We start from the raw sequence: 72,089 nt of genomic DNA, 5'->3' as shown, positions 1-72,089 counted from the left end.
TGTACTGCAATACCTTGAGGGTCATTACATTATCGGTGATTCCTCTCGCATCCGTTAACGACTCACATCATTGGCTAGTAATCAAATGATGTCTCTCCATGTTCGACTTTAGATCTTTTATTCACATGGTTAGACTTGTACATTGAGTGAATATTGAATGAGATTGAAGACCCCAGTTCTAGTTTCATCCATCTGGGCTGCGATATATTTTTTAGGATTACTATATCAAATGTACAATGGCCTTACATTCATGGTCATCCATTCATGTGTCTATATCTGTAGACGACTATATTTGTACATGTAATGGAAGTTTATAAGTTGAGCATGGGTATGCCTTTCCTCAACTAGTTCGTGAGAAAAAATAAAATTATCATGATATTTGTATTATAACTGATGCAGGTCTCCTTTCACTTCAAAACCTTCTCTCCAAATGGTAAAGCATTTCACTCGACATGTTTATTTTCGACTTCATGCTTTAGGGGGCAACTGTTATAGGTTAATTTGGGCACACCCATCCCGACTTCCAAATCAATATTATTAGGGTCCATCAATCCCTAATGCAGCTTTTTTCATTCCCTAATGAGGTCAACCTACTTCATGCTTGCCTCCCAATAGTTTCCATGACTTCATTCATCCAAAAATTGCTCTTAAGGAGATCAGTGCAGGAAGCCTTCTATCAGGCTACAATGCACTGCAGGAGCTAGACTGATTGGGTGCTATGCATCGCACCTAGCCTTTGTTTAACCTGCTTGGATTCCTCATCCAATGGATGCTTTTGGAAGTTTCCAGTGTAGGTTTTAACCCTGTACAGAAATTACCTGCATATGAATTCTTAAACAAATAAAATAAACAATGCGAGAGCATAACCCATAAAACACATATGCACAGAGTTTTTTCCCTGGATCCCAAAACCGGGACTACTAGCTTGATTTTTCATTATGTTCCTTTCAATGTTACAATACATATTTATACATGCCGAAGCATCCAATACCATGGACCGAAATCCATCGCGTCCAATACCATGGACTGAAAACCATCGCGTCCAAAAAACATGTGCGAAAATCATGCACAAAACCATAGGTGGGTCCGCCCAACCTAACATATGGTCCAAAACAAAAATTTTCCGGGGCGCTGCCCCGGACCCCATAAAGTGGGGTTACGGGTGCCCTTCAAACCCCCTATTAACTACGTGGAAAGAATATAACACAACCCAACAATCTCCCACTTGTTGTTTTCTTTCCACAGGGGGCCACAGAGAGCTTAGTCATTTTTTTTCTTTTTTAGCCCTGAGATTACCATTGCTTCTCTACACCAAGAGAACTTCTCAGAGCTCACAGATTTTGTCAATGCATCTGCAGTATTCTTCAAAGTGTCCAGCTTTACCAGCAACACCTTTCTGTATTCTATCATATCCCTCACAAAGTGATACTGAACATCAATGTGGTTTGTCTTTGAATGATAAGCAGGGTTCTTTGCCAAGAAAATTGCACTTTGGCTGTCACAGTCTATTCTTATAGCTCCCTGTACTAACCCCATACTTGAACACAATCTCTGCAACCAAACTGATTCCTTGCTTGCATGAGTGGCTGCCATGTATTCTGCCTCTGTAGTTGATAGTGCCACTACAGATTGTTTCTTACTCATCCAACTGACTACACCTCCAAATAGGTTAAACACATACCCATTTGTAGATCGTCTCTGATCCAGATCTCCAGCCCAGTCTGCATCAACAAAGCCATGAATATCCAACACTTTGTCCAATCCTGGTCTTCCTTGGTAGCACAAACCATAATCACTAGTGCCACGCAAATACCTGAAAACCCGCTTCACTGCTGTCCAGTGCTCCTTCTCAGGTTTTGACATAAACCTGCTCAATACTCCCACTGCATGTGCAATGTGTGGTCTAGTACAGACCATTGCATACATCAGGCTACCCACTGCACTTGCATATGGAACACGAGACATGTCCTCTTCCTCTTCTTGTGTCTTGGGACACTGTTCAGCAGATAACCTCACACCTACAGGAATAGGAACCTTCACCGATTTACTATCTTGCATATTAAACCTCTGCAGTATTGTCTCGACATACTTCCTCTGGTTTAACCAGAGCTTCCTCTTTGACCGATCTCTTTTAATTTCCATGCCCAAAATATAGTTTGCAGCACCAAGATCTTTCATGTCAAATTTGGAGGACAATTGGGTCTTCAAATCCTGGATAATTTCTTTGTCATTTCCAACCAGCAACATATCATCCACATACAAGACCAGATAAATAACGCGGTCACCAATTAATTTAAAATACACACAATGATCTGCTTTGCTTCTGGTGAAGCCAAGTCCCCGTATAAATGTATCAAATTTCTGATACCACATCCTTGGTGACTGTTTTAACCCATACATAGACTTCTTTAACTTGCATACCAGTTCTTTCTTACCCTTCACCACAAAGCCTTCAGGTTGCTTCATGTAGATTTCCTCTTCCAAATCCCCGTAAAGAAATGCTGTCTTCACATCCATCTGTTCTACCTCAAAATCAAAAGCAACAGCAACAGATAAAAGTAATCTAATAGAAGTTACCTTGGCAACAGGAGAAAAAATATCACCAAAATCAATTCCCGGCACCTGGGAATAACCTTTTGCTACCAACCGAGCTTTGTATTTCTCCACCTTTCCTTCCGCATTTGTCTTCTTCTTGAACACCCATTTGTTGCCGATGGGTTTCCTTCCAGCCGGCAACTCCACCAGATCCCAAGCCTCATTTTTGTGCAAAGATGCCATTTCATCAACCATGGCCTCTTTCCAGACTTTTCCATCCTCTGAATCCACTGCTTCCTTCACAGTTCTGGGATCATCATCAGTAACAGACAAAGCAAAAGCAAATGGACTATACCTTTCTGGTTGCTTTCTTTCTCGAACTGATCTTCTCACAGCCGGAGTTTGTGGCTCTTCATCTTCTGATTCCTCCTCTGCTGTAGAGTCTGATTCTTCCTCCTTTGGCTCAAACTCTATCTTCTCAGGTTCCTTTGGTTGGACTTCATGTTGAATAACATCTTTTACCTCTCTAAACACCACATCTCGGTTGTACACAACCTTCCGTGTGACTGGGTTCCAAAGCTTATAACCCTTTAAACCATCCTTATACCCAATAAAGATGCACTTTTCAGATTTACTATCCAACTTGGTTCGTTTCTCCTTTGGAACATGTACATATGCATCACATCCAAATACCCTCAGATGTGAAAGAGAGGGTTTCTTACCAGTCCATACTTCTTGTGGAGTCTTATCCTCCAACGCTGATGAAGGTGACCTGTTGACCAGGTAACATGTAGTATCCACCGCCTCTTCACAGAATTCCTGTCCTATCCCAGCACCACTGAGCATGCTTCTTGCCCTTTCCATCAACGTCTTGTTCATTCTTTCTGTGACTCCATTTTGCTGAGGTGTATATGGAGTAGTCTTCTGCCATGCTATACCACACTTCTTACAGAATTCTTCAAATTCCTTGCTGCAAAATTCTCCACCATTATCTGTCCTCAACACCTTTATCTTCTTCTCTGTCTGATTTTCCACCAGAGCCTTAAATTCCTTAAACCTGTCAAAGACTTCAAATTTCTTCTTAAGGAAATATATCCATGTATTCCTTGAGAAGTCATATATAAATGATACATAGTACACAAACTTACCCAGTGATGGAACCTTCACAGGTCCAAACACATCACTGTGCACAAGCTCTAATATCTGTTTCGTCCTCTTACCACCAGAGGGGAAACTCACCCGATTTTGCTTCCCATACACACAATTTTAACAGAAATCAAAATCCAGAGAGCTATCATTCATACCTTCTACCATACCTTTACTATGAAGTATTCAAAGGCCCTTCTCTCCAATATGTCCAAGCTTTTGATGCCACAACATGGTATTCTCTCCAGAGACCACTAGATTTTCTACTCCATTTTCAGGAACCATAGAACTATTGCACCCATCAACAATAGTGCTACCTTGCAGCTTGTACAGAGTTCCAATCCGAACTCCCCGCATCAATATCAGTGCTCCTCGAACCATCTTGCAGGTATCTTTCTCGAACACTGTCTTTACACCTGCATCATCCAACTTGCTTACAGAAATCAGATTTCTGGCCAATGCAGGAATATGTAGAACACCCATAAGTGTTCTAACCCTTCCACCTTGCAACTTCAACTTTACTTTTCCCCGACCAATGATTCTAGCCTTCCTATCATCTCCTAAGAAGACATCACCACCATCGTATTTCTCATACTCGCAGAACCACTCTCTATGGGGAGTGAAGTGAAAGGATGCACCTGAGTAAATCAACCATGCCTCATGATCTACATGTGTACTTGAAGAAGCCAAGTACACATCCCCACCTTCATCTGAGGTGGTTTTCGCCTCTGCAGAAGGAGCATTATCAGATCCCTTTCCTTTATTAGGAGCTTTAGATTTACAATCCCTTCTGAAGTGCCATTCCTTTCTGCATTTCCAGCACACCACCTTTGTAGGTTTTCCTGGAGATTTAGATCTCCCTCTAGATTTAGATCTCCCATTCGATGACTTATTTTTGTTTCTGTTCTGGGACCGTCCTCGTACAGACAAGACATCACCATTCTGGTTGTCCATATTTTTCCGTCTCATCTCCTCCGTCAGCAAGGCTGAGCCTATTTCATCAAACTGCAGAGCAGTTGCATTGCTACCTATTGCAATAACCAGACTATCCCATGAATCTGGTAGAGAACACAACAGACTGATGCACTTATCTTCATCTGAAATTTTAATATCAACAGATAATAACTGACTTACTGCAGTATTAAACGCATTCAAATGCTCTGTCACCAAGTCTCCATCTTTCATCCTCAGGTTATACAACTTTTTTTCGCAGGAATAGTTTATTCACCAGAGACTTAGATTGGTACAAAGTCCCTAACTTGACCCACAAAGCCTTTGCCGTAGCTTCCCCTGATACATTCAGCAATACTGAATATGAGACACACAATCGTATTGTGCTCTTTGCCTTCCGATCCAACTTCTTCCATTCTTCATCGGTCACTCCCGATGGTTTAGTACCCGGATCTACCGCGATCCACTGATCTTTATGCACCAACAGATCCTCCATCTTGAGTTTCCACAACTCAAAATTCTGACCATTGAACTTCTCAATCTCTATCTTTCCACTGCTCGCCATCTTCTTTCACCACCAGAATCGATCTCGCAGATCTCCCACTGAACAGGGTCTACCACAGGCCCGAGCGAAACCCCTCAGCAACAAAGGCGTCCCCTTGAAGCCAAAACAGCTCTGATACCAAATGTAGGTTTTAACCCTATACAAAAATTACCTGCATACGAATTCTTAAACAAAGAAAATAAACAATGCGAGAGCATAACCCATAAAACACATATGCACAGAGATTTTGCCCTAGATCCCAAAACCGGGACTACCAGCTTGATTTTTCATTATGTTCCTTTCAATGTTACAATATATATTTATACATGCCGAAGCATCCAATACCATGGACCGAAATCCATCACGTCCAATACCATGGACCGAAAACCATCGCGTCCAAAAAACATGTGCGAAAATCATGCACAAAACCATAGGTGGGTCCGCCCCCATAAAGTGGGGTTACGGGTGCTCTTCAAACCCCCTATTAACTACGTGGAAAGAATATAACACAACCCAACATCCAGATGGATTGAGCTCGCTTTTGGATGAGGAAGAGGATGAATGCACCTTAATCCATTATCCCTTCCTCCATGGAACCAATTCCCAATTTTGGCAAAGCATTCATGAGGGCCATTAATGGCTTAACCTCCTCCATTCAGCTATAAATTGACCAAGCATTCAAAGGTTGGTCTAAGTTGGAATTTCTTGAGCTAAGGAAATGTTGTTTGAATGAGATTACTAAGAGTATTGCAATGATGTTGAAATTTTGCTTCATTAGGAGAGAAGGGTTTGAAGCTGGGAGAATGAAACTGAATCGATCATGCATCTACATGAGTTGTAATATTTCCTTCTATTAATAAATAATTCTAAGCTTTTTCCATTCGTGTGTCTATATGATGTATATCGTATTCTTGATTCTATGATATGTTTAGTTAAAATATCATCATTATTGTATGCTTTGATGGGTTTTTGTGTCAGCTTGTGTACAAGTACTTTCCAAGCGAGTTAAGTATGGAAAGGAGTGGCGAAATCAGTCAAATGAGAGAGGGATCAAACGAAAGTTACAGGTTAGTACCTTTGTTCTTCTTTCTCTTATTGTAGAAATTTTGAATAATTTAACACATATTCACAGAGATTATCCTGATCATACAATTATAAGCGGAACATGTATAATACATAATTTCCTCTATGTTGATCATCAATTTACAGAAGCAGAAACATTCACAGGCACACATAGAAGCATCAATCAAACTCATTAACACAATATGTATCCCAAGGAAAGCATCTCACTAAAAACCCCAACTATCTGTATATTATATTGATTGAATCATGTAACATTACAAAGTACAATGCTTATCACATCAATCCAGTACCAGCTCCACCTGTTACACACAATACAACTAAGATCTGATCTCCAAATCTATTCCACTGCTTGCCTGCCTCCACTGCTCAATACCTGCTCAAGAATTGATGAGAATGGCTTACCAAACTCGTATTTGACCTGCAAATAATCACTCACACTTTGTTGGACGTGAGCACAAGCTACAATTCTTGATATTGTCCAATTCATTGGCATACTCAATCCCTCTGATTGTGAAAATCATCATGCACAGCTATAGTCACAACTGATAGCAATCTGATCCTCTAACACCTGTCCCTGCTAAAATGAACATGCACTGATATGCAACTGAGTTAACTGATGTATTCTATAGTTGAATTATGAGTTAATAACTTGTGAATTAATTAATAACTAATTCACCCAACTCATCTCTAGTCTACTGATCAGTTAGACTAAATACAACTAGTTTAACAAAGCTAAACTGAACACAACTCCATCAACTGTACCTCCAGTCCACTAAACTCAACTCACTTGAGTTCTAACTGAAGTCATGCATGCAACAACTCAACTGACTCATAAGAAAAGCGTATTTCCTTCTGACAGCTGCATGTGCCACCTCTGTAGCTCAAACTGAAGTGCTCCAAGAGAATAAGATCAAGTTTATAGTCCAAATATTATTATGAGACAATAATATTTGACTTTTCTATTTTTGACAGCAGGTCTAAAAATAGACTTTGATCACTCACACTGTGATCATTCACACTTTCATCAAAAATAGAAGTCCATCTATTTTTCCCAACTTGACCAATCATCCATAAACAACAACCTGCAATCCATAGACATGATCCATATGTCTAAAAATAGACATAGTCTAAAAATAGACTTGCGCCAAAAATAGCCTGCGGGCCCACTTAGTGAAGGCGACTCTTTTCACTAAGCTCCATCATCTTGTTGCACTCTCAACAAGTATTTCTTGTTGCACACTTTTCAACACTTATCTGTTAACTATATAAAAGGCAACAAATTACTTTGTCTATTGTTTCTAGGCTAACTATTAAGCCTAGAGGGTTAGGCGTTTGTAGAAACACTAAATTTGCTGAAAATAGACCTGCGTATACTTTCTCAAACTTTACCTTCATCATTCCTCTGTCCCTGAACTGATATTTCTTTGTCCATTCTCTCTGTTACATCTGTACCATCCTGTGTAATCATCTTGTTACCATAATGTTGACATCTTTATCAAGTAGGTTCCTATCAAGGACAACAAATTAGCCATAATTCAAACCTCTTTCTATCAATGCCACAAGTTATTACATGTTGAAAACAGTATTAAATTTGGAAAAGAAGTATCTAAATTTGAAAAATTTAGAGTGAAGATAACAAGAAGAGCTTCAGAGCAATTTAGCTCTTCTACTATCAACATTCAAAAATAGTTGCGATGATGTATCCCTGTTGGGATTTGAAACGTTGATGGAATATGGGTATTACTATGGGTTCTCTGGTTACTAACTCAGAAAATATAAACCACAGATGTCTGAAATCCAGAATAATTTCCCAGTACGGAGGGGATACATGGAGTGAAATTATTTTACTCAAAAAATTTAAAGTGAAGATAGCAAGAAGAGCTTCAGAGAAATTTAGCTCTTCTACTATCAACATTCGAAAATAGTCTTGATGATGGATCCCTGTTGGGATTTGAAACGTTGATGGAATATGGGTATTACTGTGGGTTCTCCGGTTACTAACTCAGAAAATATAAACCACAGATGTCTGAAATCCAGAATAATTTCCCAATATGGAGGGGATACATGGAGTGAAATTATTTTACTCAAAAAAATTTAGAGTGAAGATAGTAAGAAGAGCATCAGAGCAATTTAGCTCTTCTACTATCAACATTCGAAAATAGTCTTGATGATGGATCCCTATTGGGATTTGAAACGTTGATGGAATATGGGTATTACTGTGGGTTCTATGGTTACTAACTCAGAAAATATAAACCATAGATGTCTGAAATCTAGAATAATTTCCCAGTACGGAGGGGATACATGGAGTGAAATTATTTTACTCGAAAAATTTAGAGTGAAGATAGCAAGAAGAGCTTCAAAGAAATTTAGCTCTTCTACTATCAACATTTGAAAATAGTCATGATGATGGATCCCTGTTGGGATTTGAAACGTTGACGGAATATGGGTATTACTGTGGGTTCTCTGGTTACTAACTCAGAAAATATAAACCACAGATGTTTGAAATCCAGTATTTTAAGGCATCAAAGTTTCTTAAGCTCAAATATATAATCTCATTTTCTAGATGATTCCCTCTAAACTAACTTTGTCCATACGTTTTTGTGTGTATTACAAACATCAATGTGGAAATGGAGGTATGGGAAAACTGAAAATCATAATTTCATGACCCCACACTAGTGGCGACTCAAATTCCACTCATGGGCACATTGCGCACCAACCAACCTTTTCATTTCCCACTACTACGATTCTCGGACTACGCCTAACCTCCAACACTTAGTCAATTTTAATTAAGTGTTCACATTTTCTTATATATATGCAACAGAAATATATTCATTCAAGTTCAATTGACTTCATCAACATTTACTTCATAAACATGTGATATAGTAAAACAACAATATACAATGTGCACATATTCATGAAGGGAGGGGAAACTTCCAGTTAAGCCTGCCCAACCACTTATAAAATATTCAACAATTTATTTTACAAGTTTATATTTCATAAAATACAAGTGTGCAACAATTTGCCACAATTCACCAGTCATGTAGCTTGTCGTATAGGCATGTCTAACTCCTTCCCACACTGTGCAGTCTTCCACAGCTCTTGCCCTAATATCCTAAACATTCTGCAGTCATGACTTGTGCACTAGCCCGCAGTCATGACTCGTTCCATAGTTTCACTTCTTTCATGCAGCATATGCATTGTCTATCATTCAACCTTCTGAAATTGTTCCACAATCGAGTTTAGTTCAAACTATAGAGAAATGTCCTCACCTTCGTGTAACAGTCCGTAATTGTGTAGCCGTCTGCATCGATTCTCATTCAGCTTGCTACATTGCAGCCCAACTCAGTCTAAATGATATTGTGGTCCTCACTGTAACTTCACATAGGGAACCATGATTTTTTGCTTTCCAAAACTTTCCCTTTAATTGACCTACCTGTCCTGCAGGCTCATACCCAATTCTGCAATTTCAGTTGCCTTCGGTTCCCTTTTTCTTCATCCTTCATTCTTTCTTTAGATTGCTTGAACAAATTGCTTGATGGATGATGCCTTGAAAAAACTACCCATTCTTTCTACTTATGCGCTTCACTTCCCATGTAATTTCACCAAGGGTTGTGTCCCTTCATTTCCCCATGGGTTGGCCCACCCATGTGTCGCCCAACCAACCTGTCTGCACTCCATCACACCCCTTCAAAATTTTTATAAGTCATGGGCTGACCTATGTTCGGTAAGGTGGGTGCCCCCACTCATTCACACATGCCCTCTCGCCACACTACCTGATCAACCAACTCATCTGCACGCCTTTAACTGAACTGGTATGCATGCCTTTAATAAAACTTTTTCGCACACACCTTTAACCGAATTCGTGTCACCTTTAACTAAACTCATGTCACCTTTAACCAAATGCAATTTCTACTATGTTTGCACATCCATTGAGCATGCCTATACCCATGACTTCAATTTTTTGACACTCTTCCCCGTTTGGGTGGTCTCCTTGGGCGCTCGCAAACTCAAGGCCCTTATATCCTCCCTCACTTTGAAAAGTTTGTCACCCTCAATAACACCATACCGACAAAACTCTATCGCCAAGACCAAATGTTGCATAGTGTCATCAGCTCCAACATAAAATGTCCATTCTACCTAACTCCCTACCTATTTCATATGAACCTCCATCGAATTCCATGTCTCTATGTAGGAAAGACTCCTTAATCTATGGTTATCAACCACACCTTGTCGCAATTCTACAACTCATATCGTGTTAATCCACCATGTGTTGTCATCATGTGAACTGCTATTATAATACTCCAACTCAACTTAGACACATCTCAGTACATTTCTATAGCCCCCATGACTCGAACTAGTTGGGTAGCTAATCCAACCATCGCGGCCAAACCATGAGAATGCACATCCACTTGCCTTCATTAGTCATTTCTCCAACGTCCTGTCACATCCTCAACTCGATCAAGAACTCTCTCCATCAATCTAATGCTTAATGTTCCATACCTAGATCCATGAAGAAACTCCATCTCATCTATGATATGTTACCCATCAATGTTGTCAAAGTGGCAAGTTTACACCTGCCTCATCATCTCGTCCATGTGTTACCCATGGTCATAGACCAACAGTAATGAAAATACATTCATTCAAGTTTAATACGTCATCAACATTTACTTCATAGACATGTGATATCTCAAAACAACAATAAAAAATGTGCACGTATTCATGAAGGGAGGGGAAACTCCCAGTTAAGTTTGCCCAATCACGTATAAAATCTTCAACAAATTATTTTACAAGTTTATAGTTCATAAAATAAAAGTGTGCATCAATCTACCACAATTCACCAGTCATGCTGCTTGTCGTCTAGGCTTGTACGACTCCTACCCACACCATGCAGTATTTCTCATCTCTTGCCCAAATATCTTGAACATTTTGCAGTCATGACCTATGCACAAGCTCGTAGTCATGACTCGTTCCGTAATCACACTACTTTCATGCAGCATCCACATTGTCTATTGTTCAACCTTCCGCAGTCATTCATTAGTCAGGTTTCGTTCAGCTTGTAATGGCATGTCCATGCCTTCTTGTAGCAGTTCGTAGTCATGTAGTGCTTTGAATTCATGCAGTGGTCCGCACTAACTGTCATTCATCCTACCACACTACGACCCAACTCCATCCAAATCATACCGTGGTCCGCATTGAAACTTCACACAAGGAACCCCGATTTTTGACTTGCCAAAACTCACCCTTCATCTGACTTACCCATCCTGTGGGCTCATACCCAATTCTGCAAAGTTTTGTTGCCTTCGATTCCCTTTTTCTTGAACCTTCATTCTTGCTTCATATTTCTTGAACAAATTGCTTGATGGATGATGCCTTGAATGAACTGCCCATCTGTTCCACTTATACACTTCGTTTCCCATGTATTTTCACCAAGTATCGCGTCCCTTGTTTTTCCCATAGGTCAGCCTTCCCATGTGTCACCCAGTTGAAATGTCCACACTCCACCACACCCCTTCAAAAAAATTTCCAAGTCATGGGCCAACCAATGTTTGGTCAAATGGGTGCCCTTGGTCATCTCCATGCACCTGCTCATCACACTGCCCAGTCACCCAACTCGTTAGCACGCCTTTAATTGAACTCATTTGCATGCCTTTAAGCGAACTTATCTACATGCTCCTTTAACCAAGTCACCTTTAACCGAACTTGTGTCACCTTTAACTGAACTCATCTTCCGTTATGTTCACCTTGTTAGGTTCCTATACCAATAGGAGTCATAATTTTGATTGACTAAGGTTAAGCCTTGTAATATTGTACATACCTTTGCTTTCTGCAAATGTTTTCCATATTAAAAAAAAAAATTAAAAAAATGTAAAGAGGGTATGTCCTAAAAGAATAATCAAAGGATAAAAAGAATGAAAAAGGTCCAAAAAATGAAAATACATGAACCCCAAAAGACAAAAGAGACCATGAAAGTGTGCAAGTCAAAATGCCACTACTATTTACTTTTTATGCATAATAAATGATTGTGTGTAGCTTGTTACTTATGCCACAATCCAAGATAGTCAAAATGTTTAAACTTGGCTATTTCATACTGTGAATTTTATGTTTATAGGTAGTGAATAAATCTGACCAAACAGTATAATCTTGGAAGATCATTAGATAGGTAGAGTGAATAAAAGAGCTCACCAGTTTAATCTGAGCCCTTGGATGATATAAGTTTAGAATTAGATAGTTTATTTTATAAAGAAAAGAAAAAGATTGATAAGGTTTTGCTAGCCTAAATGCACCCAAATAAAGTGAAGAAAAAATGGTAGGATGAGTAAGTGGGTAAGCAGTAGAAAGGTTGTAGAAATATCATGTCATTTGATACAAAAATCAATTATGTCATTGTTACAAATGCATCATTTAAATATGAATAAGTGGTAAACAAAACAAAAAGAAATGGCTCACAATTTGTTTTACTTAACATCCCCTCATTCATTTTAACCCCTATAACACTCACTAACATCCCTTTCATAATAAAAATATTAATACCTATAGTTTTTTAAGTCAAAAAGGCTCAGAGCATTTCTTTGACTTCTGGTGGGACCGGACCCTCAGCTTTATGACTTAAGAAGGAAAGGTGTTAAATTTCATTATAATTCATTCATCCCCCTCACAAAACCCCTTTTCCTAAGGTTAAGTTCTCTTGCCTAGGAAAACCCCTTTATCAACATGTTTTATACAAAAAACCCACCAAATACATTTATTGTTGGGTCCCTATAATACTAGTGATTACCCCATTACTATTGTAGTTATACCCCCTATTTATATTTTTGTGCCCCTATTACCCCCATATTGTTATTTCTGTGCCCCATAGAATCCCTTTATTGTTATTTTTGTGGCTTTATATTATTATTGTTAGGTCGGCTGGATTATATTGTGACTGCTTAGACTCCTATATATAGAAAGGAGGTTTTGTCATTTGTATCATCCAAGAATTGTTCATTTATGTAATGTAAAGGAGGTTGCCCCCTCGAAGAGGCTGAATTCTAAGGCGTGGATCTCTCTTTTCTATCTTTTTGTGAGTTGGTTTCATAACATTTGGTATCAGAGCTTTGGATTCTAGGGTTTCGCTGCTCCAAACAGGTCATCGTGGAATTTTCGCTATAACTTGTTTTCTGTGATGTTTCAGAAGTCACAAAAAAAACCCATTTGAGAAGAAATCGCGCTGAACCTTGGGTCCTAATTTCAGAGCTTTTCGCGCGATATTTGCGGAGATATGATCTGAGGAAGTTGGTCTTTTTGCAGACTCCTGAATTACATTCAAAACAGGTGACCTGGGGAAAATCGTCATAACTTTCTCTCTGGGGATCAGATTGAAATTTCGTAAGAATGTACAGAAAGAGGACGGACTGTAGTTTCTTGTATGTGTGTTTCAGATTCAAAGGTTGAAACAGGGACTCGTGGCACGTCGTACAAGTTCTCTCTACTGAACCAGTCTAAAAGAAAGTCACTGTGGGAGATTTCACATAACTCTTCCTTGGAGAATCCAATTTGGCTCAAACTTGTGGCATTGGAAAGAGGACGAAGAAGGCTACTATAGGTAGCAATTTCAGAATTGGATGATCTGAAATTACAGAGATACATCAGATTCAATATCAGGCTTCTATAAAGTGAAAAAAGGTGTGTAGTTTTTTTTAATTTTTGTATAAGCTTGGTTTAACGGAATTCAAAGGGCATAGTAAAGCATTATTATCGGTAACTGATGCCCCGAGGAAAGAAAATGCAAACACCTAGTAAGGAACCTGAAAGCTCTAGCATGACTCATGAAGAAGAGGAAGAAATGCTACATGATATATCAAAATTACAAGAACAAGTGCAACAAATGTCACGCTCACAAAAGCTAACAGAAGCTAAGGTAAATGGCGTGGAATCTAAGATAAAGGGCATGGAAGCTAAGATGGAGGATTCGATGGCAAATTTGAAGATAGATTTGAAGACAGACATGGAAGAATTGAAGAAGTTGCTACAAGAAAGGGTCACTAATGGTGAAAAGGTAGTAAAGGAAACTCATGATGAGAACAAAAGAAATGTTAATCATGATTCCATAGACTCTAATGTTGGATCGAAGACTCACCATGTTCCAAAAATCGATATGAGGAAGTTTGATGGCAAGGATCCCGCCACATGGATATTACAGATGGAGCAATTCTTCGATCTCAATAATGTGCAAAACACACAAAAGGTACGTATGGCAACTTTATATTTGGAACCAAATCAGTTTGTATGGTATCAATGGCTTTGTTCTCGTAAACAATTTATCACTTGGGCAATTTTTACGGAAGAATTGATAGCACATTATGAGGATACAAAAAGCAACACTTTTTTTAGCCAATTGATAAGTCTCAAACAAAAGGGTTCAATAATGGAGCACATTGAGGAGTTCCAAAAATTGAACATAAGGGTAAAAGATATTCCAGAGGAGCATAGGATTGATGTGTTCATAGGGTCTTTAAAGGATAATATCCAACATGATGTGCGCCTTTGGGAACCTGATTCATTAGAGAAGGCATTCAGGTTAGCAAGAAAAATGGAAAGCAAAATTATGGCAACTAGGAAGCATACCATTCACAACTATAAAGACGGAAGTGTTGTTGCCCATAGTCTTCCACAACCTACAAGGTTGACACCACAACAATTGGAAGAAAAAAGAGCAAAAGGGCTTTGTTACAATTGTGATAGCAAATACACAAAAGGTCATAAGTGTGCTGAGAAGAAATTATTCTACATAGATTGTGAAGAGGAAGAAGAAAAGGAGCAAGAAAGGTCAAAAGAAGAGGATATATTCCAGGAACAAAGCCTAGATGAAGAACAAATAAATCCGACCATATCTTGTAATGCATTGGCAGGAATTACCACTCCTCAAACCATCAAGATAGAAGGACAAATCAAGAAGAAAAAGGTAATAGTGTTGATTGATTCAGGAAGCACCCACAATTTTATTCATTGTAGGGTAGCAAAAGAATTGAATTGCTTCCTATATCCAGCACCAGAGTGTCAAGTGATGATTGCAAATGGAGGAACAATAAATTTTTCTGGAAAGTGCCATAATATCAAGCTATCCATGGGAGAATATGTATTGACTAGCCCAATGCTTTCCATTCCAATGGGAGGTGCTGATGTTGTACTAGGAGTCCAATGGCTACAATCCTTGGGTACAATAGCTTTTAATTTTCAAGAACTTTTCATGAAATTTTCTGTGGAAGGAAAGGAAGTTGAATTAAGGGGTATTGCAGGGAAACCAGGAAAGATAATCAGCTCTAATGGCATGACAAAGCTTCTAAAAAAGGAGCAAAGAGGTGTAATTGCACAATTATGTTCGCTAGATGTTTCCACATTGGAATCATCTATTTCTCCAGATCTCCAAAAAGTCCTGGACAATCATTCCAAGGTATTTGAGACTCCCAAAGGTCTCCCACCTATGCGTGATCATGATCATGCTATTCATCTGATTCCAGGAAGTGTTCCTCCAAACATCAGGCCGTACAGATATCCATATGTCCAAAAAAGTGAAATTGAACGTATGGTTGCAGAAATGCTAGAGGCTGGTATAATTCAACCGAGTCAAAGTTCTTTCTCAGCTCCAGTAGTATTGGTGCACAAGAAGGATGGATCATGGCGCATGTGTCCAGATTATAGGGAGCTCAACAAGCTCACTATTAAAGATAAGTTCCCCATTCCTGTTATTGATGAATTACTGGATGAATTGCATGGATCAATTTACTTCACCAAGTTGGATCTTCGTTCGGGATATCATCAAATCAGAATGAAGATTGAAGACATTCCGAAAACGGCATTTAGAACTCATGAGGGTCATTATGAATTTTTGGTCATGCCTTTTGGCCTTACCAATGCACCTTCAACATTTCAAGGTTTGATGAATTCAATTTTCAAACCATTCCTTAGAAAATTTGTGTTAGTATTTTTTGATGATATACTAATCTACAGCAAGTCTTGGAAGGATCATGTTGAACATGTTGACAGGGTGCTACAACTATTGGAGGAGAAACAATTATATGCAAAAAGATCCAAATGTTTCTTTGGAGTCCAGGAGGTGGAATATTTGGGTCATATTGTATCTCATGAAGGAGTTAAGGTAGACCCTAGCAAAATTAAAGCCATTAAGGAATGGAAAATCCCCACATCCATAAAGCATCTGCGAGGATTTCTTGGGTTGACAGGGTATTATCGCAAGTTTGTTAAGAATTATGGGAGAATAGCAGCACCTCTAACAACATTATTGAAGAAAGATTCATTTTCATGGACTTCGGAAGCAACAAAGGCCTTTGAACATCTTAAAGAGGCAATGTGCCAAGCACCGGTCTTAGCTACACCGGACTTCACAAAAACCTTTATTGTGGAATGTGATGCTTCAGGAAATGGAATTGGTGCTGTTCTAATGCAAGATGAAAGACCCATTGCTTTTGAAAGTCGTCCAATCAAGGGAAATTTTTAAGCAAAGCTATTTATGAGAAGGAAATGTTGGCAATACTCCATGCACTTAAGAAATGGCGACCCTACCTAATGGGAAGACACTTCAAGGTAAAAACAGATCATGATAGCCTTAAATACTTTTTAGAACAAAGATTATCCTCTGAAGAGCAACAAAAGTGGGTCACAAAGATGTTGGGTTATGACTTTGAAATCATCTACAAAAAAGGGAAGCAAAATGTGGTGGCAGATGCACTCTCAAGAAAGGATGAGGATGTGGAAGCATTGTTGTGTGCCATTTCTATTATCCAACCAGATTGGATAAACGAAGCAAGGGAGGAATGGAAGAATGACGAAGAAGTGTGGGCACTTATTCAAAAGCTACAACAAGATTCCAGTACTTCTGATACATTTAGCTGGCAAAATGATTCGTTATGGTACAAAGATCGCTTATACCTCTGTAAGAATTCCCAGCTAAAACAAAAGATTCTTATGGAATTGCACACTTCTCCCTTAGGAGGGCACTCAGGATTTTTAAAAACTTACCACAGGGTTAAGAAGGAATTTTTTTGGGATGGCCTTAAATCAGATATTCAAAAGTTTGTGGCGGAATGTTTGGTTTGCCAGCAAAATAAAGTTGAAACAATTAAGACACCAGGTCTATTACAACCTTTATCCATTCCAAGCCAACGTTGGGAGGAGGTTTCAATGGATTTTATCACAGGTTTACCCAAGTCTGAGGGAAAGAGTGTCATCATGGTGGTAGTTGACAGACTTACCAAGTATGCACACTTTTGTGCATTATCACATCCATTTAAAGCCAGTACAGTTTCTACTGCATTTATGGAAACAATTCAAAAGCTACATGGAAACCCAAAGATTATTGTAAGTGACAGAGATCCCATTTTCACTGGAAATTTTTGGACAAAATTATTTTCTTGTCTTGGTACTCAGTTAGCTCATAGCTCATCTTATCATCCTCAATCTGATGGGCAAACTGAGATAGTAAACAAATGTTTGGAAGGATATCTTCGTTGCTTTGTATCTGATAAACAGACACAATGGGTCAAATGGTTGCCTCTGGCTGAATGGTGGTATAACACTTCCTTCCATACAGCAAAAAAAATGACCCCATTTATGGCACTTTATGGGTATCAACCACCATCCATCACATCATATTTAAGAGAAAATTCTAAGGTTCAGGCAGTGGAACATCACATCGAACATCAACAACAAGTCCTCCAACTCTTAAAGGATAACCTCGTGTTGGCACAAAATAGAATGAAACAACAGGCAGATCAACATCGCAGTGAAAGAAGTTTTGATGTAGGTGATTGGGTATTCCTACGGCTACAACCATATAAGCAAATGTCCCTAAAGCAAGCTAAGAAGGATAATAAATTATCACCAAAGTATTATGGTCCGTACAAGGTGTTGGAAAAGATTGGTACTATGGCATACAAATTGGAGCTTCCTGCAGCTTCTCGATTGCACCCAGTTTTCCATGTTTCATGTTTAAAGAAGGTTATAGGTGACAAGCTCCCAATTCAAACAATATTGCCAGAACTTGACGAGGAAGGAAAAATTATATTGGAACCGGAAGCAATCACAGAAACAAGAACTCGACAGCTACGAAATCGATCAATTTCAGAGTATCTTATCAAGTGGAAGAACTTATCCGCTGAAGATTCCACATGGGAGGATGAGAATTTTATGCAGAAGTATCCAGAACTGCTCAAGCGTTGAGGACAACACTTTTTTGAAGGAGAGGGGCATGTTGGGTCCCTATAATACTAGTGATTACCCCATTACTATTGTAGTTATACCCCCTATTTATATTGTTGTGCCCCTATTACCCCCATATTGTTATTTCTGTGCCCCATAGAATCCCTCTATTGTTATTTTTGTGGCTTTATATTATTATTGTTAGGTCGGCTGGATTATATTGTGACTCCTTAGACTCCTATATATAGAAAGGAGGTTTTGTCATTTGTATCATCCAAGAATTGTTCATTTATGTAATGTAAAGGAGGTTGCCCCCTCGAAGAGGCTGAATTCTAAGGTGTGGATCTCTCTTTTCTATCTTTTTGTGAGATGGTTTCATAACATTTATCCTAAAGTACTAAGGGTATGGAACACACATAATATTTCATATACCTAAGCACAATACCCCTTCTGCTCATTTCACTTCATATTAACTTTTTAATTAAATATATAAAATTCTCGATAAACCCATTGTCCCGTATATATTTAACTTCTTTATATAAATTAACCCCACCCCTTAGTTTACTTATAAACTATATCACTACACCATATCCCACAAATATTTTAAATCCCACCCTTAGTCCTTAATACTGTGTTAAAGAGTCCTTGATGAGATTAAGCTCCAAGTTAATCTCATACCGCCGATGATTAGACCCATGGACCCCCTGAAAAACTTTCTGGATAAATTGTTGCGTAGCTTCACCTCCCAACCACCATATGATCTCCCTCCCCCTCATCCAAATGGCTCGCATCCATAGCGAGTTGAACCGATGTCCACCTTTTGCCTGCCCGATAAGGTGGTATTCCTCCTGACCCCGATTCTACGTGGCAAACACTGAATGGAATTGGGTGACTCCTCCCGAATACCACCTGCACCACAAAAGTGGTGTGATAGACCTCCCAAACCACTTCCCCCTTTCAACTGAAAACCGTCACTATTCATCAATTAATGAACCTGCCAAAAATTAATCGTTTTTGCTATCAAAGCCCATTTACCCCTCTTTTCACTCTTTTCACACAATTGTTATTGAGAATTCAGAAAAGCCATTGCAAACCCTAAAAACAGTCAAATTTCTCACTGACCTTCACCATTACTCTAAAGACACTGCATACAGCCCAGCTCATCCATTAATCCGTACCGGAACAATACAAACCTCTGCAGCCACCATCAACCACCATTTACAATCAATTCCGCCCAATTTTAGGTATTTAATGGTGGAATTCCAGCTCCATTATCAAAATTCAGAGTCAATTCACCCTCACAACATTGTTAATAAAATAAAAACATCAAAATTACTTCCGTTTTAACACTTTGAGCCTTAACCATTCTGAAAAGCCTATGTTTCCCTAAGAACATTGAATTACCCCACACACTCAAATCCACAAGAACTGAGTATGGTTGCCCCAATTGCAGTGGATGTAAGGCCCATCTCCACACCTCTCTTAAACCTGGACCACCTTCCTTTAGCTATTAAATATTTCCAAATAAAATATACCTCTGCCCAAGAGTCCCCTCTCAAAATACATTTCCAAAGTAGGGACATGTTCCTGAACCATGCTGATGAAATTGGCCTTTGGGAGTCAAATTTTCCCAAGTACCAGTTCCCCCAAGTCCACATTTTTCCTGAGATTATTCATATGTGCTATGCTTGCTACATCCCTAGTCATAGAACTATAATGTCTCATGACCAGAAGGTCCTTTTCACCATCACTGCTAAGACTATCAATGAAATGCTGCAGCTCCAACTAGGGCCAAACCTAACCCCACTCTCAATTTGAGACTTGTTGGACCTGTATCCTAAACTTAGCTCTGCAAAATTGGCCCAACTATTTCAAACCTTCATCAGAAAAGAGAAACACATCCCTAAGGACTCCCTCCCATATGTAACGGCTATTTTCCCCCATGGGGCCAGAATACTATAAGCATGATATCTTGCATTTTCAGGTACACCACTATTGAATACATTGACGAGTTAATCCTTGCCTTCATGTCTGTTGGCTTATAGGGGCCTAACATAGGTTTGGAAGAGTTATTTAGCCAAACAAATCCCGTAGCTACTGACCCTTTCAGCAACAGCCCGTGGAGCGCGGACTGAGGTCTCACCCGAGGTAGTAGGGGAGGGTTCTGGAACCAAGCTTACGCACCCTTGGAATGTCATAATGTGGTCTAGAGGATTCACGCGCCATTCTATAGCCTCGCGCTACTCTTTTTCCACGTAGATCCAGAGTAAGGCAATTCCTTAATACTTAATATTAATGACCTGTTATAGATCAAATCTAATTTTTACGGTCTTTAAGCAAACATTTAATAGAGATAACCAATTCGCGCACCGAGAAAAGTTATAGATTTGCATAAACTCATAACATAAGCATAAGGACACAAATCAAACAGATATATCAACCATAAATTAACCAGATCCACAATATTTCAGATTCCACACAATATTTCAAAACCAAATTATCTTTATTCAACCCTTTCGCCAATACATCCAGATCCGCCCTACACACACATCTGCAGGGGTCCATGCACACAGTTGCGGACTCTAATAGGCCTCTGCGCACACAGCTGCAAAGCCTCTATCTACCCAACAACACTCTTGACTCGAACTTACAGACGCAGAATATACTATCTTCACAGACCCATAGCACTAAGATACATTCAAACCCAAAAAAATTCTTTCTACCCTTAGAGCCTCGCTCTATTTATACATTCCCATGGTCCACAAATCATGGGCAAGCTGAATTACTTCCTATTATTCTACACTATTTCTTGGGCAGACAACCCTTTGACTCGACCTATTCCATTTCGTGCTCCACATATTTCGGAGTTTTACAATATTTTGATCCTAACTTATAGGCTCTAAGCCCCAAAACTGTTACGCAGGACCTCCGCTACCCAACAGGCCCCCAACACAATCATCATGACTCGTCCCAAGTCACACATCAGTACGACGAGACACGATGCATAGGCTCCACGGTTCACCTCCTTGTGAGTGATGCCCTTCGTTCTGTTGCACCTTCTTTGTCTCCTGCAACGCTTCTTCCAACTCCTGCTTTGTTGTTTCTACCAATTCTAGCAACCAATAATGCTCCTTCTACTCTGCTCAGTTAACAAAGAACACCCTCTCAGAGGATTTTAGCTCTAGCTAGGGTGCCGCATATGGGACCTCCTCGTACCAACGCAGCCAACTTCCAATTTCGTATCTTATCTTCAAACTGTTTGCTGCAGCTTTTGTTGCAATTTTCCAAGACCATTGCTGCTGTCCAAGAGATCCCAATCTTCAAGATACATCAGAGGCGACTTTTTAACTACAATTCCACCATTTGCCTCCATATTTATAGCCTTTGCCTTATCATTTATGGTTCACCGACTAGCCCATGGGTGAGGCCGTGACATCTGAACCAGTTTTGCTTCCTCTCTACAAATTTTTTGCACATCCCCTCCCATCGATGTTGAACTCTGTGTGGTGCCCACAACTGTCAACACCATATTCTTCAGAAAGCCCTGCATCATTGGCCATATCACAACCCTCGGGCTTACTCCTTGAGCGTAGATAATGAAGAGTTCCATAACAGCGGGAAAGCACAACAACTTACGGTTCTTAGAAGCGCAACTCATTCGTTGGAGGCCCCCCTATGCTTTATAAGTGTTTCAAAATTCAAATTCGTTGGCTCCCACCTTTTTGGGTGCCCTCATGTTAAGCCTGCAACAGATCGTTCTAGATCTGGCTCGTACCCCATTTCTTAATTGCTTGCCGCCTGCTCCCTTTTGCCATAACTCAGACATCTTGTCATGAATAGTGACAGCAATGGTCACCTCTCTGCTTATCAATGCAGCAGCGCATCCCTTTCCTTGCAACTGTGACACTTGTGACAAACCACATCTACGCATACCCCGGTGGTTGTGTAGCTTCCCCCTAGACTGCTTTATCATCCCGCGCTTTCTTTCAACTAGTTGAAGCGATGAGACTGTCCTTTAGTCGGTTAGTAAGGCGGTCGGCCCACCCATGTAGAGCTTCAGGCGACTGCCATTTACTCTTCCCGAGAAGGGGTCTCCATTGAGATTGGAAAGCTAGACCCTACCTCCATCTGTAACTTCTTTGACTACAAAGGGACCCAACCAATGCATTCGGAGCCTACCAGGGAATTTCTCGAACTTGTTGTCATATAGTAATATTAGATCATTCTCCTTGAAAGTGTGCACCTTGATATGGAAATCATGCCATGCTTTCTCACGCTGCTTTTGTACTTGCTAATGGAATCCAGCCAAAAACCGTTCCTCCTCAAGTTCCTCCAGTTGCGCAAGTCGTTCCTTCAGAGTCACACGGTCTGCCATGCCTGTTATTGCCGCAATTCACAAACTAGGTATGATGTATTCCATGGGCATGACGACTTCCTTGCCATAGACTAACTGGAAAGGTGTCTAGCCCGTCAACTTCTTGCATGTGGTTTAGTAGGCCCATAGCACAACAGGGATGCGCAATTCCCAATCGTTTTGCTGCACATTACAGATCTTAGTCAACGCAGTCTCCAAAATTTTGTTAAATGCTTCGACGGTCCCATTCACTTGCAGATGGTATGGCGTGCACTGTTGATGATAGATCTGGAATTCCTCAGTGAGCACGCCGATCGTTTCATTCAAAAATTTCGTTTCCCGATCACTCATGAGAATTTAGGGACATCCAAACCGTGTCAACACGTTTTCGAACAAAAATTTCGCAGTTGTAGCAGACGTGCAGTCTTTAACCAGTTGTTCTTCTGCCCACCGGGTCAAGTATTCTATCGCGGTGATGATATATCACGTGCCCATCTTCCCTTGAGGTGCAATAGGTCCCATGAAGTTGATTACCCACTTCTCGAACAGTTGCAGCGTCATCTATGGCTTAAGCGGCATTTCATCCCTCCGCGATGGTTTCCCAATCCGTTGACATACGTCGCAGGCCCGACAGTACACTTTCAAGTCTTGATGTAGAGTTGGCCACCATAGTTATGTGCGAAGAATCTTCTTTCTTGTAGCGCTACCCGCATAATGTCCTCTAGAAACCCCCCCATGCGCTTCGGCCAGGATCTATCCTCGCTCGAATTCAGGTACATATCTACGTAATATTTCGTCGTTGCCCATTTTGTAGAGGTGTCCTACAATAACAGTAAAATCTGCTATGCGTATCACCAATTATTTCTTTTGCTGAATAGAATATCCCTGTGGCATAGTTCCTGTGGTTAAGAAGTGAATTATATCCTGAAAATGGCCATCTGTGACATGCACTGCATACAATTGTGCATCCGATAGTCCTTCCTCTATGTTTATGGTCCTGCGTTCAGACATCATGGCTTTACGACGACTTCAAAGTCATATTCTTGAAATAATAGCAACCACCTACAAATGCACCCCCCCAACACAGGCTTATTCACTAGGCATTTTAGCGCAGAGTGGTCAGTATACATCTTAAAGTGTCCTCCGAGCAGATAGTGGCAGAATTTATGGAGTGCGTATACCACCGCCAATCCTTCTCGATCAGTAGTGGAGTAGTTCTTCTCAGCTTTTGACAATCGTCGACTTGCGAACGTGATCAGATGATCAATTCCCTCCGCGCCTTCTTGGGTGAGTACCACGCCCAACGCAATACATGACGTATCAACATGCACATGAAATTCGATGTCCCATTTTAGAAAGACCAATATAGGATTTGATGCCATCTTTTCCTTAAGCGTTTCTAGACTTTTGTTGCATTCCTCATTCCAGCAATAAGTAGCATCCTTCTTCAGCAACTGTTCCATTGGTTCCATGATCTACGCGTAGATTTTTATGAACTTCCGATAGTAACTAGTGTGTCCCAGTGTGGCATGCAGTTGTTTGACACTTCACGGCACTTGCAGATTGAGTATGAAAACGATATTCACCATATCCACCATTAGACCTTGCTTACAAACAACATGGCCAAGCAAGTTCCCAAAGGGGACAAGGAAAGTACACTTTTCCAGGTTTAGCGCAATCTGGTGCCATCGACAAGTATCCAACATTAATCGTAAGCTCGCGGTATGTTTCTTAACTAGCTTGAAGATGGTCCAATCATCAAGATATACCTCTAAGAGCTTGTCTATAAATTCCTTGAATGTAGCTACCACAACACGGGAGAATATCGCTAGCACGTTCTTTAGTCCATAGGGCATCACAATATACTGAAAACAACCCCATTCGATGGTGAAAGTTATTTTACTCCTATCCTCTGGCGCGATCTTGATCTGGTGGTATCCCGAGAAACCGTCCGTGAAAGAGTAGGCTTCCTATCCTCCCACATTTTCTAGTACCTCGTCTATAAATGGCGTCGGAAATGGATTGTTGACACATGCATCATTAAGCTTCCTAAGATCCATGCAGATGTGAATTTCACCCTTCTGTTTCTTCTCCTGCACAACCATAGGACTTACCCAGTCGGAATCCTCTACTGGTTCAATTATTCCTGCTGCAAGCATCATGTCCAACTCTTCACGGACCTTCGCTTTGTATTTTGGATTCAACTGATAAGGCTGCTGCTTAACTGGCTTTGCATCTGGCTTTAGGGTTATCTTCATCATTTACAGGTCACCGAGGATCCCTTTTAACTCCATGATTTTTGTTGGGAATAAATCTTGATATTCTCGAAGCAACTCAACTACCTTTTCCATCATGGCATCGTCTCAATAGTCCCCCAGCATTGCATACTTTGACTCTTCCTCTGTTCCGATGTTTACTTGTTCCGTTTTCAGTGGAGCGGTGATGTCTAGATCCTTGATTGCTAGTCCGTGCACCTTGCGACTCCCCTCTGTTTCCGGAATATTGATGTTTCTAGGGTCGTCCTTATCATCTTCTACCTACACCTTGTAACATTCCAGGGCCTGGCTCAACTGTCACGACCAGTTTGGCTGCATGATTTCTTCTGGTTCCAATGGTATTTTGAAAATAGTGGCCTTCACCACCTGCAACGCGTCGTCCACAGTATCCATCCATTGATCTTCAAAGAGGAATGTTGACAAAAACCCTTCACACAAGATATCCCATTCGCCTGTGCCATGTCGGAGCTTTGTTTCAGTATATCAGTTCCTTGGAATGACGTCCAGGGTATGATAAAATGAGTGTACCCACTCTGGTTGAGGCTCTTCTCCATAGGCTTGGACCCATCTAGTAAGGTGCATGTGCGGGTCATCACATCCATCGTATTTCTCTGTTATTTGTAGTTCCAGCCTCCCAAATCTTATCTGCATCATGCGCCTACAGCCCCACCAATTTTCAAAGGTTCCTTCATGTGTGCCCCACCAACGCGCAGGCGTCGCGTGCAATGCCCATTTCAACGTATCAAACCATTGGTGCTCTAGTACTGTGCTTTCAAACTTGGTCAAGAATTCATCTAATACTGTCATCTCGTCATACATCGACAGTTCACGATCCTGAACTCTAACGCAATACAATGATTTAGTCACCATATTGCAGTTTAACGTGGTTACTCCGTTCAACCGTTGATGCCACCGCTCATCTTCTTCATCTGAATCTTCAGTGCAGGACTCTGCATGCCCCCACGATATTCTCCCTTCCACCGTTGGATTGTCCCACTCTTGATTTCGTGCAGTAATTTTGTAGATACAATCTAATTCATCATCACTTCCTTCGTCGCGCACGGGTTTAGTGTGATGGGGTACTTCAGCCGGGTCTAACGGAATGACTACACGGAGAAAATTTTTCTCAAATATCATTTTCCGCTTCTTTAATTTAATAACCCCATTCATATCGGTGGCCCAGTATATTCCTAATAATGCAAGGTAAGGGTTACTTTCATCCACGATTTCGATTACCTCAAAGTCCGTTCAGGTGCTCGCACCTTCTATATCTAACTAATTCCTTGCAGTCTTCCCATGGGCAGGATCTTCTGTTGATTTGCCACCCGCAATTAAATAGGATACCATTGTAGTGTGGGCTTGCCCATGCGCTCCCACATCTGTTTAGGTAGTACATTTGCATCTGAGCCAAAGTCCAGAATGAACTGATCCATCTCATAGTCACCAATATGCGCTGTTAATAAAATTTCCCGCCCAGTCCGTGACGCATGCTTTCCCAATTTTCAGACCACACAAGGTTCACTCAACCCTGCACACCTATTTATCAATTCTTGCAAGCCCCTAACCGCTCTATTGTAGCGAAGCAATTTCATGCATGTCTCTAAAAAGGTAGTCAGCATCGATGGATCCATTTCTAGCTCAGGTTGATCCCTACTACCTAGGGTAGAGACCTCCACAAAGTTCTCCCTAGCTTCCAGACATGTCTCCTTGCAAACCCCTGTGTCTTCTTTGGTTAGTTTCCCCTTTTCCTCTCCTGTGACCGTGCCACTTCTGAGTACCATGTTTATGTTGGGGTCTTCTTTGCACGGTTTGGACCTCATCATCTGGACGTTCTGTGTCGCCATAGGTTGTGCTGCCATTTTCTCATGGATTTGCATTATTAGTGTGGGGCAATCTATTAGTTCATGATCGAATTGCTCACAGTAAGGGCACGATATTCTGGTCAGGTTGGTACAGTCCCATGTGTAGTGTCCTGGTCCTCCGCAATTGTAATATATTAGCTGTTTGCGACCCCTTCCTAGCCCCATTCCTCCTCTTCCTTGTCCACATCCCTGGAACCCACCGTGTGCTATCGTCATGGCTGGATCCTGACCTCGCACTTCAGTTTGCATTCTGTAGGCAGGTGACTAGTCCATCAATAATTTATAACTACGGTAGTCTTGTTCCTCATGGCCCATTGATCTGCAAAAGTTGCAAAATAGTTGTTGGGGGGTCTGGTTAAATATTGGTAGTAGATGACAGTTGTCCATGTTGTGCTTTCTTCCCACCTGAATGATTGCACACCAGAGCGAGGTTGTCGCGCTTGGCCCTGCTTGTGCCTCTAGTCGCAAAGGTGTTGGTCCCCCCCATTTCCACATAGTTCACAAAGACCGGACAATGATCTTTATCATGACCCCAACTTCTACACTTTATACACCACACTTCCTCCCAGGCTCCTGGGCGGGGTGTCTATTCTTGTTTTAACTTCTGCATTTCTAAACACAGGTTTTGTATTTGCATGTGGATTTGCTAAACTCCCAACCCTGGATCCTGTATCGAGTTTCATGCAACCTCATCGTCGTCTCCAATGCTTCAGCCTGGGTTGAGATCTTTTGTTGTGACAGAGCCGTCCTCAAATGTGGCATTAGTGACGCCACAAACCACACGCAGTGTTGCGCATCCGACAACGTCATGTTTGCCTCATAGATTGTACTTTTCAATCTCTGATCTAGATCCCAGGGAGTTTCACCAAGCATCATCGCAATCTCCTTGAACCCTATGATCAACTGTGTTTCTGATTTTGGCTGGCTAAATTCTTTTTTCAATTTGACCTGGATCTTCGTTGTTCCTGCATTCGGGTGATCACTTGAGTATTTTATATACCATGTCAGCACTCGGTCCTGCAACGCGCTAACTAAGGTAGCCTTTTTGATGTTATCATTTGTAACTCTGTGCGCTTCCCATACTGTTGTTACCATGAACCAAAATTGTTCTGGATCTTCGCTTCCTGCTCCTTTGAATACCGGTAACTCGATTGTGCTCGTCATTTTTAACCTTTAGTTTGCGCGTCAGTGTACGGTGAACTCGTACTGCTCCTAACCCAATCAATCCTCAAACTCTTTCTCCACAGCATTCTAGCATTCCGACATCAGACATCCCTTAGGCAGATCTTGGTCTCGGCAATAGAACCATTCGTTGGCTTATAGGGGCCTGACCCAGGTTTGGAAGAGTTATTTAGCCAAACAAATTCTGCAGCTACCGGCCCTTTCGGCAACAGCCCTGTTACACAGTAATTTGTCACCATCCCTGTTACTCCTCTTGTCGTACCTTAGAGGACTCATTCCGGGAGTTATAAGAAGTGACAAGGGCTAAAAACACTTGCATTATGTTCCCCTGAGTATGTACTCCATGTTCCCTGAAGACACCTTCTGCAGATCATCCCTAAAAAGTGCTCTTTTTCCATTGGCGCAAGTCCACAGTATCCTACCCGCGCCAATGATGGAGATCCTCAAAAGAGGGCGCGACCATTGGCGCTCTATCTTAGAGCAACAGTCGCGCCAACCAAATTTAGTCGTGCTTTTTGCCTTAATGCACGTCCGACTGTTGTTTCCTTCATTACATGGAGCTTTTCTGAGGATAGAAAATCAGTTTTTTGTCGAGCTTTATCCATCTTTATGGATTTTGCTAATTCCACGAAAGGTGTCCCGGTTCATCGCATCCTCCTCCCTTCTTCATCTATATAAGCTTGTCATTATGCATTGAAAGGGGGGGTTGGTGTTAGTGTTATGCTAGTGATTTGGTGATTGAGTGATAGTAGTGATGATTATTGGTCATGGAGTGTTAGATGTTGAGTTTATGGAGGAATGCTAGTGAGTGCTAGAGAGGTTATGCTGCCGAAGAAGAGATGCATGTCAAGACACATATAGTTACTCGCCCAGCCAGGAGAAGGGTCGACGTCAGAACAATGGTTGTAACTTTTCCTGTTTATTAATTGATGAGCGACTGCTATTATAGTTCCAATCTCATTATCTATCATGGTGATATGTTGATTTATTTCCTTTCTGACTGAAATATAGTTGTGCCTTGGTAGTTTTTATGTTGGTATCTGTCTCTTCCTTTGCATGTGCAGGTATTCGTCATGATCTGTTGGAGCAAGGGAGCGAGGATATCAACTCTGAGTCAATCATAGCGTTGGACTCCAGGTTAGTCTTCTTGATTCACCTTTGATGCATAACTAGGAACTTGCGTAGCAGCGTGGTTTGTTTGTGGCTAGTTCTGTGATAGGCTAGTGGGATCGCCTCTGTCCGCAGAGGGGATTTACCTTACCAACAAATTGGCGACTCCGCTGGGGAGTAACTCTTTGATTTCTGTCTTGCATGTTAATTTTCTTCTGCTTGCTTGAGTGCATGAGCTTCCCGAGTCAGTTTTGAGTTGATTCTTTACTGTTTGACCCATCTGAGCACTGTCAACCTGACCTGATGTCGTATCTTTTATCTTTTTAGTTGGCAAGCTTAATTGGCGCGGTTATTTCTCTGACAGTCGCGCCAGTTGGCGCACGTTGCTCAAAAGCAACTCGCGCCAATTCTGTGGTAGCGCAACTTGCAGGCTGACAGTCGCGCCAGCTCTGTAAATTTTGCCTGTGTGTGGGTGGAAAGCTCATTCAGTCTCTTTATATATCTCTTTCAGCCTCTGGAACTGTGTTGAACCTCTGCTTGACTGGTTTTAGCCTGTATCCCTCAGCTGTTTGCTTATTTCCAGTGACTTTGCATGTCTAGCCTTCTGTGGGAAGTTTCGGTCTCTTGATCATCCAGTCAGCTTGTTGATTGTTCTACACCTATCCAGTGCTTTGTTAAAGATTGATCTTCTATACTCTGAATACTTCACTTCTAGCCTCTTTGAAGTTCACTAGTTTTTGTGTTTTTCCTTGCTTGCATGGTTCATTTTGTGTTTTAGAATTGGTTCTATTTCATTGACTGAACTTGGATTGTGCATATCTCTTAGAATTTGTTTACATGCATCATGCCATCTTAAAGGAAAGAAAAACAAAAAATCTCTTGCATTATAGTAGTTAGCATTTATTGTTATTTGTTGCTATTGAAAAGAAAAAAGACAAAATTTCGTTTCTTGTTAGTAGCTGCATTAGGATCTTTGTTCTTTGTTGAAGTGATCATTTCGTTTGTGAAAAAGATCTCAACCCTCCTGTAGATAGAATTCATCGAATCAAATGATTTAATTGCGGCATATAGCTTGCATGTAAGAAGTTTTCGAGATATCACATAAGGTAGGACCAAAAAACTGAAACATAATCAAAGATAAACTTTAAAATGAACTCAATGAACATAACAACGCATTGGAACATAACGCAAACACTCTAGAGGTCTAGGTTAGAGACGTGTTCCGGCGTCGTTAAACCTGGTAGTTTATCGTCGAGTGGTTGGGTGATTCCTCCACGGTGAAACGGTAGCTGCCAATACGGACTGTGCTCCCACGTACCGTCGAGTATATATTGGGAGACCCCTATAGGAATAAAGCCTTTATCCATAGGAAGCCGTGTCAGCCGCCCTACGATTCGCAATGCAGTGAACACAGCATTCACGAAGATCGACCACCCGTACCCTAAAAAGTATTCTGTGGTTTTGCGAAAAGTTTGGCACACCCTCTACCTAGAATTCCAGAGCAGTCACTTTTGATCCTTTTCGGACTCCCTAAACGAAAAGGTGCCTATGAGGGTCTTGTCACTTCGTGCTCATTAAATATTCGAAGGAGACTAGAGTCATCTTTTACCCTTTTCTCGACTCTTAAAAAATGAAAAGGTTAAGTTCAGTGTCTTAAAATTTATTGGCCACGATAACATCTACCCAATTAGATTTTGTTTGCGTTAGCTTGAGTAGGGTTATTCCTCGTTCAATGGCAGCCTTTCCGGTGCCCACCGGCCAAGGTGTTCCTCCTAATGGGTACCCTCGCCCATTTCCTTCTGTTGGAAATGTTGGTGTTCAGTATATCGCAACATTGTCTTTGCCTGGGTTGACCATTGGTTTACCCGTATGGTTGTTTTCAAACTCAGTGGTCTCAAGTGTGATGACTCCTGTCCCACCACCACCTCCTCCACCCGAACAACACCATGTTGATTCTAAGGTGGACCCCTTCCCTTCTTCGCCTATTGCTGCGTCCTCATCTTCTACTTCGCCTGGTGAAACCTTGGATTTCACTAACCAGGTGGCTAAGAAGAAGAAGAAGAAGACCAAAAAGAAGAAGTCTCCTAAGGGAAAGGTCGTATCTACCACGAAGCTATCAGAAGTGGAACCACCTTCTGCTCCTCCGCGGAAGCTTCGGTCTCCTTGTCGATTATGCAAAGGGGACCATTTTCTTTCTGATTGTCCTGGCATTCCCAGGATCCTAGATATATGGTCCCGTGACCCGACTCGCCCCTTGCTGTCGCAAATTGACGATACCTTACTAGTTGGTAACAGAAAAGGGAAGGTTCGTTTCCCTTGTCGACTTTGTGAAGGTAATCATCTCCTTCCCCTTTGTCCACTGATGGATGAAGCTTCCTGTCTTTTGGCAAGTCTGTCGGATTCCTTACCTCAACTACCCGCTGGATATCAGCGTCTTGTTACACCTGCAGAGCATCTCTCCACTAACCAAGTGATCAAACATGATTCCTCTTTGGTCTAGCTTTCTCTTCCTGAACCTACCTGTGCTCCGCCTGCTCCAGACCAGTCCCTGGTCAGAACAAGTGATTTATATTCATCATCTACGCACTACTTGATCATCAAAGATGAACCACCTGAGTCCAAACCAACCAAAAGTCCACAGTTCCAGCTTACAAGTAACCCGGTCTTTCAAAAGGTCCAGCTTACAAGTGACCCGGTTTTGCCTACAGAAGTTCCATCTTTAGCTGCTCTTACATCTGAATCCAAACCAGACAACAGTCAAACGGTCCGGATTACAAGTGAACCGGTTTTGCTTTCAGAACTTCCACCCCTAGATGATCCTACATCTGAATCCAAACCAGACAACAGTCAAACGGTCCGGATTACAAGTGACCCGGTTTTGCTTTCAGAACTTCCACCCCTAGATGATCCTACATCTGAATCCAAACCAGACAACAGTCAAACGGTCCGGATTACAAGTGACCCGGTTTCGCCTTCAGAAGTTACCTCCTCAGACGATGTTATCACTGCCAAGAATGACGAACCCACCGTCCAAATTCTATTCATTGACATAGACGTTAATGATCAAGTGAGCATCCCTCTCATTTCTTCACAACAGGAAGAAAGTCCATTAGAGGCATATCCGGCTGTCTATCCAGTCCCACCTCCGAGCAACCTAGTTATTTCCTTTAATTGGGATCAACTAGTCAATCCTCGGTTACCAGCCTCCATACCATTTCGAATTATAGTTCAAGTCTATCGCATGGTCATGGCTGGTACAATTATTGATGAAGGATCTCCTGTTAGTATCCTTTCTTCAACAGCTTGGGAAGCACTTGGTTCCCCACTGCTTCTGCCTGAGATGAGAAGCCTTGTAGGTTTCCATCGAGAAATCACTCGACCTTTAGGAATTCTTCCCAATGTACCTATCATGTTAGAAGGGAAGACTATCCAAATGGGTCTCATGGTAGTCCAAGGTCCGTTAGATTACAATTTACTCCTTCGACGAGACTATATTTATCGCATACGTGCTATTGTGTCCTCACTCTTCAGAGTGATGTGTTTTCCGCATGAAGGAAGAACGATCAAAGTCGTAGACCAACTTTCATTCCCGGTTCACACTTCACATATAGCCATTTTCCATTCCTAAATGGTCTTATTTCCACAGGAAATGCCCCAGCACCCACCCCGTCATTCTGATGACGGCAGCTTACCCGGGCGCGTGACTGAAGCCCAGGGGCATCCTCCAATCGATTCTTTCCAAGTAAACCTTCATTCCATCCACTCCGTGAATGCCATGAAGCTTGGGGGGCATGTACCTCGATTGGTATAATCATGCTGGGGGCATGCAACAAATTTTTTTTTTTAACAAGCAAAGTTCTCCATGGTTCAAGCTTGTGTAAAAATGAACCCATTTACATCCCGTGATTGCCTTTTATCCGCTAAAATTCTGCTAGATGAGCCCTGGTTGTTTCATCCCATCGCTACTATCTTTTTGGCCGATCATATGCTTTCACTTGGTTGTTTCTCCTTTCCTGAGGAACCGCAGCGATGAGTGGTCTTATTAGCCAACCTCTTAACCTTTACGTGTTTCAAGTAAAGTTCCACCATTACCGGAACCAGTTGCTATCCCTTATACCACTCGTTCCTTCAGGACGAGTCGCCTTTACACTCTTTTCTGACTCGTAAAATATGAAAAGATTGCCGAGTATTTTTCCCTTTTTGACTCGTTAAAGAAAATAAAAATGGAGGTCCGCTTTCAGCTCTTTTTTGACCATTTAAAGAGGAAAAGATTGCCGAGTCGCTCCTCTTGACTCGTTAAATGGTGATAAGGGGCGGTCGTGTTAAGTTCTTTTTGTCGACCGTTAAAACATAAAAAGATTACCAGGTTTTTGTCGTTTCAAACTCGTTAGTGGTTACGAAACGACGTGGTTTTGACCGCTTTTTTACTTTTTCAGGTCGAAGTCACTAATCATGAAAAGTACTCCTCGATCGTAATGATCGGGCGGTTCTTTCGGGTATTATTTTATACTTTTTCGGGCCCGAGAGACACAACTGTACGAAAAAGGACATCCTTGGAGTTTCCTTTTCTGCTGTCTTTTCAAACTCTCTAAACAAGAAAAGACGCCGAGTTCTTCCTTTGTCAGACTCGTTAAAACGGAATGACATCGGATTTTGTCACAACACAAGCATATGCTATCCCCATCAAGCTTGTTAAAAATAACTGGGGTACTCGCCAGAAATGGTGGGGGAAAATAAAATTTTTGAACCATAATTGTTACCGTAACGGCAGTATGTCGCTCTTGAACATGGCACTTTTTGCTTTCGTGTCCAGGGTGGGGATATTTCATCTCATATCTTTCACTTGCTTCCATGGATTTGGGTACCCTATTTGACCTCTCATTCACTCATTGCCTCGTCATAATGACCTTTGATACATTGATGTCAAATACTGCCAATTCCGTTAATGTGCCGCCGATATGTTCAAGAGAAGTTGACCGCTGCAAATAAACAACCTCCCTCTGATAGTTCGCACAATCTTGATTCACGACATTATCTCTCTGTCTCGTGTCGATGATGTGGGAAACATTATGGCCCACCTTCGATCAAGGTCACTCCCTGTCGACTTCAGCTCATTATCCAGGAAGTTGACCTAGAGACTCCCTTCCGGTGCCTTGGAGCCTGCATGCCTCAATGGAAGGTTCTTCGTGTTTGACGTGAGGTTTTCATCATTGGCCTCCGATCGAATGATTCTACGGGTGTTCGACTTCAGCTCATTAATTCACACGCCGTAGATTGTACCTATAGTACCTTGAGGGCCATTGTCATTATTGGTGGTACCTCTCGCGTCTGTTAACAGTTTCCATTATTGACTGGTAATCAGGCGATGTTCATGCATGTTCGACTTCAGCTCATATATTCACATGCTTGGACTTGTACTCTTGTTCGGGTCGAGATGGAGCGCAAGACCCTGGATTGTGTCTGTCGTAATCCAGGCGTGATTCTTGGTACTTGACTCATTCACTGGATGGCTGCGACCATACCTGAGTCAGTTCATTGATCCTAACCAGATGGCTGCGTCCATACTATGGATCCAAATTATTTATGTACTCTCTTATGGATGGCTGCGACCATGCCACGTACATCATGTAATTGAACTATCAGTCATGTCTCTTAATACAGCTCCTCGGCGGCAGTAACTATATGTGCTCTTGTGTGCTCTTGTGTGCATTCTGGTAAAGCATTTCACCCCTCTCCACCTCTCGGACTTCATGCTTTAGGGGGCATCTGTTACACAGTAATTTGTCACCATCCCTGTTACTCCTCTTGTCGTACCTTAGAGGACTCATTTCGGGAGTTATAAGAAGTGACAAGGGCTAAAAACACTTGCATTATGTTCCCCTGAGTATGTACTCCATGTTCCCTGAAGACACCTTCTGCAGATCATCCCTAAAAAGTGCTCTTTTTCCATTGGCGCAAGTCCACAGTATCCTACCCGCGCCAATGATGGAGATCCTCAAAAGAGGGCGCGACCATTGGCACTCTATCTTAGAGCAACAATCGCGCCAACCAAATTTAGTCGTGCTTTTTGCCTTAATTCACGTCTGACTGTTGTTTCCTTCATTACATGGAGCTTTTCTGAGGATAGAAAATCAGTTTTTTGTCGAGCTTTATCCATCTTTATGGCTTTTGCTAATTCCACGAAAGGTGTCCCGGTTCATCGCATCCTCCTCCCTTCTTCATCTATATAAGCTTGTCATTATGCATTGAAAGGGGGGGTTGGTGTTAGTGTTATGCTAGTGATTTGGTGATTGAGTGATAGTAGTGATGATTATTGGTCATGGAGTGTTAGATGTTGAGTTTATGGAGGAATGCTAGTGAGTGCTAGAGAGGTTATGCTGCCGGAGAAGAGATGCATGTCAAGACACATATAGTTACTCGCCTAGCCAGGAGAAGGGTCGATGTCAGAACAATGGTTGTAACTTTTCCTGTTTATTAATTGATGAGCGACTGCTATTATAGTTCCAATCTCATTATCTATCATGGTGATATGTTGATTTATTTCCTTTCTGACTGAAATATAGTTGTGCCTTGGTAGTTTTTATGTTGGTATCTGTCTCTTCCTTTGCATGTGCAGGTATTCGTCATGATCTGTTGGAGCAAGGGAGCGAGGATATCAACTCTGCTTCAATCATAGCGTTGGACTCCAGGTTAGTCTTCTTGATTCACCTTTGATGCATAACTAGGAACTTGCGTAGCAGCGTGGTTTGTTTGTGGCTAGTTCTGTGATAGGCTAGTGGGATCGCCTCTGTCCGCAGAGGGGATTTACCTTACCAACAAGCCCGCGGAGCATGGACTGAGGTCTCACCCAAGGTAGCAGGGGAGGGTGCTGGAACTAGGTTTTCACACCCTTGGGATGTCGTGATGTGGTCTGTAGGAGTCGCGCGCCATTCTATGGCCTCCCGCTACTCTGCTTCCACGTAGATACGAAGCAAGGTAATTCCTTAATACTTAATATTAATGAGATGTTATAGATCAGATCTACTTTTTACGGTCTTTAAGAAAACATTTAATAGAGATAACCAGTTTGCACACCTAGAAAAGTTATAGATTTGAATAAACTCATAACATAAGCATAAGCACATAGATCAAATAGATATATCAACCATAAATTAACCAGATCCACAATATTTCAGATTCCACACAGTATTTCAGAACCAACTTATCTTTATTCAACCCTTTCGCCAATACATCCAGATTCGCCCTGCACACTCAGCTGCAGGGGTCCACGCACACAGCTACGGACTCTACCAGGCCTCTACGCACACAGCTGTAGAGATTCTATTTACCCAACAACACTCTTGACTCAAACTTACAGGTGCAAAATATACTATCATCACAGACCCATAGCACTAAGATACATGCAAACCCAAAAAACTACTTTCTACCCTTAGAGCCTCACTCTATTTATACATTCCCATGGTCTGCGGACCATGGGCAGGCCAACTTACTTCTTATTATTCTACACTATTTCTTGGGCGGACAACCCTTTGACTCTACCTATTCCATTTCACGCTCCACATATTTTAGAGTTTTACAATATTTTCATCCTAACTTATAGGCTCTAAGCCCCAAAACTGTTACGTGGGACCTCCACTACCCAACAATGTCCATCTATACTCCACAATAGCGTCTTGCTGTCATTTATGACTATGCCCAATTTATGGCTGATAGGATGCATGAGCAATTCCTTAGAATGAACAATGAAAGAGTTTTCAAGTATTCTTCAGTTTTATACGATATGTTCTTATATTACCAACCTAATAAGTTCCCATTCACCCTTCAGAAGCTGGACACCAAAGGCATGGAAAATTTTAGGGGCTAATATTCGTAGGTGGACTAATTTTCCATGACTTTTCCACAAAAAAGATTTGCCAAATTCCATTTTTTATAAAAATAATTCGCCCAAATTTTACAATATAAAATTATTTTACCTTAAAAATCGCCAACATTGTATAGATACTATATATAAAACCATTATAATTTTGAATAATTTTAAAAATATATCAATAAACATTTTATAGTTTGCATATTAGGGACTAGTGAGATTCACCATTGTTTTTAAACTTCAAGATAATTTTCCATTTTGAAAGTTTTCCCTGACCAAAGGTCAACCCAGGTCAGTCATTTTTTGGACCCCATTGATCCACCAATCTCATTCTCCATACTCTTATGCTAATTTTATTGATTTATTTGTACACCCAGTCATGACAATGTTGGTTGAAAGCCCTCCCCCTAGAATCAGTCCAAAAATAAAGAAAGTCCTTCAATTGTCTAAACAGACCAAAGTGGGTGACTGGTACCTTTACCAGAACCATACAGAAATCAGGATATATGGTTGCATTCTTGCACCATATAAGTTGCCAAGATACCTCCCCATGAGGTTGTTTGCCCTAGAATATTATAGAAAAATCGTCAATGAAGATGAAGTCAACTTTGTCAATGCTAAGAAGAAGACTTATTTCAAGATAAAAGACCAACTAGGCCCCTTCATATGCAACTCTAGGGAGGCAGGAAAAGAAGCAGACCTAATTCTGCAAAGAATGAAGTTCCAAAGGAGTTTTATTTGGAGATATGATCCTTTGGAATTCATCACAAAGAAGAGACAAAAGGTCAAGCTAGGACCCTTCATTCACCACCCCATACCTAAAATAGAAGCATATGAAAATCAAACAGAATGGGTGGAAGGTACCCTAGTAGACCAAGACAACACCAGAGTAGACGTAGAGAATGCTCTAATTGATTTAGAAAAGCATCTTGATGACAACTCTTTTCTTCAGGTACCAGAAGAACCAAAAAGAACCATGAATACCCCTCCAATCATGCAGACTCCTCTGAATGAGGAGAAGGTCCCAAAAAGAAACAGAGAAGGGGCTTCCACTTCAAGAATGGCCACCTCCAATTTGCAGCAAGAATCAAACAAGAGGCAAAGGCTAAATCCAACCTTTGAGGAGGAATATACTGAAGACTCAACTGAGGTCACAAATATAGAAGAAAAAATAAGTAGGCCTACCACTCCATCTCGAGGCATGCAAGATCCTTCCACATCACAAAATCAGATGTTGGAAAGGAAGTTTAGCGTTGAAGTGTCTTCCTTTAGAATGTTAGCGGACAAAGACCAAGATATCAGGAAAGATAAAAGGAAATCAAAGCCAGAAATGAGAGGCTTAAGGCCCAAACATATGCACAATACCTAAAGTTGACTCCCACTAATCAAACAAGGCTAATGTCAGCCTTTGACATTAAAGAGGGAAAGCTGTAGATGACCTTTATTAAGCCTATAGCCCAGCAATCAAAGACAACATCAGATTTCAAAAGGGTATATTTTGAAGTTTTGGGAAGGGATATTCATCCCATAGACCAGATTGAACTACACAAACAGGTTGGAGAGATGATATACTCCACCCTGACAGGTAAAGCCATAGCTTCCCATCAGCTACAAAACTCTATGAACAACCTCTCAGCACAATTTTAGTTACAAAAGGCCTCCTCACAGGCCAAGGATACCAGGATAAAGTCCTTAGAGGACTTAGTGATTGAATTGGGACATGATCCTAAGGATATAAAAGCTACAGAGTAGCTTATTAAGAAGAAAAACGATGATATAACTGCATTGAAGAAACAACTAAAAATACCTCAGCTGCAGCATCCACAAACATTGGAAGTCCTAGAAGCCCAGCAGGGGCATGAAGAACTCATGGACTTGGTCTTAAAATTGAATGATCAACTAAAAGAGACTAAAAAGGAATTGGATGCTTTGATCCAATTAAAACAAGTAGATGTGGCCACTTCTTCAACAAATGTTATCCCTACAGTCTCCACAGCAGTGCCATCCACACTAGTAGCATCTTTGGCACCTACAACTCCACTTGCAACAACCTTTCCAACAACAACAGAATCTACATTAGTAGCAGGTGCATCAGGAGAGAAAGCAAAAAAACTAGTCAAAGCCATGGAAGAGATGTCTATCCAGGCTACTGAAATGAATAGGTTAAGAGAAAAGGTTTCAAGTTTGGAAACAGACTGTAAAATTGCCCAACTAAAGCAGAAATAAGAAGCACAAAAGGCCCAAAGACTGGGTGAGAGAATCAAAATCCTAAAGAAGGATTTAACACTAGAGAAACCACTTCGACAAACCAAGGAAATTTTGTGGGCCAATATCATTGACTCTGTCAATGATATTTGGCCATCAATCCAAGTTATTTTTGAACAAACAAAGTTAGTAAAGATAGCTATAGAAGCTATCCAAAAAGTGAAGGAGGAGTTGGGAGATAAGCCAGAGGATGCAAATAGACTCATCCACTTCCTCAACATCGAGAATAGATATGAGCTCCAGGAGCTAAAATAGAAGATAGGACTGTGACCATTTAAGAAATAAGGTCCTTTCCAAAAGGAACCTTATGCTTAGTTTGGAAGAAAAGTGCCACAATATGCAGGTAGCCACTGATAGGTTCATGGCTAAATTCTAGATTTTAAGAGAGAAAAGGCTGCCTAGTCCTATGGTTATCAATGATAAACTCTTGACACAGTTGGACTATGGTGATAGAATCAGAAAGTTGGCTAAGGAACAGGCCAGCTCTTCATCCATAAAAGCATTTCCAACAAGAAAAGTGTTGTAAAACACATTTGAAACTTGTTTTTCCTTGAGCATGAGATAAAACATTTGTTCCTCACCAAGCCCATTTTTTCCAAGTATACTGAAGATGATGAAATCTACAGGAGAATGATGAATGTAAAATTACTAGATGCATAATTGTGGGAGATTATGATTGATTTACTGTGATGAATTCAGAGCAAAAAAGGTACTACACAGTAAAAAAAGAGCAGCCAGGTAAACAAGTAAAAACAACTAATCAGGGTCAATGAGTATCAAGGATAAAGAGTATCATATGAAAGTTAAAAGTAAAGAAGACTCCGGCATGAAACTCCACAACTGCAAGCTAGCATAAAGGACTAAAAATCCAACCATAACATCCAGCAGTACCAAATAAAAAGGGACAACATGAAAACAATTCATTAGTTGTCTCTATCTTCTTGCAAGAAGATATCTATATTTCCTAAATTTAATCTCAAATTAGTTTGAGATATTTTGTAATAATTTTTTGTATAAATACCTCACAAATAGAAGTATGTAGTGTGGATTCTTAGACATTTCTATAGATTTTTTGATCGAAGATTGTAAGCTAGTGTATCACTGTTTGGACCAGCAAGCTGGATTAATGAATAAAGCAAAGACATTTCACTGGATTCATGTGTAGTGCGAAGAACAACAAGTATTTTCTCTTGTGATGTTATTTTCTTTATAATTTTTTCATACTCTTAAATGTATCTAAAATCTGAATGCTATAATATGGAATGATATCTCAGAACTTGCTTCATTGCACTATGTTTTAACTATTACGCATTTTAATGTTTCCTGTTAATTATCTAAGTTAAGGAATTCTTGATTGCTCCTTAGTTCAGGTAGTTTCCCTCTGATCTATAGCAAAGGATTCTTAATTTCCCTTTGCTCATGATTACCCTCTATTCCTCCTTTTAATCCCAGTTTGAGAATTCTTAAGTGCTCCCTTACCTTGGTTAAGATCATTTCACCCATTCAACCTAAAAACACATGCTTCACTCTGCTAGCTTACCCATTGAACACTCCCTTTAATGATTTAATCCAAATTTTGCTACTCTTCTTTGACTCCATAGCCCAATAGCCAGAGACATCATTCTATCCATCTGTTTAAGGATTCCACCATCCAACTTCCAATACAAATCTAAAACCCCCTGAACTTTAAGAACTAGCCTAAAATCTCAGCAAACAAAGCTGAAACATATAGAGAGAGCCATCTCTGAGTCATAGGTTGGCTAGAGCCTATACTTAAAAGATTGGTTTGTGGTTACCTCAGTCTTTTCCTTCTTCTGATAACTTCTAGGGAAAAATTCTAAGTGATAAAATAGTGGCGACCATACTGGGGAGCAACCATCAGTCCCAATAAATCTTTAAGAAATTTTTAATTCTGTATTTTGAGCCTTTTAAAGTAATTTATTAGAAGTTATTTCTCAAAAAAATAAAACAATTAGAAAAATTATGAAATTTTGGTTTCGAGGAGAACTCATTATACTAGGGCTAACCGATATCCAAACCCTCCCCCAGTAGTTGATAATCCCAACCTTATTTCAAGAAAAACCAAAAAAGAAGAAAGTTCAACTAGTCACACACCCTTAGTTAAAGCTAATTAATCCCCTGAAGAATGGTTGTTTTTAGAAGATCTTCCCTTTGATGAGAAATTCGATTTGTCATTATTTAAATCAAAGTGTGAAAGTGAAATATGCGATATTGTTCTAGATCCCGAGTTCATTGCAGACCTTGAATTCCAAAAGGCCAATCAGTCAATTGATGAGTACATTCTGAATTCACCACAATCATCCCTTAGTACTACCAAGATCCCTGAGTTTTCTGAACAATTATCCACTACTCTTAGTTCACCACTATTCCTTTCAACTTCTGAAGCCCATTCCCCACCACCATTCATACCCTCACTCCCTTACCAACCTAGCACTGCTCATTTACCACTCACCAGTCCTAGTTCATCCTCCGCTACTGTATCATCTTCCAGTGCCTCAACCCCACATCTTAGCCCCTCCCAGCTTATAGCCATGGCAAATAGATATGATCCCCTTGTCTTACCCACTCCACTTGGTGCCATGCCAACAAACTACCAGAGTAAAATCATCCAATTTGATGGAATAGGACACTACACTACACAGCACCATGTTAATAAGATGACATACTACTTTGAACTTCATGAAATTGATATTGTGGATGTCCAAATGAGACTATTTGCTCAGACTTTAGCTGGTGATGTTAGGAAATGGTTTAGATCACTGCCTGATAATATTATTTATATTTTAGAAGTATTTCATCAGCAATTTTTTAATAGATGGGAAAAGAAAAAGAATCCTCTATAGATCCTTTAAGAATATGAAAATATTAGGAGAGGACCCAATGAAATTGTTCAAGATTACTGCACCATATTTAACAATATATACAATGCAATTCCATTTAATCATAGACCCCCACCTGACTTAGCATTAATAAAGTTCCTTGATGGTTTTGACACAGACATGGCATTCAAAATTAGGGAAATAAATCCCCCAACCCTAGAAGATATGCAAAGTGTAGAGGCTAATTTATTAGCTAAAAGAGCTAGAGTTAGGAATGAAAGAAGAGGAACAACTAAAGATGAGCCTTCACCCTATGACATTAAAATAGATAGCATAGCGAAAGGCATGGAAAAGTTAATGGATAGAATAGATAATATAGAGAGGAAACCCTAGTGGGATAATCAACAGGCACCTCCAGTTAGAAACCCGAACTTTAGGAAAAACCAAAACCAAAACACTGGAAAAAAATGGACCTGATCAGAATATTAGGCCTCATTTCCAAGAAAATTATGCAGAAACATCCCATCCTGAAGACCCTGAGCAAGACACACAAATTAACCTAATGGGATTAGATGATGAGGGTGTTGTTTTTCTTACCCAAGATGATCAGGAATTGCATATGCCGTAGCAATTGCAAATCCAGTCTATAGAATCATTTAATTATAAACAAGGTTATGATTTTGCCATATTTGAAGTGCATAAATAGTATAACCTAAGGAGTAAAAATAATTCTGATATCCCTGACCAAACCAAGAAAATAGTGCCAAATCAACCAAAGAAAATCAAAGAAGCCCTGGTTTCTAAAATCCTCAAGATTATCCCAAGACAAAACCAGAATCCTTCTGGCCCCATCATTGTAGATATAACCCCTAATCAACCTTCTAATGATCAGCCCTCCACTTCAATTCCCCCTAAAGAACCAGTGAACAAACCTCAAAACACCAAATCTGAAAGCCTACATAAAGAGAACCCTAGTAAAGGAAAAGAAGACCATCCCACTCAAATCCCTGTTGTGAAAAATCAAAACCCTCAAATAGAAAAAGCCCCTTTTCCATTCAATCTAGGAGCAGAGGTAGCTAAGTTAAAGATTTCAATTCCTTTAGCAGAGTTAATCAAAAATGAAACCTAAAAAACACAGATAAATTAGACCCTGAACATTGCTGAAAATGAGGATTTGGTCAACCTGTTTGATGACAAACTAGAACTTATATTTGGTCCTAATGTTAATGGAAAACCACTAGAAGGAGGAATACCACCTTTCTACATTAGCCTTAACATCCATGACAAAATTCTTCATAATTCAATGTTGGATTCTGGGGTCTCTCACAACTTAATGCCCAAATCAGTAATGGAGAAATTAAATATGTACATTACAAGGCCTTACAAGGACTTATTTTCATTTGACTCAAATTAAGTAAAGTGTCTAGGATTGATTAAATACCTTTGTGTCACCTTAGCTCAATATCCTGCCAAAAGCATCCTTATGTATATTGTGGTTGCTGGCATCCCACCGAAGTATGGCATGCTGTTATCCAGATCATGGGGAGCCAAACTTCAGGGATATTTACAACTTGATATGTCATATGCAACAATTTATGTTTTTGGACAACCCAAGAAGTTGTACCAAGAAACTTTAATGAAATACATGGTGAGTAGCCAGGATCAGCCTCAAAACTTTCCTATCTACTCTGTACATTCAGACATTGATTCTTTTATCCTGTATAATGTTGATCAAACACAAGAAACTCTTTTAGATAGTGTTGATGTAGAACCAAAAGAAATTGTAGTTTCAAAACAAGAGGAAACTGTCCAAACTTTAGAACTTTCCAATAAACAAAGTAGCTAAATTACTTTAAATGAGGAAAAAATTGTGGCACCAAATGATGAGAATTATGAACATGAGATATTGTGGCATCTTGAGATTTATGGGTCAGTCAATAAGTTTGGAGCAGGAGCAGGAGTTTGGATATACAATCTAGAGAATAATCACTCAGAAGGCCATGCATACAGACTAAATTTTAAATGCACTAACAATATGACCGAGTATGAAGCACTAATTTTAGGTCTTAAATTAGTTAGGAATCTAGGAGCTAAAAGAGTTTCTGTCATGGAAGACTTTGGGCTAGTTATAAAACAAATTGATGTTATATATATGACAAAAGACCCTAGATTAAGTTGTTATAGAGGAACCATTGTAGAAATACTAAACACTTTCTTAGAAATCAAGCTTGTTGTAATTCCTAGAAAACATAATATGCAGGCTCATAGTTTAGCAATGTTTGCCAGCTCTTTCAAGTTACCCTTTCAACCTAACCATCAGTACATTGTTGAAGTTAGGCACAAACCTACAATTCCAAATAATTTGAAGAATTGGCAAATATTTGTTGATGACAAGCAGATAGAAAAAATTTTAATTTCAAAAGGAGAATTTGTAAATAGCAATATAGATACTGACACATCAATAGATCCTAACATTAAAAACAAAATAGAAATAAATGAGATAGAAGGTGAAGAGATATATATTTCATCCCACTAACTTTACGAAATCAGATGTAGAAAACCTAGAGCAAATTGAGATTGATGAAATAATGAATGAAGACACTAAAGTAATCAATCTCAAAGACAATTTCCTACCTAATGGATTAACCCCTTTGGAAGATTTGTTTGATTAAAATGATGTTCCTAGGAAACCTAAAATGGAACCTTTGAAATTTAATATAGAGGAGTGTAATATATGCACTAATGAAAATCCAAAATTGATCAAACTTTCGAAATCACTACCTCCAACTAAAAAGGTGAAATACATTGAGTTATTAAAAGAATTTCAGGATATTTTTACCTGGAGTTATGAGGATCTCAAGTCCTGTGACACCAACATCATACAACACACAATCCCTATAAAAGAAAATCAAAAACCTTTCAAACAAAAAATGATAAGGATTAATCCTGTCTTACTACCTGCAATTGAAAAGGAAATATAGAGAATGTATGATGCTAAGATAATTGCACCAATCAAATTTTCTGATTGGGTTTCAAACTTGGTGCCAACTAGGAAGAAAATGGGTGAGATCAAACTCTATGTGGAACTTAGGAACCTCAACAAAGTATCACTTAAAGACAATTACCCTCTACCCAAAATGGATCATAGTTTTCAAAGGGTATTTGGATCAACCAAAATCTCATTATTGGATGGGTTTTCTAGTTACAATCAAATCTTAGTTCATCCTGATCACCAAGCCAAGACTGCCTTCACTACACCTTGGGGCAGATTCATGTATGTGAAAATGCCTTTTGGACTAATGAATGTAGGAACCACTTTCCAAAGGGCTATGGATATAGCCTTTGCCAAAGAAATTCATGACTTCCTTGTGATATACCTAGATGACATTACTGTATTTTCAAAATCTAACAACCAGCATTTGGATCATCTAAGGCGGGTTTTTATTAAATGCAAGAAATATGGAATTTATTTAAACCCCAAGAAGTCTTTGTTTGGGTTAGAATAAGTAAAGTTATTGGGTCATATAATCTCAAAAGATGGTATCTTAATAGGCCCTGCAAGAATAGATGCCATCTTATAGATACAACATCCAAGGAACATTAGGGAATTACAAGCTTTCTTAGGGAAAATTAACTTTCTTAGAAGATTTATTTCTAATCTAGTAGAATTAATTAGATCACTAAACAATATGCTTAAAAAAGATTCGACCATAAAATGGATTGTTGAGGCTAAGAAATCCTTTGAAGATATCAAACTGGCCTTAACTAAAACACCAGTTTTGATTAGCCAAAAATTTGACAGAGATTTCATCTTATTTTCCTTTGCTTCTGAGCACACAATTGTTGTAGTTTTACTGCAAAAAAATGACCAGGGCTATGAACAACATATTGCTTTCTTTAGAAAAGCCCTAAGAGATGCCCCCTTAAAATATAACATAATGGAAAAACAAGCCTTTGCTTTGGTCAAAGCTATCAAGGATTTTAGGGTATACATTTTATATTCTCATATAGTAGCCTATGTTCCTAATTCAGTAGTCAAAGACATCCTAACTCAGGGTGGTCCAGATGGAAAAAGGGGAAAATGGATTGCTACTATTCTAGAATATGACATTGAAATCAAGCCAACTAAGTTAATCAAGGGCCAAGGTTTAGCCAAGCTCATGGCTGAATCGAACTGTCAGGCCTTAGATATAAACTTCATTGCAGTAATAGATGATGAGGAGGAGATGGCGACTCCACTAATCAGCCAGGCCTTTATTGAATCACCATGGTATGCTGATATCATTTATGTTTTATTGAATTTACAAGCTCCTCCTGAATTATCTAAGACCAAAAGCATATTTTTAAAGATGAAATCCTTAAAATTTTGTATATTAGACAATGCTTTGTTTTGGAGAAATCATGAAGGTATTCTTCTCAACTGCTTATTAAAAGATGAATCTGACAAAGTATTACAAGAGTTTCATGTAGGTGACTATGGAGGACACCTTTACTGGAAAACCACTGCTGATAAGATTCTTAGAGTTGGTTTCTACTGGCCTACCTTGTTTTCTGATGTAAATAAATATGTGACCTCCTGTCACAAATGTCAAATTTTTTAGGGAAAGAAAAAGCTTCTACCTTTACCCCTCAAGCCAATCTATGCTGAAACACCTTTTCAATAATGGGGTTTAGAATTCATTGGTGAAATTCACCCACCCTCCTCTTCCCAACACAAATGGATCCTCACTGCCACAAACTATTTCACAAAATGGATAGAGGCCATACCTTCAAGGCAAGCCACTGACATTGTTATCATAACCTTCCTTGAAACCAACATTCTATCAAGATTTGGATGTCCAACTAAGCTCATTATTGATAATGCAACAGCCTTTAAATCCAAAAGAATGATAGATTTCTGCAACAAGTATCATATAACCCTGGGCCATTCCACAACCTATTATCCTCAAGGAAATGGACTGGCAAAATCCTCAAACAAAAGTCTAGTGAACATCATCAAAAAGTTGTTAGAGGACAATAAGAAAACATGGAATAAAAATTTAGTCAATGCCTTATGGGCAGACAGACTAACCACTAAGAAATCAATTGGTACCTCTCCCTACCAACTAGTTTATGGGATGGAAGTTGTTTTTCCATCCTCCTTGGGAACACCAATAATGAAGTTGCTTCAAGAATTGCAAGTTGAACCAAATAGTATCCAAAGAAGAATCAACCAAACAATTCATCTTCAACAAACTAGGGAGGAAGTATACATCAGATCTCAGGTTGTGCAGGAAAGGATTAAAAATATTTTTGATAAGAGAACCAAGGCTGAAGATTTATACCTTGGTGAAAAAGTCCTAAAATGGGATTCAAGGAGGGAAGATAAGGGTAAACATGGGAAATTTGATTTCCTATGGAAAGGTCCATATGTCATTTATGCTTTCAAAGGTAATAACGATTTCTTCTTAAGGAAAATGGGTGTTACAGAAGTAGAAGGTGAACCAGTGAATGGTCGAATGCTTAAACACTATTTTGAACCTAACTACTGATTTTTTACTTCCCATTGTACATATTTCATTTTTCTTCCAAGAGTTTAGTCTGGATTGGGTGGTGATTTTTTGAAGTTGAAGCCCAAAGAGAAGGCCCTAAGCTTTAAGGATTCACTGTCATAAGTATCAATAATGCAGAGGCATAGAGGATAATTTTGCAAGGTAACATCAACAACAATTCAAGGGCTATTGATCTACAAATTTCTTGACATTTCACCAGGAAATGCCATCCCCAAGTGGAGCCACTGTTAGTTTCCTATACCAATAGGAGTCATAATTTTGATTGACTAAGGTTAAGCCTTGTAATATTGTGCATACCTTTGCTTTATGCAAATGTTTTTCATATTACAAAAAAAAATTAAAAAAATGTAAAGAGGGTATGTCCTAAAAGAATAATCAAAGGACAAAAAGAATGAAAAAGGTCCAAAAAATGAAAATATATGAATCCCAAAAGACAAAAAGAGACCATGAAAGTGTGCAAGTCAAAATGCCACTACTATTTATTTCTTATGCATAATAAATGATTGTATGCAACTTGTTACTTATGCCACAATCCATGATAGTCAAAATGTTTAAACTTGGCTATTTCATACTTTGAATTTTATGTTTATAGGTAGTGAATAAATCTGACCAAACAGTGTAATCTTGGCAGATCATTAGATAGGTAGAGTGAATAAAAGGAGCTCATCAGTTTAATCTGAGCCCTTAGATGATATAAGGTTAGAATTAGATAGTTTATTTTGTAAAGAAAAGAAAAAGATTGATAAGGGTTTGCTAGCCTAAATGCACCCAAATAAAGTGAAGAAAAAATGGTAGGATGAGTAAGTGGGTAAGTAGTAGAAAGGTTGCAGAAATATCATGTCATTTGATACAAAAAGCACTTATGTCATTGTTCCAAATGCATCATTTAAATATGCATAAGTGGTAAACAAAACAAAAAGCAATGGTTCACAATTTGGTTTACTTAACATCCCCTCATTCATTTTAACCCCTATAACACTCACTAACTTCCCTTTCATAATAAAAATATCAATACCTATAGTTTTTTAAGTCAAAAAGGCTCAGAGCATTTCTCTGACTTCTGGTGGGACCGGACCCTCAACTTGATGACTTAAGAAGGAAAGATGTTAAATTTCATTATAATTCATTTATTGCCCTCAAAAAACCCCTTTTCCTAAGGTTAAGTTCTCTTGCCCAGGAAAACCCATTTATGAACATGTTTTATACAAAAAACCCACCAAATACATTTATCCTAAAGTACTAAGGGTATGGAACACACATAACATTTCATATACCTAAGCACAATACCCTTCCACTCATTTCACTTCATATTAACTTTTTAATTAAATATATAAAATTCCCAATAAACCCATTGTCCCATATATATTTAACTTTATATAAATTAACCCCACCCCTTAATTTACTTATAAACTATATTACTACCCCATATCCCACAAATATTTTAAATCTCGCCCTCAGTCCTTAATACCATGTTAAAGAGTCCCCGATGAGATTAAGCTCCAAGTTAATCTCATACCGCTGATGATTAGACCCATGGGCCCCCTAAAAAACTTTATGGATAAATCGTCACGCAGCTTCACCTCCTGATCACCGTATGATCTCCCTCCCCCTCATCCAATGTCTCGCATCCATATCGGGCCGACCCGATGTCCACATGTTACCCGCCCGATAAGGTTGTTTTCCTCCTGGCCCTCGATGCTACGTGGCAAACACTAAATGGAATCAGGTGACCCCTCTTTAATACCGCCTGCACCACAGAAGTGGTGCAATAGACCTCCCAAACCACTTCCCCCTTTCAATCAAAAAATGTCATTGTTCATCAATCAATGAACCCACCAAAAATTAACCGTTTTTGCTATGAAAGCCCGTTTACCCCTCTTTTCACTCTTTTCGCGCAATTGTTATTAAGAATTCAGAAAAGCCATTGCAACCCCTGCAAACAGCGAAATTTCTCATTGACCTCTGCCATTACTCCAAAGACGCTACAAACACCCCAGATCATGCATTAGTCTGTACCAGAACCGTACGAACCTCTGCAACCACCATCTATAGTCAATTCCGCCCAATTCCAGTTATTTAACCGTGGAATTCCAACTCCATTATCAAAATTTAGAGTCAATTCACCCTCATAACATTGTTAATAAAATAAAAACATCAAAATTACTTCCATTTTAATACTTTGAGCCTTAACCATTCTACAAAACCTCTGTTGCCCTAAAAAATTTGAATTACCCCCACACTCAAATCCATAAGAACTGAGTATGGCTACCCCAATTACAATGGATGTAAGGCCCATCTCCACACCTCACTTAGACCTGGACCACCTTCCTTTAGCTGATAAAGATTTCCAAATAAAATATACCTCTACCCAAGATTCCCCGCTCAAAGTACATTGCCAAAGTAGGGACACGTTTCAGAACCATGCTAATGAAATTGGCCTTTGGGAGTCAAATTTTCCCAAGTACCAGTTCCCCCAAGTCCACATTTTTCCTAAGATTGTTCATATGTGTTATGCTTGCTACGTCCCCAGTCACAGAACTATCATGTCTCATGAACAAAAGGTCACTTTCACCATCACTGCTGAGTCTATTAATGAAATGTTGCAGCTCCAACTAGGGCCAAACCTAACCCCACTCTCAATTGGAGACTTGTTGGACCTGTATCCTAAACTTAGCTCTGCAAAATTGGCCCAACTATTCCAAACCTTCATCAGATAAGAGAAACACATCCCTAAGAACTCCCCCCCATATGTAGTTGTTATTTTTTCCCCATGGGGTTAGAATATTGTAGCCATGATATCCTGCTTTTTTGGGTACACCACTAGTGAATACATTGATGAGTTAATCCTTGCCTTCATGTCCATCTACACTCCAAGACAACCTCCTGCAGTCAATTATGACTATGCCCAATTTATAGTTGACAGGATGCATGAGAAATTCCTTAGAATGAACAATGAAAGAGTTTTCAAGTATTCTTCAGTTTTATACCATATGTTCTTATATTACCAACATGATAAGTTCCCATTAACCCTTCAGAAGTTGGACACCAAAGGTCAGCCCAGGTCAGTCATTTTTTGGACCCCATTGATCCACCAATCTCATTCTCCATACTCTTATTATGTTTTTATTGATTTATTTGTACACCCAGTCATGACAATGTTGCCTCGAAGCCCTCCCCTAGAATCAGTCCAGAAACAAAGAGAGTCCTTCAATTGTCTAAATAGACCAAAGTGGGGACTGGTACCTTTACAAGAACCATACAGAAATTAGGATATATGGTTGCATGCTTGCACCATATAAGTTTCCAAGATACCTCCCGGTGAGGTTGTTTTCCCTAGAATATTATAAACAAATCATCAATGCAGATGAATTCAACTTCGTCAATGCTATGAAGAAGGCTTATTTCAAGATAAAAGACCAACTAGGCCCCTTCATATGCAACTCTAGGGAGGCAGGCAAACAAGCAGACCTAATTCTGCAGAGAATGAAGTTCCAAAGGAGTTTTTTCTGAGATATGATCCTTTGACATTCATCACAAAGAAGAGACAAAAGGTCAAGCTAGGACCTTTCATTCACCATCCCATACCTGAAATAGAAGCATATGCAAATCAAATAGAATGGGTGGAAGGTACCCTAGTAGACCAAGACAACACCAAAGAAGAAGTAGAGAATGCTCTAATTGATTTAGAAAAGTAGCTTAATGACATCTCTTTTCTACATGTACTAGAAGAACCAGAAAGAACCATGCGTACTCCTCCAGTCATGCAGACTCCTCGGAATGAGAAGAAGATCCAAAAAAACAGAGAAGGGTCTTCCACTTTAGGAATGGCCACCTCCGATTTGCAGCAGGAATCAAACAAGAGGCAAAGGCTAAATCCAGCCTCTGAGTAGGAATATACTAAAGACTCAACTGAGGTCACAAATATAGAATCAGAAATAAGTAGGCCTACCACTCCATCTGGAGGCATGCAAGAGCCTTCCACATCACAAAATCAGATGTTGGAAAGGTAGCTTAGTGTTGAAGTGTCTTCCTTTAGAATTCCATTTGACAATGACCAAGATATCAAGGAAAGATACAAGGAAATCAAATCCAGAAATGAGAGGCTTAAGGCCCAAACATATGCACAATACCCAAAGTTTACTCCCACCAATCAAATAAGGCTAATGTTAGCCTTTGACATTAAAGAGGGAAAGTTGCAGATGACCTTTGTTAAGCCTACAATCCAGTAGTCAAAGATAGCATCAAATTTCAAAAGGGTAGATTTTGAAGTGTTGGCAAGGGATATTCATCCCATAGACCAGATTGAACTGCACAAACAGGCTGAAGAGATGATATACTCCACCCTGACAAGTAAAGCCATAGCTTCCCATCAACTATAGAACTATCTGAACAACATCTCAGCGTAATTTCAGTTAGAGAAGGCCTCCTCACAGGCCAAGGATACCAGGATCAAGTCCTTAGAGCACTTAGTGATTGAATTGGGACATGATCCTAAGGATATAAAAGCTACAGAGCAACTTATTAAGAAGAAAAATGATGATATAGCTGCATTGAAGAAACAACTAAAATTACCTCAGTTGCAGCATCCAAAAACATTGGAAGTCCTAGAAGCCCAGTAGGGGCATGAAGAACTCATGGACTTGGTCTTAAAATTGAATGATCAACTAAAAGAGACTGAAAATGAATTGGATTCTTTGATCCAATTAAAACAAGCAGATGTGGCCACTTCTTCAACAAATGTTATCCCTACAATCTCCACAGCAGTTCCATCCACACTAGCAACATCTTTGGCACCTACAGCTCCACTTGCAACAACCTTGCCAACAACAACATAATCTACATTAGCAGTAGGTGCATCAAGAGAGAAAGCAGCAGAACTAGTCAAATACATGGAAGAGATGTCTATCCAGGCTACTGAAATGAATAGGTTAAGAGAAAGTATTGCAAGTTTGTAAATAGACTGCAAACTTGCCCAACTTAAGTAGAAAGAAGAAGCACAAAAGGCCCAGAGAATGGGTGAGAGAACCAAAATCCTAGAGAAGGATTTAACACTGGAGAAACCACTTGGACAAACCAAGGAAATGTTGTGGGCCAATATCATTGACTCTATCAATGATATTTGGCCATCAATCCAAGTTATTTGTGAACAAACAAAGTTAGTAAAGATAGCTACAGAAGTTGTCCAGAAAGTGAAGGAGGAGTTGGGAGATAAGCCAGAGGATGCAAATAAACTCATCCACTTCCTCAATAGCAAGAATAGATATGATCTCTAGGAGCTAAATATAGAAGATAGGATTGTGACCATTTTAGAAATAAGGAAGGTCCTGTTCAAAAGGAACCTTATGCTTAATTTGGAAGAAAAGTGCCACAATATGCAGGTAGCCATTGATAAGTTCATGGCTAAATTCTAGATTTCAAGAGAGAAAGGGTTACCTAGTCTTATGGTTATAAATGATAAACTCATGACATAGTTGGACTTGTTGGAATTATGAGGCAAGTGTTGTCCTTGATGGAAAAATGACAGACTATAGTGCAGCAGGTCAGTAGCAAAGAATTGATGATCAGACTACAAAGAATGAAGAAAGAAGAGTATATACGCAGGTTCACTATATACCAAGTAGGGTATACACGCAGATTCACTATATACCAAGTCACGTATACGCAGGTTCGATATATACCAAGTAGGGTATACACGCAAGTTCACTATATACCAAGTCGCGTATACGCAAGTTCGCTATATACCAAGTAGGGTATACACGCAGTTTCATGCATGGAAAAGCGCGTACATGTCGGAAAGCTTGCTTTTGGTCCGTGGTAGTTAGTCCTCGGTATTTGAACCTATGGTTTTGGACCATGGTATCTCGACAAGTGTGTTGATCCCAAGTATTGGGCTCTTGGTATTGATTTATTATGGTTTTGGACCGTGGTATTGAGCAAGGCCTAAGACTATAAAAGGAGAGGAAGATCATTAGGCAAAGGTATCAGAAAGTCTTGAATATCTGATGAAGTATGAGATTCGGTATGCAGGTTATGGGTTGATGATGCATTGCTTGATCTGAGCTAAGGAGGGATCTCACCAGTTGATGGAGAACAAGATCTAAGGAGAGATCAGGATCAAATGGTTTAAAATGAACTATATTTATATGGTTGATTATGCTTATTCTAGATCTGCATACTGACGCATGTAATATAAATGTTATGAGTATGACTGATGTCTGGTACAGCTGCAAAGTCATAAGAAAATATTTTTAGATCTGTACGTGGGTTGGCCTTGGAAAAAGCGTGTATGTACGCGGGTTTGATTCATTGTAATAGCATATACATTTTGAAGTTTGATGTTTGGAGTTGCAGTTGGGTCTGAGTGATTTTTCAGAGTTCTGTGTCTGCTCTGTGTTCTGGTGACTGTGCTGTTGACAGGGTTTCAGTGTTTTAGTGATTCAGAAATTGATGATGCTAGTAGTGATTGTTTTGAGCTTCATTGATAGTTATGGGTCCAGTATGAAAATTGGATGAAACGTGGCCTTTCAGATTATGTGTTGTGCTTCAGGAGTATCCAGTTTGAAAATGTATGAAACGTGGTACCCGGAGGAGAGAATATTGTAGGCTAGCACCTACGTACTAGTATCTTAGCTAGTACAAGAGCAAAGGGGGTTGGAGCTCCCTTCCAGGAGAGTCTGGAGAACAAGAGAAGGTTGTAGCCTGTGTGCTGGTAAAGGACTGCACCAGTACATTGTAAAAGAAGTTTCTTAATTAAGGAAGATATAAACGAATTGCAGCAGGTGGTTTTCACCCACATTGGGTTTCCACCTTATATCATGGTGTTCATGTGTGTTGCTTATGTGTGTTGATCTATCTGTTTTACTGCTACTATTGAATGTTAATAGGCTAATAATGTTTTGATGCATCCATTGAAGATCACATAACTGAATCATGAGTTTAATGGTTATACGCTAGTTACAATAGACACAGTCGCGTATATACGCGGGTATACTTAACTGAAGTAGCGTATATGAATCTGAGTATGAAAATGAAAAGTTTTATTGATTAGATAATACTGATTCACCCCCCCTCTCAGTATTATTTCCAACAGGACTATCGTGATAGACTCAAAAAGTTGGCTAAGGAACAGGCCATCTCTTCATCCATAAAAGCATTGCCAATAGGAAAAGTGATGTACAACACATTTGAGAACTTGTTTTTCCTTGAGCATGAGATAAAACATTTTTTCCTCACCAAGCCCATTTTTTCCAAGTATACTGAAGCTGATGAAATCTACAGGAGAAAGATGAGTGTAAAATTACTAGATGCAGAATGGTGGGAGACTATGACTGATTTACTGTGATGAATTTATAGCAAAAAAGTTACTACACAGTAAAAACAGAGCAGCCAAGTAAACAGGTAAAAACAACACATCATGGTCAAAGGGTATCAGGGATAAAGAGTATCAGATGAAAGGTAAAAGTAAAGAAGACTACAATGTGAAACTCCACAACTACAAGCCAGCATAAAGGGCATAAATCCAACCATAACAGCTAGCAATACCAACTAAAAAGGGACAACATTAAAACAGTTCATTAGTTGTCTATCTTCTTGCAAGAAGATATTTATATTTCCTAAATTTAATCTCAAATTAGTTTGGGATATTTTGTAATAATTTTTTGTATAAATACCTCACAAATCGAAGTATTTATTGTGGATTCTTAGACATTTCTATAGATTTTTTTGATTGAATATTGTAAGCTAGTGTATCACTGTTTGGACCAACAAGCTGGATTAATGAATAAAGCAAAGACATTTCACTGGATTCATGTGTAGTGTGAAGAACAACAAGTATTTTCTCTTGTGATGTTATTTTATTTATAAGTTTTTCATACTCTTAAATGTATCTGAAATCTGAATGCTGTAATATGGAATGATATCTCAGAACTTGCTTCATTGCACTCTATTTTAACTATTATGCATTTTAATTTTTTCTGCTAATTATCTAAGTTAAGGAATTCTTGATTGCTCCTTAGTTCAGGTAGTTTCCCTCTGATCTATAGTAAAGGATTCTTAATTTCCCTTTGCTCATGATTACCCTTTGTTCCTCCTTTTAATCCCAGTTTGAGAATTCTTAAGTGCTCTCTTACCCTGGTTAAGATCATTTCACCCATTCGACCTAAAAACATGTGCTTCACTTTGCTAGCTTGCCCATTGAACACTCCCTTTAATGATTTAATCCCAGTTCTATTGCCCTTATTTGACTCCATAGCTCAATAGCCAGAGACATCATTCTATCCATTTGTTTAAGGATTCCACCATCCAACTTCCAATACAAATCCAAAACCCCCTAAACTTTAAGAACTAGCCTAAAATCTCAGCAAACAAAGCTAAAACATATAGAGAGAGCCCTCTCTGAGTCATAGGTTGGCTAGAGCCTATACTTAAAAGATTGGTTTGTGGTTACCTTAATCTTTTCCTTCTTCTGATAACTTCTAGGGAAAATTTCTGAGTGATAACACACACGTCCATCGGGTGCACCCTTACCCGTGACTTTGGTTTTTCGACACTCTCACTAGTGTGGGTGGTCGCCTTGGGCACTCACCAACTCAAGGCCTTTACACATAGGATCCCATAGGCTTCATCCATATTGTTGACATACTTTGACTTCTCTACAACTAAATTGGGCTCTGCTTTAGTCACCATATCAATCCTATAAATCCCCTCATTGTGCAATAGCAATATGATTTTTCACTTCTACTCATAATTGAATGGAGTTAGAATCACACTGGTTGTTGGATGTTCCATTTTCTTTGGATTGTTAAAACTTATAAAACCTACAATAATGTGTTAATATTCATCACAAACAATATAATTCTCTGATACCATGTTTTAGTTTAAGCATAAGCATAATATCTATTTTGAAAAAAAATACTACACTAGCAATTACATAACAAGAAAGAAGAGAGAGTGAAAATGCCCTAAAAATGACTAAGTAGCTAAAGAGATCAATTTGAATTGATATTAAACTCTTGAATGTATTATTTATTTACATTAATATATGAAAATATCCCTACTTGAGAGGGAGTGAATGTGTAGTAGGTTGGGATTTCATAGTGCATGCACATTAGAAAATAGAAAAACACTTTCCCTGATTAATTGGTAGACATGAAATTAGGGTTGTAGACACTAAAATAGAGTGAGAGACTAAAATAGGGCTGAATAAGTACATGTGGAGTAAAAAATAAGTTATAATTTAACTGATAAGTCTCTCAAGCAACTCATAAGTCATAAATAGCAAGAAACCTCCAAAAATATGAATAAAAATTGAAGGATAAGGTTAGTAGGTGAGTGGATAATGTAATATCTCAAAATAAGAGAGGGAATGTGCATTAGTGATTAGGGAACTTCTAGATAAGGTAATGAAAAATAATAGAGAGGAATTTTGCATGTCACTACCTAGTTAGTTCCCAGTCATTGCCACATGTTAGTGTAGGTAGCACCCTTTATTAAAAATAGACTTACTAAAAATAGAAAACAAAAAACAAAAAATAGGAGATGATCCCAAATGGTAGGCAATGTTTAGTAGATGAAGAAATGTGGTCATATGTGGACCTAATTATGTATGTATTAGGCCCTAAGTGTGCATTTAACCCAACATACACAACCTAATGGTCATTTCCATATTGAAAAGTTTTTTCTTGTAAGAGTGCTTCACCCTCTAAAGGGTGTTCTTTGATGATCCATGCATAATATTAACATATGAGCCACCCATAATTATATCATTTTCAAATATTTGGCTCAATGAGGAACCTTTTTCCATGTCGGCTCTTGAAGTACTTCAAATTTTCCTAATGCAATGAAGGGCACTATTTTCTGGCAATGATGGGGTGGGCCCTTTCATATCCAATGGCATTATGTTGATTTGAACCTAACACACAATCGACTCTTCCCTGATATCACTTTCCCAATTCAAGCATGTATGTTAGAGAATAATTGTTTCTACAATATTGTTAATGAGAGGGATTCTGCATGTTTTATTTCCTTATCATCTTTAAATTTATTGGCTCTCCTAAGCTCACCCCATCTACCACCATTTTGAAATCATTTGATGGCCATTATTTCTAGCCACATGGTATTATCAAATCTTTTGCAATAAAATTGGAGGGAAGGAACATCTTCGTGTAAGTCAAGGTAGTTTATGCTTCCATATAATACATCAAGACGGTTGATGTTGAGTCAAAGTTGGTCCTATGTGATGACAACTATGGTCTCATCAATATTTTGTATTCTTCACTTCCTCCATCAATGGAATATTGTCACAATAAACCAAATTTTCCATAACATGCCCAATTTGAGAACTAACCTTGACACTAGTGTGCCATTTACGGGTGACTTTTTGGACATGCATAAGAGAATTGATGCATGGATGTTTAAAGACTCATCATTAAGGGTACACTCCCTATTCCCCTATCAAACCCTCCAATATTGTTGCTTCTATTAACAAGATATCATCTAGCCTTAGTGGGTCCCTTGGGTATTCATATCCTTGGGTGGTGCTAATTTATATAGAGATTTAATTTTTAGGCACATACATGTTTCTTCTATTATTCAATATAGCTTACGAAGCAATCTAATTGATGTCTTCTAAACCTAACTCAAATATCCAACAGTAAGTGGATCCAAATTTGTATCATTTTCCCACTTGAGTTGTCACTTCACCACATTCACATGACTTCCTAGACACTATACTACCCTCAAATGAAGCCATCATGGAGGTTATGGTTGAAATTGATTAGCCCTATGGATATTTGCATCATCACTCAACTTTTATCCTTGATATAGAATAGGTGAAGATCGATGAAAAATACCTGGTTTCTATTGTTACGATGGATTATCTACAATTTTCTAACTCAATGCATAACATCTATTTAGAGTGGAATTTAGAAATAATTTCCAAAACAATAACCATCAATTCCCTCTGAAACCAGGAGTTGTGAAAAATATCCTTGTAGGTGCAAATAATTCTACTAAATAATTTGAATTATATACTATCCTATTTAAGGAATTATCCAACGTGTTTTCTTAGTCGTATGAATAAACACATGGTATTGAACCCCATATTATCATTCATGAAATTAAAATGAATGATGGACCCAAGCCATTCTAGTAGAATCCCTAGCCAATTAATCTACATAATTCATCCACCATTAAGGAAGAAGTACAAAATTTTCTTCGTGCATAGTTTTCTTATCTACTTCCCCTAATGGAATGGGTATCCAATCTCATTCCAATTGCGGACAAACAGGGTACCATTCATTTCGACGTTGATTATCGATGCCTCAACAAGGTGTGTCCCAAAGAAAACTACACTACCCCATTCATCGATCAAATCATTGATGAATTTGATGACAGTGAAATATTTTCCTTCATGGATAGTCTCTTCGACTTAATAAAATGCAAACTCAAATTGGAAGATCAACACAAAATGGACTTCATATATTCTTGGGGCACTTTTTTTTATCAGAAGCTACCATTCAGTCTTAAAAATGTTGGAGCCACTTTCCCTTGGGCCATGTCATAAGTGTTTCATGAAATTAATCATATTATGGAAGACTATCTAAATGACCTTACAGCTCATTGTAGAAATCATTGTGATCATCTTACCCATCTATGGGTGGTTTTTACATATTTTTTCTTCTATAATATTTTCTTAATCTTGCGTAAGTGTATATTTTGCATGGTGTTTAGGCAGTTACTTGGTTTTATTGTATCCAAGCAGAATATTCTTGTTGATCCATTGAATATCGATACAATAGTCCAATTACCTCCTCCTTGTAATCTAAGAAAACTTCAAATTTTGTAGAGGAAATAAAAATTATAATGAAAATTCATTCTTAACTATGCTAAGATTACCATAGCATTTATGTGCCTACTTAATTAGGGCATGCCTTTTATATGGGATTTCAAGCTCAATGCATATTTTATGATATAGATAAAGCTCTGATATCAACCCCTTTACAGAGGCATCCTAATTACACTTGAGACTCATTATTGTATCTCACAACCTCTAAAATTTCCATTATCATGGTTCTTGTCTAAAAGGATGAGTCATATAAAGAAGATATTATCTACTATCTTACCAAAGGTATCTATAGGCTTGAGCTTCATTGTGCACATGTTGTTATGAAACCAGCTCAAGAAGAGATAGAAAATATAGATCAATGCCTTAGAATTCAGCCTCTTCGAGGGAGCAACCTCCTCTACATTACATAAATGAACAATTCTTGGATGATTCAAATGACAAAACCTCCTTTCTATATATAGGAGTCTAAGCAGTCACAATATAACCCAGCCGGCCTAACAATAATAATATAAAGCCACAAAAATAACAATAGAGGGATTATATGGGGCACAATAATAACAATATGGGGATAATAGGGGCACAAAAATATTAATAAGGGATGTAACTACAATAGTAATGGGGTAATCACTAGTATTATAGGGACCCAACATGCCCCTCTCCTTCAAAAAAGTGTTGTCCTCAACGCTTGAGTAGTTATAGACGCTTCTGTATAAAATTCTCATCCTCCCATGTGGAATCTTCAGCGGATAAGTTCTTCCACTTGATAAGATACTCCGAAATTGCTCGAATTCGTAGCTGTCGAGTTCTTGTTTCTGTGACTACTTCCGGTTCCAATATAATTTTTCCTTCCTCGTCAAGTTCTAGCAATATTGTTTGAACTAGGAGCTTGTCGCCTATAACCTTCTTTAAACATGAAACATGGAAAACTTGGTGCAATCGAGAAGCTGCAGGAATCTCCAATTTGTATGCCATAGTACCAATCTTTTGCAACACCTTGTACGGACCATAATAATTTGGTGATAATTTATTATCCTTCTTAGCTTGCTTGAGGGACATTTGCTTATATGGTTATAGCCATAGGAATACCCAATCACCTACATCAAAACTTCTTTCGCTACGATGTTGATCTGCCTGTTGTTTCATTTTATTTTGTGCCAACACGAGGTTATCCTTTAAGAGTTGGAGGACTTGTTGTTGATGTTCGATGTGATGTTCCACTGCTTGAACCTTAGAATTTTCTCTTAAATATGATGTGATGGATGGTGGCTGATATCCATAAAGTTCCATAAATGGGGTCATTTTTGTTGCTATATGGAAGGAAGTGTTATACCACCATTCAACCAAAGGCAACCATTTGACCCATTGTGTCTGTTGATCAGATACAAAGCAACGAAGATATCTTTCCAAACATTTGTTTACTATCTCAGTTTTCCCATCAGATTGAGGATGATAAGATGAGCTATGGGCTAACTAAGTACCATGACAAGAAAATAATTTTGTCCAAAAATTTCCAGTGAAAATGGGATCTCTGTCACTTACAATAATCTTTGGGTCTCCATGTAGCTTTTGAATTGTTTCCATAAATGTAGTAGAAACTGTACTGGCATTAAATGGATGTGATAATGCACAAAAGTGTGCATACTTGGTAAGTCTGTCAACTACCACCATGATGACACTCTTTCCCTCAGACTTGGGTAATCCTGTGATAAAATCCATTGAAACCTCCTCCCAACATTGGCTTGGAATGGATAAAGGTTGTAATAAACCCGGTGTCTTAATTGTTTCAACTTTATTTTGTTGGCAAACCAAACATTCCGCCACAAATTTTTGAATATCCGATTTAAGGCCATCCCAAAAAAATTCCTTCTTAACCCTGTGGTAAGTTTTTAAAAATCCTGAGTGCCCTCCTAAGGGAGAAGTGTGCAATTCCATAAGAATATTTTGTTTTAGTTTGGAATTCTTACTGAGGTATAAGCGATCTTTGTACCATAAAGAATCATTTTCCAGCTAAATGTATCAGACGTACTGGAATCTTGTTGTAACTTTCGAATAAGTGCCCACACTTCTTCGTCATTCTTCCATTCCTCCCTTGCTTCGTTTATCCAATCTAGTTGGATAATAGAAATGGCACACAACAATGCTTCCACATCCTCATCCTTTCTTGAGAGTGCATTTGCCACCACATTTTGCTTCCCTTTTTTGTAGATGATTTCAAAGTCATAACCCAATATCTTTGTGACCCACTTTTGTTGCTCTTCAAAGGATAATCTTTGCTCTAAAAAGTATTTAAGGCTATCATGATCCGTTTTTACCTTGAAGTGTCTTCCCATTAGGTAGGGTCACCATTTCTTAAGTGCATGGAGTATTGACAACATTTCCTTCTCATAAATAGCTTTGTGTAAAAACTTTCCCTTGATTGGACGACTTTCCAAAGCAATGGGTCTTTCATCTTGCATTAAAACAACACCAATTCCATTTCCTGAAGCATCACATTCCACAATAAAGGTTTTTGTGAAGTCCGGTGTAGCTAAGACCGATGCTTGGCACATTGCCTCTTTAATATGTTCAAAGGCCTTTATTGCTTCTGGAGTCCATGAAAATGCATCTTTCTTCAATAATGTTGTTAGAGGTGCTGCTATTCTCCCATAATTCTTAACAAACTTGCGATAATACCCTGTCAACCCGAGAAATCCTCGTAGATTCTTTATGGATGTGGGTATTTTACATTCCTTAATGGCTTTAATTTTGCTAGGGTCTACCTTAACTCCTTCATGAGATACAATATGACCCAGATATTCCACCTCTTGTACTCCAAAGAAACATTTGGATCTTTTTGCATATAATTGTTTCTCCTCCAATAGTTGTAGCACCCTGTCAACATGTTCAACATGATCCTTCCAAGACTTGTTGTAGATTAGTATATGATCAAAAAATACTAACACAAATTTTCTAAGGAATGGTTTGAAAATGGAATTCATCAAACCTTGAAATGTTGAAGGTGCATTGGTAAGGCCAAAAGGCATGACCAAAAATTCATAATGACCCTCATGAGTTCTAAATGTTGTTTTCGGAATGTCTTCAGTCTTCATTTTGATTTGATGATATCTTGAATGAATATCCAACTTGGTGAAGTAAATTGATCCATGCAATTCATCCAGTAATTCATCAATGACAGGAATGGGAAACTTATCTTTAATAGTGAGCTTGTTGAGCTCCCTATAATCCGAACACATGTGCCATGATCCATCCTTCTTGTGCACTAATACTACTGGAGCAGAGAAAGAACTTTAACTTGGTTGAATTATACCAACCTCTAGCATTTCTGCAACCATACGTTCAATTTCACTCTTTTCGGCATAGGGATATCTGTACGGCCTGATGTTTGGAGGAACACTTCCTGGAATCAGATGAATAACATGATCATGATCATGAATAGGTGGGAGACCTTTGGGAGTCTCAAATACCTTGGAATGATTGTCCAAGACTTTTTGGAGATCTTGAGAAATAGATGATTCCAATGTGGAAACATCTAGCGAACATAATTGTGCAATTACACCCCTTTGTTCTTTTTTAGAAGCTTTGTCATACCGTTAGAGCTGATTATCTTTCTCAATTTCCCTGCAATACCCCTTAATTCAACTTCCTTTCCTTCCACAGAAAATTTCATGAAAATTTCTTGAAAATTAAAAGCTATTGTACCCAAGGATTGTAGCCATTGGACTCCTAGTACAACATCAGCACCTCCCATTGGAATGGGAAGCATTGGGCTAGTCAATACATATTCTCCCATCAATAGCTTAATATTATGGCACTTTCTAGAGGAATTTAGTGTTCCTCCATTTGCAACCATCACTTGACACTCTGGTGCTGGATATAAAAATCAATTCAATTCTTTTGCTACCTTACAATGAATAAAATTGTGGGTACTTCCTGAATCAATCAACACTATTACCTTTTTCTTCTTGATTTGTCCTTCTATCTTGATGGTTTGAGGAGTGGTAATTCCTGCCAATGCATTACAAGATATGGTCGAATTCATTTCTTCTTTATCTAGGCTTTCTTCCTGGAGTATATCCTTTTCTTTTGACCTTTCTTTCTCCTTTTCTTCTTCCTCTTCGCAATCTATGTAGAATAATTTCTTCTCAGCACACTTATGACCTTTAGTGTATTTGTTATCACAACTGTAACAAATCCCTTTTGCTCTTTTTTCTTCCAATTGTTGTGGTGTCAACCTTATAGGTTGTGGAAGACTAGGGGCAACAACACTTCCATCTTTATAGTGGTGAGTGGTATGCTTCCTGGTTTCCATAATTTTGCTTTCCATTTTTCTTGCTAACCTGAATTCCTTCTCTAATGAATCGGGTTCCCAAAGGCGAACATCATGTTGGATATTATCCTTTAAAGTCCCTATGAACACATCAATCCTATGCTCCTCTGGAATATTTTTTACCCTTATGTTCAATTTTTGGAACTCCTCAATGTGCTCCATTATTAAACCCTTTTGTTTGAGACTTATCAATTGGCTAAAAAAAGTGTTGCATTTTGTATCCTCATAATGTGCTGCCAATTCTTCCGTAAAAATTGCCCAAGTGATAATTTGTTTACGAGATCAAAGCCATTGATGCCATGCAAACTTATTTAGTTCCAAATATAAAGTTGCAATGCGTACCTTTTGTGTGTTTTTCACATTATTGGGATCGAAAAATTGCTCCATCTGTAATATCCATGTTGCGGGACCCTTGCCATCAAAATTCCTCATATCGATATTTTGAACATGGTGGGTCTTCGACATTAGAGTCTAATAGATCATGATTAACATTTCTTTTGTTCGCATCATGAGTTTCCTTTACTACCTTTTCACCATTAGTAAGTATTTCTTGTAGAAAATTTGTCAAATTTGTCTTCAAATTTGCCATGTCTATCTTTAGATCTGTCTTCAAATATGCCATGTCTCTCTTCAAATATGTCTTCAAATATATCTTCAAATCGTCCATCTTAGCTTCCACGCCCTTTATCTTAGATTCCACGCCATTTATCTTAGCCTCTGTTAGCTTTTGTGAGAGTGACATTTGTTGCACTTGTTCTTGTAATTTTGATATATCATGTAACATTTCTTCCTCTTCTTCATGAGTCATGCTAGAGATTTCAGGTTGCTTACTAAGTGTTTGCATTTTCTTTCCTCGGGGCATCAGTGACCGATAGTAATTCTCTACTATGCCCTTTGAATTCCTTCAAAATAAATTCTCAAGCCAATCTTAAGAAAAAATTTAAAAGAGTCTACACACCTTTTTTTCACTTTGTAGGAGCTAGATATTGCCTCTGATGCATTTCTGTACTTTCGGATCATCCAATTATGAAACTGTGACCTGCAGTATCCCTCTATGTCCTCTTTCCAATGCCCCCAGTATAATCCAAATTGGAGTCTCCAAGGAAGAGTTATGTGAAATCTCCCACAGTGACCTGATTATAGACTAGTTCAGTAGAGCAAACTTGTATGACATTCCATGAGTCGCTGTTTCGACCTTTGGCTCTGAAATATATAAAAGAAACTATAGTCCGTCCTCTTTCTATAAATTTTTACGAAATTTTAGTCCGATGCTCAGAGATAAAGTTATGACAATTTTCCCCAGGTCACCTGTTTGGAATGTAATTCAGGAGTCTGCAAAAAGACCAACTTCCTCAGATCATATCTCCAAAAACGTAGTGTGAAAAGCTCTAAAATTTGGACCTGAGGTTCAGCGCAATTTCTTCTCAAATGGGTTTTTTTTTTTAGCTTCTAAAACATCGCATAAAAAAAGTTATAGCGAAAATTCCACAATGACCTATTTGGACCAGCAAAACCCTAGAATCCAAAGCTCTGATACCAAATGTTATGAAACCAGCTCAAGAAAAGATAGAAAAGATAGATCAACACCTTAGAATTCAGCCTCTTCGCGGGGGAAACCTCCTTTACATTACATAAATGAAAAATTCTTGGATGATTCAAATGACAAAACCTCCTTTCTATATATAGGAGTCTAAGGAATCACAATATAACCCAGCCGACATAAAAATAATAATATAAAGCCACAAAAATAACAATAGAGGGATTATATGGGGCACAATAATAAAAATATGGGGATAATAGGGGCACAACAATATTAATAAGGGATGCAACTACAATAGTAATGGGGTAATCACTAGTATTATAGGGACCCAACACATGTATTGACAAGTTGGTCTTGCCGGCTATAATGTGGTTTCCAATGTTTATTTCAATACATATGCATGTGAAAAATCACTATTGTAGTGGTCTACAATCCCATGCGACACCTACTAAGTCAAAAATTAATTGGGGGAAACTATTCCAAATGGATCATCATCTTGCAAGAATTTAATCTCAATTTTTTTATTACTCAATCAAATAAATCTATGTCTTTTACAAAGTTAATGTTTGAATTTCCTCAGTTCAATGATGAAATCATGGCTAATGACTCATTTCCTTAAGAGCCTTTATTCGCCGTCAACTCCTTTGATCCCTGACAAGGTGACATATTGATATATCTCCAAACCCAATAGTTTTGACCTTCATTGTATTGATATGAGCATTGATGGTTGTGTCATAATGCTAAAAATTACCTTACTATTGATACTAATCTTTTTACTTATGGATTTCATTTAATTCTTCATTTGATGTCTCATTCATCAAGAAGTTGAGTGAGCTTTAAATGACTGTCATGTTAGAGCGTGTGGTAGTCATTTCTCTAGGATTTCCACATCCCAAAAAATACTATGCATCACCTACTTTTGGTCATCTATCTTCAAAGATTACATACAAGTGCTCCAAAAGTTGCATCCCTATCAAATATTTACTAAGAAAATGTGCACTAATCTCGCTCCTCCAAATATGGTGGTTGTTGTTAGCCCTTTTTCCGAATGAGGTGTTGATTTCATCATGTGTAGGCCTTCCTCAACTAATGGCCATAACCGCACTTTTTTGGTTCTTGACTATTTCACCAAGTGGATCGAGGCTATGCCTATCTACTCTAATGTTGGCTCCACCACTACATTATTCTTGCATAATGGTATTATTGCAATGTTTAACATGTATAGTTGCTTATTTAATTCAAAGTGAATAAAGAAAAGTCTTATTCTTCTGAAATTAAATTTCACAAAGAATTAAGATTGCACCTTTGTATGCATATTTGCATATTTTTGTGCATTATTAAGAGTCATAAAACCATTTGAGTTTCATTCTACAAGATTATGCATTAACAAATAGCTTTAAAATTAATGGTAATTAAAATTGAGTAGACATGTTTTATGGAAAACCAACAAGTTTAGAAACTAGGGCCTTGGATTAGGATTAGAGAGTTAACTCTCCAAGGCTACGAAACTAAAATTAGGATTCATTAGAGGGTTAGTATCCATTATCACATTAGACACTTGCCAGAATTCTACTCTAACATACAAGTTAAGAACAACTTTGCATCAAAGGCATGTGAAGTGATATCCACACTCTAATTATTGTTCTTTGTTTGTTTGGTTACTATGAATATGGGGATCACATGGGGGAAAATTATCTATGAAAAATCCCTCATTGAGTTTTATTCTTTGTTTCCTACCCATGCATGTGTTCCTAACCCACAACTATTCCCCGAGCCATTTGATTATGAGGTGGTAGCTTTAGTATCCATTCTTTAGGGAGCTCAACTTATATGATTGTAGGTGGGAAGTGTATGTAGTAGTTGAGGCAGATGTTATACCATTGTGTTTGTACTCCTAGGAGGTAGAATCCTTGCTATTTATGGGGACATTTCTACCAGTACAGTTTGGTATTTGGAGGTTTGCATAATTGTTTCTCATACCCCTACTAATGAGGGTCTTATGTATTTCATCACCTCAAGATTTTTGGTTTTTTGGAGGCCCTCTATTTCCTTTGGTTTCCCTGCTATTGGCATAGATTTTATAGATGTGTTATCTTTGGTATTTTTTCCCAATTTGACATCATGTCTAACCAACTACTTCAGTGATTGTGGAAACAACATGGTCTTTCTTCGTTAGAGGAAGAACCACTAACCATTTGACAGAAAATGTCTTCTCCAAAGTATACTCTTCCAAAGGAACTAGAAGCAATTCTAGAAATTTTAAGGAACAATTTTGAAATTGAGGTAATAGACAAAGGTCCATTTCCACCAATCAATTGGTGGTCCATTTTATATTTTTAGAAACCTACCCATCATTTTAGGAATCATTAGGTCATATGACATAGTAATACCTCATCCCACACCATCTATTACAGGTTGAGGAGTCCCTTTGTCTCCTCCCCTAGCTTCTTTAAGTGGGATCAATGCTTCCACCACCCTTTTTAATACGCCCAAGTTCTTCATTTGGGGAAATCCTCTAGTAACATATTTCTCCTTAAAAAATATTCCAATACTAACTCATGTTAACTTCCCAATGCCTTTAACGGAAATTCCCACTTCTAGATTTAGACCCACTAGGGGGAATTGTTGGATTTTAAGCACAAGCACGAGATCTAGTTCTATAAAAAATACTACACTAGTAATTTCCAATTATTCCCAATGTCAACATGACCATGCCTTCAATGTAAATTCCAACTTTGGATTTAGAGCCAATGGGAGAATCATTGAATTTTAATAACAAGCATAAGATCTAGTTGTGTAAAAAAATAGTACACTAGGAATTGCATAAGAAGAAGAAAGAGAGAATGAAATTGCACTAAAAAATAATAAGTAACTCAAGTGACCAATTTAAATTGCTTCATAACTATTCTATGTATTATTTCTTGAAATGAATATATATTTATATACACCTTAATAGGGAACCATTGCACACTAGGTCAGGGTTCCATATCACACTAGAAAATATAAAATTGCTTTCCTTGATAAGCTAGTAGTGTAAAATTGGAGTAGGAGACCCTAAAATAGATTGAAAATCTAAGTAGGGTTAAATAAATATAATTGGAGTAAAAGGTAAGTTATAACTTAAGTATATACTCCCTCACACAACTCCTAACACAAAATTAGCAAGATACCTCTAAAATAAGATTGAAAGTCAAAGGATAACATTGGGGTGTGTGAATAAGGTTGTGGATATGGTAGTCTCCAAAAATAATGGAGGGAATTCAATTATTGATTATGAATGTTAAAGAATAGGATATTCATACTAATGTATAGGAAATATCCATTTCACTACCCACTCAATACTCAATCACTACCACATGTCATATTAAGTTTGTTGGAATACTGAGAAGGGAGGTGAATTCATATTTCATTACTTTAAACAAATTTTCACTTATTTATTCTTGAAACTGAATTCACATCACAAATCAATCCTCCACAATGTATGAACACAAATATCAAAGTGAAAGTCAAAAATTTAAGAGAAACACTTGTAAAAAATGTTCATTTCATTACATCCATTTGTGAGGGCACCAATCCTTTGTAATCACCAACTTACAAATTTCAAAGGAATGAACGTAAAAGATATTCCAGTCCCCTAGCCAAGCTCCAACTCAAAAACTTCATAGGAGACAACCTACAGGAGACTCCAATCTCCTCAGTTGTGCACCAACTCAGCAATTGGTATGCACCAACCTTCTTAAATTTGTTTCTTGGACTTGTCAACAACAATTCCTAGTTCACCATGAATTCAGTTTCTTCAATTGGTTATCACTCAACCAAGCCAACATTTTTTTTGCACCTTCAAACTTGATTACAGCCACTTGTCTTGCTCCTTCATATTATTCCGCACCTTTTCCTCTTCTACTTACAACCTTAAACCTTTATATCTCAACCAATACCCGTAAGCTTGTTATTTTTCTCCTTTTGACTTGCTACACACCTCACCTTATATTTTCTCTTATGCACGCCCTTAGCCTATACATAGTACAAGGTTCTTCAATACAACTTTATTAAGTTTACCATCCAACCCTTGTAGGAGATCGACCTACTCCAAAAAAGGGGTAATTTTTTTTTAAACACCCTTGTGATAGACCTGTACCCTATCATGAAATATACCCAAGAAAATACCACAAATAACCTCTTCTCTTTCTTGGATTCTAATCTTCCCCGGCTCGACGTTGTTTCTTCCTCAAAATCCACAAACCTTAATTATATCCACCTTAGATATTAACCACAAACACACATTCAAATCCATAGGCTAATTCATATTTGACCACAAGGGTAGACTCCTCCTCAAACCGCATACCTCTTTTACCAAAAATGTACACTTAATTCACAAAAAATGCAAACTTATCTTTTCAAAACTATAGAGCTTAATTCATACTACAACCTGGGCTTAATTCAGACAACACATACTCAATTCAGACAACAACCTGGGGCAATCCAAAACTGTAAGAATATAACTTCATCATCCCAATTCACCCCTAATTTAATCTCAAAAAGTAGTATGAAACAACCCCAAAATATGTGCTAAAGTTGCCTACTATAGCTTGGGTAGGGACAATATTATACACTACTTCATTCTCCTTTCTTCCACTTGATTCATGAGGTATGAACCTCGTAACTGTTCCCTTTAATCATGGATAAGAATTTAAAATGTTTTCTTCATGTTGATGGTTTGGATACTTCCAACATATAGGGGATCTCCCCTATATGAGGTCCCAATTAGAACTCACACCATTTGGTGTAGGAGTCCCATCTGGATTACGGCCTGACTGTCGTTTACTTAAAGATATGCCTTGGATTAAGAAATTAGCACAAGAGAGAAGCACACATGTTTTTTTGAATGAGCGAGGTGTGCCTTGTGGAATGTTCAATTGTTGATGTATAGAGGTTCTTTCACTATAAGGGAGATAAAGTGAATCTCTAAAATATAAGTAATAAAAATAATCTAATGGAGACACGTGCACATAAACAAGAAATAATCATTGGACATCAAACAAAGTAGTTCACATAGATGTCGATCATTAAATCATTACAACACATTTCCAATAAGTTAAGCACCAAAGTCACAAAAATAGTTCAATGAATCCAGTACATGTGAAAGCAAACATGAATCACAAACATTAGAAGAATAGTCTTAAAATATCCAAAATCCATGCATGAAAATGTGCTAGCCAAAAGGTTTCAAGTATTCAGAAAATTTTCCAAGATACATAAGTACAATGAACACCACTAACTCCAATAGTGGAGAGTTAAATCCACTACATGCTCCCCAAAAGTACTATCTCTATCTCTCTAATGCCTAGGGGAGAAGCCACGGTTTAAATTCCTTTGCATGAGTAATGAGGATCCTTTTATAACTTGAGGCGCGGTCTTTCATATCCTCATGACTCTTGAATTTCCAACTTATAATTACCTTTGGAATTATAGAACTTTTGGACTTCAAAATGACTTTTGGAATTAGATATGACTCTTGGTATTACATGTATTTTGGACTTCTATACATGACTCTTTTGTCCATAGATGACTCTTGGACTTCCACTTATTTGTCTTTACAATGATTACATGATTACATCATAACTTCCACATCATAATTTGATGAGGACATGACAAGTAACTATCATTGATGACTGGGACTTATAGTGACTGATGACAAGACTTTCTTTAGTAGGTGACATGGTTTCCACTCGTGTCTTTGCTCTTACATGCAACTTATGATCATTGATGTCCTCACTCTCAAAATGGTATTTGATCCTATGGAGTCTTAAGGGTGCTTTGATCATCAATACTTCAATGTGTTCTTTTTTTTTTAATGCTTCCTTTGTCTACCTTCTTTGCCCAGTCTACTTCATGCATGCTTTCCATATTGTTCCTATAACTGCAATCACTCATGGCAAGTAAACATCAACCTAAAAAATATCCTACTCTAACATCTTACATGCATATTTTATGTTCATTTCTTAACAGTGTGCTTATAAGGAGAAAAGAGAGCTCATGGGTGCATAGGCGCACTTCGAAAGGCTGAAGGGTTGAAGAGTTGAAGCTTCGGGGATTCGAGATGTGCTCATGCGCTTAAGAGGAGAGAGGAAACTTAGGGGAGGCATTGGGAACATGTTTGAAGGATTAAGGATGAGGGTTTGGGCTTCCCAAGTGTGTTATGTGATAAGGGAGACAATGAGGGCACTGGTAACATAACTGAAGGCTGGAGGGGAAGGCTTCAGAGCTTCAAGGTGTTTTCATGTGCTCAAGAAGGTAAAGGAGGATGCAACGTGTAGTGTCGAAGGACAAAGGATGAGGCTTCAGGGCTTCGGGGCATGATCATGTGCTTGAAACGGCCAAGAAGTGCACAGGCTGCATTTCTGGAGGCTGAAGAGGTTAGTTCAAGGTGCACTCATGTGCTCAAGGAGGGTGAAGTCCTTTGAGTCGAAGAAGTATGCTCAAAGGAAGACATGGGTTTTTAGGGTGTAGTTTGGAACAAGGGGAAAGATGATTAGGAGTGAAATATACACTCTTGGAGGGAACAGAGCGCACTTTTGAACAATGAAGGATTCCTGATCAAGGCTTAAGAGTGCT

The sequence above is a fragment of the Pinus tabuliformis genome, chromosome 4_2, assembly GCF_031772625.1.
Source record: "Pinus tabuliformis cultivar Carrire ecotype Pingquan chromosome 4_2, CPIR1, whole genome shotgun sequence".
In the NCBI taxonomy this organism is placed as follows: Eukaryota; Viridiplantae; Streptophyta; class Pinopsida; order Pinales; family Pinaceae; genus Pinus; species Pinus tabuliformis.
Note: the sequence above shows the minus strand (reverse complement) of the source record.